This window comes from Mesoplodon bidens, assembly GCF_964165515.1.
Source record: "Mesoplodon bidens genome assembly, chromosome: 2".
NCBI lineage: Eukaryota > Metazoa > Chordata > Mammalia > Artiodactyla > Ziphiidae > Mesoplodon > Mesoplodon bidens.
This window is the reverse complement of record NC_138177.1, coordinates 79330968-79403056: the sequence shown is the minus strand read 5'-3', so window position 1 is coordinate 79403056 and position 72089 is coordinate 79330968. Positions and strand designations below refer to the sequence as shown.

General features: G+C 41.8%; 1 protein-coding gene across 2 annotated transcripts; it reads right to left on the bottom strand.

The window, feature by feature from the left end:
- Positions 1-44398: 44398 nt before the first annotated feature.
- Positions 44399-61889, bottom strand: PRKAB2 (protein kinase AMP-activated non-catalytic subunit beta 2). Of its 2 annotated transcripts, none has more exons than XM_081225923.1 (8): positions 61796-61889; positions 61359-61541; positions 57435-57601; positions 56546-56639; positions 56188-56308; positions 52209-52342; positions 51469-51537; positions 44399-49154 (listed from the first exon to the last, which is right to left on the bottom strand). In XM_081225923.1, exons 2-8 carry the CDS (start codon positions 61512-61514, stop codon positions 49077-49079), a joined length of 819 nt encoding a protein of 272 aa, XP_081082049.1. In that variant the 5' UTR covers positions 61515-61541; positions 61796-61889; the 3' UTR covers positions 44399-49076. The 2 variants fall into 2 exon arrangements, with proteins under 2 accessions (XP_081082049.1, XP_081082050.1); XM_081225924.1 differs by having other exon boundaries at positions 61768-61802.
- Between the last annotated feature and the right edge of the window lie 10200 nt (positions 61890-72089).

Sequence of the window (72089 nt, the reverse complement as noted above, 5' to 3'; positions counted from 1 at the left end):
AATGAATAAAAGATGATGAGAAAGGATCAGAGAGAAAGTCATAGAGACCTGGGAGAAATAGAACTGAAATGGTCAACTCTAAGACCTATCCTATTAGAGCTAAAAGATTTAATTTAATTAATTTATTTATTTATTTATTTATAAGATTAAAAATAAATTTCCTGTGAAGCTCCAGGCCTCCCTTTGCCCTCAATGGAGAGAAAGTTACATTCTACATCTCAATAGAACATACAAAGCAAGATGTTTTTTAAAAAATCAATAAATTCATTATGGTCAAGTCATTTATATTCAGTCAAGCTGTCCATGTATCAAAGCAATAGAAAACAAGTATTAAATATGCCAAACTTAGGGAGTCCTTACTCCATCATGAGGAATCTTTAAGGATGAACTCTACTCATCAAGAGCTGACTGAGGAGACTTTTGAGTTTTGTACAGCTGGTCATCATTGAATATATGTAATTGTAGATTTAAGCCAGTGTGTCATGGGCCCTGCTCTGGGGGCAGCCTGGGCATACCCTCAGGCCTCTGCAGGGAGGCTGCTGGCACTCCCAGGGTGGGGCAGCCACCCTGTGCCACTAGGGGGTATAAAGGGCCCGGTGGGCCCCTCCAGCTCCTACCCCTACCTTGCCGGTTCCCTCATTAAAAAAAAAAAAAAAAAAAGAGGTGGGGACAAGGTGGGAAAAATAGAATGTAAAGGGTATACATTTGATTGGGTTGAAATAATACTGTAAGAAGTGGTAGGTAAAGACAGAAGAAAAGAGAAAAGTAGAATAATGTCCTTGATCATCACAGTGGTAAAAGTTGAAGTTGAGAGATGTCATTTAAAACTTATACTCCAAATATTAGAAATGTGACAACATACTAAGGGACTAAGGGGTCAAAAATTTTAGTGCACTAGCTAAAATTAGTGCATTTAGCCAGTCCTTCCTAAATACCAAACACACACACACACACACACACACAAATATGCACACGCAAATAAAATAACACAGAAAAGAAACACAGTAAATGCAATCGACTACAAATGGTAAATATAGCTTTAAAAATGTGGGAGAGTTTGATATAAAGATGAATAGGAGAAACAAGAATATTTATTTATTTATTTATTCATTTTTTTGCGGTACGCGGGCCTCTCACTGTCGTGGCCTCTCCTGCTGCGGAGCACGGGCTCCGGACGCGCAGGCTCAGCGGCCATAGCGTATGGGCCCAGCCGCTCCACGGCATGCGGGATATTCCCGGACAGGGGCACGAACCCGCGTCCCCTGCATCGGCAGGCGGACTCTCAACCACTGCACCACCAGGGAAGCCCAAGAATATTTCTATTAATTTATATCTATACCCACTAAAATCAATCATGATAATAATGGATTATAACACTGAATTTTAAAAACGCATGAGTCCACAGTGAAACTCAAAAAAGCTTTTAATGATATGGAAGGGGTATGGATTGTCTTTCCCACAGCACAAGGCCAGGAATACAAGTTTACAGAATGATTGAATTAGAAAACATCCAGGGTACAAACACAAGTATGATAATTGACATACATGAGGGAACAATAAGGGATGGTAAAATATTTAGAGAAAGAACATCACGGAACAAGATATTCATAAACTCTCAAAGTACCACTAATCAAGTTACTGATTATAGACAGAAAACATGTATTTCCAGTGAACGGATCTCATGGCCCTTGCATAACAAATTGTCCACTGCTAAAATGACAATAGTGGTGACAGGCAAAGTGGACACTCTTAGTCTCCAAAGAGGCTGTGCTTGGAAGCACACAGCATGCAGTAAGTGGTGTTCTTGGCAAAAAGGGTTCAACTGAACCCTTCAGGAAATGATCAGACAACTGCAAAATGTAGACCTTTGAGCCAGACAACTGACCTGTCCTCTGCAAGCAAGTCAATGTCACCACCATTGAAGACAACCACAAAAAGCTGAGGAGAGGTTTTTGATTCCAAAGGACTAAAGAAATATACTGACACAATCTTTTTGTCCTTGGGAATCCAAAACACCTATTCTCCTTTTTGTTGTCTATTTGTGGAGACGTTGACTGTTTGAAGAAATACAGGCCACTTGTCTTGTTCAATGGCCTAAATTCTTCAGTCATCTGATAACTACCTCATGATGAAACTCAGGCTAAACAGTTTCAGCAAGAATACTGCATAGTTAATGCCCTCAGATCCTAGTACAGTCCATCTAGTGGCAAAGAATGACCGGGTTGACATGTTGCCTTCTTCCAGTTGCTCCTGATGCCGGTGTGTGGAGGATGAACATTGAGACGAGCAAGAGTTAAGGTCTCTCCAAACTGTGTGTCCATCAAAGCATTGGTCTCCTTATCAATTAATCACCCTTGGAGGCTGATAACTGGGATTTCTTCCATCAGATCTATGTCTTGGAGTGTGGAGAGTAGTTGTTGGTTGTAAGGTTGATTCTCAGGAAAGGATCCCTCCAGTGTTCTGTTTGGGCTTTAACTTGACTTGCTGCTGTAGATTATTTTTCATCAAATGGAAAAGGTACATTTTATAATGTGGTTTCTTCCAAATTGGCGATATCTTTTCTTAGTTCCTAAAGTAATTGGTATCTGTGAAAGACGGGGTGGGGGGGAGGAGACAGAGGGAGAGAGAGAGATGAAATGTGAGTTTTGTTAGGTCCTGTTGATAGCTGAGCCTGGAGGGATGGCTACATGGTGACAGAGGCCAGGGGCAGGCTGAGCTCCTGTTGACAGGAGGAGCTGAAGGGGGAGCCACAGGCTGGCTGAAGTGGAGAGTGAGGTACATGAGTTAGAAGAAATACCTCCCTAAATTTTCATCCAGCCTGTGGTGCAGAATCTAGGGACCCCTGTCCTCACCCCACCAGTGCTTGGTGATATCCCAGCTCAAAGCTGCTGCAGAGGCTTAACTGAATCCCCACCACCCAATCCTCAGCAGCCATGTGCGTCCCTCTTGAATCCCCTTCATCTGGACCGAATGATGACTTTCTCACATGTACCAGGATGGATGTGCTTAGCATCCCTTGTACACTTTCAGAAACAGACTGCTATGGGAGCAGAGGATCCTTGGTAGAGAGACACACCCTCTTCTATCTCTACGTCCCTGCCTTCTGAGGAGGAGGGGCAGACTACAGGGAAAGCCCTGGAATGTGAGAGCCAACAGGAACCTCAGAATGTATCCAAGTCCAGTTCCACCTTTTACAGATGAGGAGCTATGTTTCCAAGGGGCTAGGGACTAACTAAAACCACGTGGCCTGTTATTGACAACCCTGGCCCTAGAACCCAGGCCACAGGCCCTTTCCATACATTTGGGGGAAGGGAGAGGAAAGTCTCCAATCTGGAGGTGTCAACAGTTAATGGAGGCTGTTTGGTCACCCTCCTGGACAGGAATAAGGCTTTGCAGAGAAATCCTTCTCCAAAGGGGCTGAGGAACAAATGGAAAAACAGGAAACTCAAAATGAAATTAGCAAAAAGAGAGCAGGGAGTGTAACTGTGGCCCAATCCATTTGCATCCCATGGACACCAACATTCTACAAAGGTAATTTCATGATGGATCCACCTTAGGGCATTTCTAGGAATATTCTCAACATATAGAAAAACAAAACTCTGAAGTAAAAGTGAAAAAGCATTAGTTTTAGTTATACTAGATTCTCATCACTTTCTTCTTAAACTTTTCCCAATGAAAGAGTCTCTCTTACTATTTTATGCTAGTGCATAGAAGGGCATGAAAAAGGATAAACATAGGAGAATGGGGCCTAAGATTCATTATGGGGTTTTTGCATAAGGAAAAAACTAAATGAAAAAAAAAACCCAACAATTTGTTGAATCTGCAGTTCTGAACCCGTTAGGGAAATCCATTTAGTGAATAGCGAACTGCAAGTTGCATTTTGACAGTAGAAAAGGAAACACTAAATTTCATTATTGTGGGAAGGGGAGGTACTATTTTATACTCTGGGTTTTTTTTAACTCTATCTTGTACGATAAAAATTGTGAGAAACTTGGATCCAAACAGAGATATTATATATCTAACTTATCTATCTTTTTTCTCTTTTCTCTTCTCTGAGCTGTACAAATTGTTCTGTTGAGAGAAGAATGCAAATTCCCTTAATGGCTGATATTCAGCTTTTCTATGAAGTAGCCACACAATGGACATTGCCATACTGGTTACTGATATCCTACCATATCCACAGTCCTTATAATCCCTTGATGCAAATTAACAGAGTTTTTAAAAATACTGATACCCAAACCTCACTGCAGAATTTTAGAATCAGAATTTCAATGGATTGGGTTAAGGCAGTCATGTTCATGTTCATGTTAGATCAAAACTCACCCAGTTTTTATTTTTTAATAGCATGATTTAGGACTACTCATTAGACCTACACTATTTCACACCATTCTTTTTCTTCTCTCCATCTACTCCAGCATGGACTTCTTTCCCACTGGCCCTAAAGATTTTTTGATCTTTCTCTGACACTCTCATATAAATAACTTGCCTTCTCAATTAGATTTGTCTGAAGCAATGATCATCTTGTATTCTTGTGTATCTCCCTGGGTCTTCATAAATCTGGCCCAAAGTTAATTCACTACCATGCTCTCCTACATTCCCTGCCCTCAGATTCCAACTCAGTTCATTTCTTCTGGATTTTTACTGAACATGTAGAAGGAGTAATTTTAAGAAAGGGGAGAGGTCTGAATGCCTATGCACTTCATGCTATTATGCATATTGAAAACCTGGCCTCTGGATCTCCTTTTGGCCAATGTCCCTTTAGGGTGCCATCTACTGTCCTCCACCTACTGCCAGCTCGTCAGTCCCTGGAAGCCCCATGCACATTAGCACAGAATTGCCCACCTGGGGCTGAGGGGAACCTGATTCCAGGCCAGTCCAGCAATCCCACCTATGACCCAGGTTCTTACTTAGTTTTTATAATCAGTGCTCTTCTTCCTCAGTTTCAGTTCTTCTTATTCATGTGCAGATGTTGAGGATTAAGGGTTTTCCTAGATAAGGTTCTCCAAAAGCCAACCCAACATGCAAGTGATTCATTAACACATGATCCTGGAAGAAATAGGCAGTGGAGTTTGGGAACAGGGAAGGGAGAATAAGAAAAAGAAACCAAGAAAGTGTGTGAGATCAGGCGAAGTACTATGTGTTCAGTGGCCTAAATTATGCTCTTCTGATGAGGAGGACCATGGATTTGGGGTTCCCTGTGGCTAAAAGGGAAGCTCAGAGGGAATATTGGACAGCAGCTATAAGAACTCAACAGAGTTCAGAGTGCAAACAAGAGATGGAGATGGAAGGGCCATGGCAGGGTGGCAGCCCCCATGGGAAAGAGAGGAAAGAGCAGGCGAGGTAGCATCAGCTGTTGAGTGAACAAACGAGGAAGAGAAAAAATAGTGGGAGACTGAGCTATGATCTTAGGTAAAGAGTATAAGTAAGAAGTACACGTAAGAGCCTCAGATGTGATTATCTCTGTACCCTAAGCTTGAAGGCCAGGGAATTGGCATGCTAGTCTCCACTTGCTGAACAGCAGTTTTCTTGTGATAATCTTCTGTTTCAGGACACTTAAGCATTAACCTTGTTACAGACCAGACACTCATGCTTGCTGGCAGCTAAGACCTCACCTTCCAGCTTGGGAGCGTTCTTCTTTCCAATGGAAGCATCCAAACCCAGCTCTGAAGATAAAACCACAGCCAACAGGATCCGTTGTTTTGCATGATCTTACTATGACTTACCCCCCCACCCAGGAGGGACATCAAGTAAGGAAAGTGTCCGGGAAAAAGAAAGGCCATCTGAAAGTCTATGGTGAGTGGAAACCAATGGAGACATTTTTATATTTGCTTTTTGTTGATCTTCCTAACACTACCCAGTACTGGTAAGATTGCCACGAGGCAAACATGTTCCCAAATGCCAAAAGAAAAAGTCAAGAAAAATAAAACTGACTTAAAAAAAGTTCCTAGGTAGAAAAGACAAAGGCAAGAAAATCATGCTGGACATAGGCTGTACTGATGGGAGGGAAGAGATTGCACAGATCAAGCAAAGTCAAAATTGAAGGAAAACCTCATGATAGAAAAGAACTGGGGAAGTCTGAAACTAGAAAAATTTTCAAATGTGCATCCATATATATTTCACATATATATGTATCCATAATATGTGTAATACATATATATACTCAATCTAAATACGGCATGGAAAATATGATAAAAATGCAACCACACAAGTGTGTGTGTGTATAATGGAACTAATTCATGAGGGTATTGAGGTACTGAATGGACTGCTCTAATATCCTCCTGATGAGCTGAATTTGGAAAAGAAAAACCAGAAGAATGAGAGAGAAGCTCTGGTGGGTGACAGGAGCTATTAGATATGGGGGGCAGGAATCACTGGGTGGAGGAGTGTAAAAATAAAGGGCATTAAAATTATCCTTTGCTGCAAAATCTGCTGTGAAGCCTGGATTCATCTCAGCCCTCCGTGGAAAGTGAGCGGGAGACAGAGTGACTGAGCCAGTGGGGTTAGGTCTTGGCTGGTAATGTGGGAAGCCAAGGACAAGAAGAGGAGAGACTAGAGGGAAGAGAAGACAACTAAATACCACAAGACTTAATGGCTCTTGTCAGGGCTATGCATCCCCTACATTCCCTGAGCACTTTCTATGAGACTCTCCATGGTGCCACAGGGGTGCTCTGTCTTATCTCACCTCCACCTGAGGACGTGGGTCTCTCCTCATTTCTCAGATGAGGTCATCGCCTGAGGGGTGAGCACCAGGCAGCCCCAGGCTCCAGTGCAGATGTGGAGAGAGGTGGAGGGTAAGAAGAACACGTCCCAGAAGAAATGGATGTGAGGGTTTGGAAGCTCTTTTAAGAAAATCTGAGCAGAGGTGGATCCCAAGGAGAAGAAAACTGAGGACATGGCCATGGAGATGAGTGAAGATGATGAATTAAATGGAATGGCATAAAATAGACAGATCAGTACACCTCATGGGTGAGGGTGGCCCTTTATTTTAAAAAGAGGGGGAAAAGGGAAAATAACCTGGATACGAAAACTAAACTGGAGGCTGAGTTGTGTGGCCAGGGTTTACATTGCTACAGAATGTTACTAACACACTGTTACTGAGAGCGCCTAGCAGGGGAAAATTGACTTGAGGGTGGATGTTGAAAGGAGAGGAAAATACTGGCCAACCTGCCTTTCTGAGGAAGCAAGGGAAGACGGGTCCCAGAGAAAGTGGGGATCAAAAAAGTGCTCTACCTCAGAGGAAACAACACATGTGCAATCATTTTGTAAGTGTTAAAGCACCAGAAAGACACAATGGTTAGATGTTATCTATTCATAGTTGTTATCAAACCATTTTTACTGATCAGGCATTCTGGACATCATGTTGCTTAATATTCCCAACGACCATGGAATGGGGATATAATTTTCCAAGAGTTCAGATGAGGGATGTGAGATGTGAATACCTAAGGAGATAAATAACTTGGCCCAGTTAAACAATCAGGAGTTTGCAAACCCAGGGCCTGAGGCAGAGCTGGTCCTAAATCCCAGGCTCTTGCTCACCTCACTCTGTTAGAGCATCACAGATTTCAACCAGACCTACAGCGGGCATGGGAAAGGCCCCATTGCCCCCTCCACCCTCAACCCTGAGACAACCAGAGCTTCCTAATCCACTTTTATTTTTTACCTAGGAAGAGTGGTCCTTGGCTTCCAGAATCGGGGTTGGCAGTAAAGCCCCAGATGGTGGAGGAACGACCAAGTGTGGCTTTGCTGTCCCACATCGAAATGCTGGTCCAGCTGCAGTTGCAGATAATTGGTCATGTGGGTGCTTTTCAAAGCTGTGCTTGTGAAGTTTGTACCCCTGGGCCTTGGAAACTCAAAGGCCTTTGGTGACAGTCCTCCCAGGTGTCACCTGAAAGGAAAAGAGGGTTCAATAGGACCAATCCAAGTTTTCCTGTGCTAATCCCTCCCAGAACACCCATTTCTGATATCCCTGCCTATGAGTGAAACCACCCAATAACCCAGACAATAAAGGCAGACATCATGTACATGAAGGAGATGTCGTTTTTATGGCTGTGCCTGGGGATGCTGAGATGGCAGGTGCTAGGCTGCAACATCCTTGAAATGAAAAATCACCCACTTGAATCTAGAGGGCTTTGGATGGCATATGAGGTCACGCCTATTATTCAGCTATTAGCCTTAGTCCTGTAGCCTAGAGAGAAGGCTCTAAACAGGCCTCATGGCATGCGGGAGAAAGAGTTGTTGATATCTACCCACAAGAATAAAAGTAAAGGGGAAGAAGTATGGCCTAAAGCCTTCAGGTACCAATAGAAAAAGGAATTGAGAATCTACAGTATATGGACCAAGTTAATAGAATGCTTCACAGTTCTGGAACCTTTCAAACTTCCTTACGTTTAATTTTTGTTTACCTTTCCACTCACCCATACATGTGTATATTCTATTGCCACATGGGGCAGAGTGGGGACGGATGGTGTTAGCAGATAGAAGTAGTGTAGTAGAGGCCTGAATCCCTCATTGGAAGCTTAGGTACACACCCCTCCAGTGGGGTCTGGAAAGTGCTCCTAATCAAATATTTTGATATTTCTCCTGTGAAATGAACACATTCTCAGAACGTGGGCTAACCAAAGGTATCAAGTACCCTCATCCAGTCCAGGTCAGGCTCAGGTGGGGTCATGGCCCACAGGACCTGCTCCACATTGCCGTGAGCCCACCCCCCTACTCTCCCCATACATCCTCATCCTCAGCGAGGTTTGCTTAACTGTTTCTTTACAGTGTCTCATACATCTGTTACCACTTAGTCTTCCAGAGAGCATCCATGACTGACTCTCATCAATGATTCATCCAATCTCCTTCTAACTGCTTTCTCTGATTCTGTCCTCTCCACACTACCAAGGGTCACCTGTCTTATTACCCCCAAATCCTGTTTCATCACATGCTCCTCGGCTTGTGGAAATTCATCCTCCCTCTACTACACAGACTCTAAACTCCTCACCTGCCTTTGTAGTCCTCCTGCCTTCTGGCCCCTCTTTCTTCTGCAACATCACTTCCCACAACTCCCTTCTACAAATCCTCCTGGACTTGGCTGGCCCCTCCCTGACCCCAGCCCTGCACCAGGAGCCTCTCTGAGCTTCCAGGGTTTTTTCCACAAGCACTTCTCTCAGTCCAGCGTGCCCTTCCTATTTCTTTCAGGCAGAGTTCATTAATCATTAATCATCAATTTTAGGACACTTAATCAGATTTTATGATAATTCACATTGGGCTGAAGGGTAAAACCTCTTAAATTAACAAATCTGGTGGGTGAAAGAATTGTCACAACCTGGTATCCCCATCCTCCAATGTGATTTTGAATCAATGTCTAGGATTGTTTTTAATTATCACTGTGTAATTTCATCACGTAATTTTATTTGTCTACCTATGCTTTGAATATTCTTTGCATTTGCATGGGAAAAGGACAAAACATTTTATCAAACATCGACAGTACTGACCAATATTATTACTCTGTGGGGAAGGCTCCAATACAAGGTCAAGTTGTAATTTAAAAATCAAGTGTTTGTATGGTTTCTACAGGGTTTCTCCTTGTACAGAGCGGATGGGGCAGACCCGACAACCTGTGCCCATGCTGCTGCATCACAGCTAGCCACACACTGTCCTCAGGTTATCATCAGAACCCAGACACAGGTGGATCTGTGTATTATTTACATGTTCCATTCATTCCTCTCAGCCCATCTGTCTGGGGGAATTTGGCCTCTCCTGGCCCATTCTGAATGATGGCCTGGCAGGGCTGTGCCATATCACACACATCTCACTTCTGAGACGTGTGTCTGAGAATTTCTTCTCCTCCTCATGGAAACTCAGTCCCGGCTGTTGGTGTTTCTGAGATAGAGCTCTGCAGCTTTTTAAGGGCATCAGCACAGCCAAATTCAAGGCCTCCCTAGACCCTGAGTGAGAGCAGATAATTCTGGGGGCAGGAGGTTCTGGGAGACATGAACCTCTCACCCCTTGCTGATTGTCCACGGAGAGCTTCGTGGAGCTGTGGCTTCACCTGGAGGGGCTGGATGAGGGGCTGGATGAGCAGCCGGCTCTGCTCACGGGACAAAGTGCACTGATGGATTAGGAGCTGGCAGATCTGAGCGAGGGACCACAGGAGTTCTCTGCGCCAGTCTGGCAACTTTATGTTTAAGATTCAGATAGTTTCAAATCATTTGGTTCAGGGCAAAAAGGAAAAGGTGAACAACATCCTCTCTTAGTCGCTGACGGGTCCGACTGCTGAGAGGAGCGGACAGAGCCTGAGCCAGGGAGTCAGGCCAAGGAGAGACCAGTGTCCCACAGCCCAGTGGCCGGGAGTCTTGGGCAAGTAAAGGGACCTTGCTGAGCCTCAGTGCCCTCGGCTCTACCATGAGATAAGACACCTACCTGAGAGTGTCCCACGAGGACTGAATGAGTTATGGCTCACATGGAGCTTGCTTAGTAAGGTGTGTGGTAAAGAACAGATGCACAATAACCATGTGTTCCATTTCTGGTTTGTGAACTACTGTAATCCTGAGAAAGACTTTGCTTCTTTCATTACTTGTGATTGGTCTGTTCATATTTTTTATTTCTTCCTGCTTCAGTCTTGGAAGCTTATACCTTTCTAAGAATTTGTTCATTTCTTCCAGGTTGTCCATTTTATTTGCATAGCGTTGCCTGTAGTAGTCTCTTAGGATGGTTTATATTTCTGCGGTGTCTGTTGTAACTTCTCCTTTTTCGTTTCTAATTTTATTGATTTGAGTCCTCTCCCTCTTTTTCTTGATGAGTCTGGCTAATGGTTTATCAATTTTGTTTATCTTCTCAAAGAACCAGCTTTTAGTTTTATTGATCTTTGTTATTGTTTTCTTTGTTTCTATTTCATTTATTTCTGCTCTGATCTTTATGATTTCTTTCCTTCTGCTAACTTTGGGATTTGTTTGTTCTTCTTTTTCTAGTTCCTTTAGGTGTAAGGTTAGATTGTTTATTTGAGATTTTTCTTATTTCTTGAGGTAGGCTTGTATTGCTATATACTTCCCTCTTATAACTGCTTTCGCTGCACCCCATAGGTTTTGGCTCATCATGTTTTCATTGTCATTTCTCTCTAGGTATTTTTTTTTTTTTTTTTGCGGTACGCGGGCCTCTCACTGCTGTGGCCTCTCCCGGTGCGGAGCACAGCCTCTGGACGCGCAGGCTCAGCTGCCATGGCTCACAGGCCCAGCCACTCTGCAGCATGTGGGATCTTCCCGGACCGGGGCACGAACCTGTGTCCCCTGCATTGGCAGGCGGACCCTCAACCACTGCACCACCAGGGAAGCCCTCTCTCTAGGTATTTTTTGATTACCTCATTGATTTCTTCAGTGATCTATTGGTTATTTAGTAACGTACTGTTTCGCCTCCATGTGTTTATGTTTTTTACGTTTTTTTTCCCTGTAATTGATTTCTAATCTCATAGTGTTGTAGTCAGAAAAGATGCTTGATATGATTTCAATTTTCTTAAATTTACTGAGGCTTGATTTGTGACCCAAGATGTGATCTATCCTGGAGAATGTTCTGTGCATACTTGAGAAGAAAGTGTAATCTGCTGTTTTTGAATGGAATGTCCTATAAATATCAATTAAATCTATCTGATCTATTGTGTCATTAAAAGTTGTGTTTCCTTATTAATTTTCTATTTGGATGATCTGTCCATTGGTGTAAGGGAGGTGTTAAAGTCCCCCACTGTTATTGTGTTACTATCGATTTCCTCTTTTATAGCTGTTAGCAGTTGCCTTATGTATTGAGGCAACATACTGTTATTGTGTTACCATCAGTTTCCTCTTTTATAGCTGTTAGCAGTTGCCTTATGTATTGAGGCAACATATTAAAAAAAAAGTCTTCCAACAAACAAAAGTTCAGGACCAGATGGCTTCATGGGTGAATTCTATCAAACATTTAGAGAAGAGCTAACACTCACCCTTCTCAAAGTCTTCCAAACTATTGCAGAGGAAGGAACAGTCCCAAACTCATTGTATGAGGCCACCATCACCCTGATACCAAAACCAAAAAAAGATATTACAAAAAAAGAAAATTACAGATCAATATCACTGATGAACATAGATGCAAAAATCCTCAACAAAATACTAGCAAGCAGAATCCAACAACACATTAAAAGGATCATACACCATGATCAAGTGGAATTTATCCCAGGGATGAAAGGATTCTTCAATATATGCAAATCAATCAATGTGATACACCATATTCACAATTGAAGAAGAAAAAGCATATGATCATGTCAATAGATGCAGAAAAAGCTTTTGAGAAAATTCAACACCCATTTATGATAAAAACTCTCCAGAAAGTGGGCATAGAGGGCATACCTCAACATAATAAAGGCCATATATGACAAACCCACAGCAAACATCATTCTCAATGGTGAAAAACTGAAAGCGTTTCCTCTAAGATCAGGAACAATACAAGGATGTCCACTCTCACCACTATTATTCAACATAGTTTTGGAAGTCCTAGCCATGGCAATCAGAGAAGAAAAAGAAATAAAAGGAATATAAATTCAAAAAGAAGAAGTAAAACTGTCACTATTTGCAGATGACATGATACTATACATAGAGAATCCTAAAGATGCCACCAGAAAACGACTAGAGCTCATCAATGAATTTGGTAAAGTAGCAGGATACAAAATTAATGCACAGAAATCTCTTGCATTCCTATACACTAATGATGAAAAATCTGAAAGAGAAATTAAGGAAACACTCCCATTTACCACTGCAACAAAAAGATTAAAATACCTAGGAATAAACCTACCTAGGGAGACAAAAGACCTGTATGCAGAAAACTATAAGACACTGAAGAAAGAAATTAAATATGATATCAACAGATGGAGAGATATACCATATTCTTGGATTGGAAGAATCAATATTGTGAAAATGACTATACTACCTAAAGCAATCTACAGATTCAATGCAATCCCTATCAAATCACCAATGGCATTTTTTACAGAACTAGAAAAAAAAATCTTAAAATTTGTATGGAGACACAGAAGACCCCGAATGGCCAAAGCAGTCTTGAGGGAAAAAAACAGAGCTGGAGGAATCAGACTCCGTGATTTCAGAGTATACTGCAAAGCTACAGTAATCTAGACAGTATGGTACTAGCACAAAAACAGAAATATAGATCATTGAAACAGGATAGAAAGCCCAGAGATAAGCCCACGCACCTATGGTCAACTAATCTATGACAAAGGAGGCAAGGATATACAATGGAGAAAGGAAAGTCTCTTTAATAAGTGGTGCTGGGAAAACTGGACAGCTACATATAAAAGAATGAAATTAGAACTCTCCCTAACACCATACGCCATACACAAAAATAAACTCAAAATGGATTAGAGACCTAAATAAAGACTGGACACTATAAAACTCTTAGAAGAAAACATAGGAAGAACTCTTTGACATAAATCACAGCAAGATCTTTTTAGATCCACCTCCTAGAGTAATGGAAATAAAAACAAAAATAAACAAATGGGACCTAATGAAACTTAAAAGCTTTTGCACAGCAAAGGAAACCATAAACAAGATGAAAATACAGTCCTCAGAATGGGAGACAATATTTGCAAACGAATCAACTGACAAAATATTAATCTCCAAAATATATAAACAGCTCATGCAGCTCAATATTAAAATAACAAACAACCCAATCCAAAAATGGGCAGAAGACCTAAATAGACATTTCTCCAAAGAAGTCATACAGATGGCCAAGATGCACATGAAAATCTGCTTAACATCACCAATTATTAGAGAAATGCAAATCAAAACTACAATGAGGTATCACCTCAAACCAGTTAGAATGGGCAGCATCAGAATATCTACAAACAACAAATGCTGGAGAGGGTGTGGAGAAAAGGGAACCCTCTTGCACTGCTGGTGGGAATGTAAATTGATACAGCCACTATGGAGAACAGTATGGAGGTTCCTTAGGAAACTAAAAATAGAATTACCGTATGACCCAGCAATCCCAGTACCGGACATATACCCTGAGAAAACCATAACTCAAAAAAACACATGCACCCCAATGTTCATTGCTGCACTATTTACAATAGCCAGGTCATGGAAGCAACCTAAATGCCCATCGACAGACAAATGGATAAAGAAGATGTGGTACATATATACAATGGAATACTGCTCAGCCATAAAAAGGAATGAAATTGGGTCATTTGTAGAGACGTGGATGGATCTAGAGACTGTCATACAGAGTGAAGTAAGTCAGAAAGAGAAAAACAAATATCGTATATTAACGCATATATGTGGAACCTAGAAAAATGGTACAGATGAACCGGTTTGCAGGGCGGAAATTGAGACACAGATGTAGAGAACAAACGTATGGACACCAAGTGGGGAAAGCGGCGGGGGTTGGGGGGGTGATGTGATGAATTGGGAGATTGGGATTGACATGTATACACTGATGTGTGTAAAATTGATGACTAATAAGAACCTGCTGTATAAAAAATAAATAAAATAAAATTCAAAAAAAAATGTGTACAAAGAAATAAGATTTTCTTCCCCTACTTTGTTTCTAATTTCTGCATGAGTCCCTAGGCTGAGTGGGGAAGAATAGGAAAGACAAACTGTCAAGAAGAGCTCACCTCACTGTCCTTGCTTGAAGTCTAAGTTTAAAAGAATGATTTACCGTCTTGTCATTTTGTAACAATCCCCTATCTAAAAATACTAAAGGGCAGTTCGTACATTTAGAGTGCCTCAGAATCAGCTGTGGAGATTACAGAAGCTCCTTCCTGGGCTCCAATCCCCAGAGGTTTCGTTGGTGTGAGGCCCTAGAGTCTGCATTTTTCACGTAAACACAAACCACATGTTTCTGATGCGGGTGGGTTGCAGATCCCAGTTGAAAACCTATTGTTCTATAACACTGATTCAAACCTATAAATAAGCTTGTTTTCCTTTAAGAATATTTAATTAAAAAGTGTATAAGTCATACCACAAATTGACATAAAGATCTCAAAGCATTCCTTGGGAAAAGTCCTTAGTTATGTTCTTTTGCCTGCCAGAATTAAAATCAAGCACTCACTCCACAATTATTTCCTAGTAATGGTTGAAAAATTAAGCAACAACATGAACAAAAAACTCAACCATTGTCACCACCATCACCATCAATCACAAAAAGATCCATCAAAAGACTCAGGCCTGAGGTAGACACATGCCCTCCTTTCGTAGTAGATGAAGTGACTTTGACTTCTGCTTTTACACTTGGTTATTTAAGTATTTTCCATAAGTGCCTTTAGCTGTCACTACAGAGGAACTCACTGGCAGTTAGCAGAATGGATGAAAAGTCAGCCAAACTATGAAGTATTACTTAAAGATAAAGTAGTAAAATTTGAGGACCTCTTGCCCTGTGGTTATTCAAGCATCCCAGCAATTCTTCCTTCATCCCTGTGCTGCCAGGGCTGGAAGGCATTGATGATGTAATCAGTAGTCAATGGAGAACTCAAATATTACTTCTAAGAACTTCATTTTATGGATGTAACATTTATGAAAACAACAGCATATGAATCCAGTAAATCTCAGACCTGGTCAGGATCAATTACTTTTAGGGAAAATTCCTAAAAGGCATTCTTGTGTTTCACCTTTGAAAAGTAGTTCTTCACCCTAATAAATAAAAAAGTTGCAAAAAATGTATCTTTGGAATGGAGGATTCTACAGTATTTAACTTTCCATAAATTATATTGTTTCCCTCTACATGTTAGAACCCGTTCTTAAAAGCAAATGTGTCACCACCAATGTCTTCAATTTGCTGTAATTCCAGTGAGAACCATCTTGGGTACACCTGTGCAGGAAACAGGGTGAGAGTTCTTTAGGGAAAAAAATGGAAAGGAAAAAACATACCTAATGTAATGCTTCAAACATGTACCAATATTTCTTGACCTGTCAGCCAAAGACAGACAGACAGACAACCTGCAGATTTATACAGGGTTCATTATGTCCCCCATCTTACTACTGCTAAGGTGAATGAATGTGCTGGACACTTACTGAATTGGTGTTCTATGTCCGCTGTAATAAGTGACCATGAGTTTAGTGGCTTGAAAGAACACACATTTACTATATTACAGTTCTGTAGGTTAGGAGTCCAACAAAGGTCTCATTGGACTAAAATCAAGGGGTCAATAGGGCTGCCTTACCTTCTGGAGGCTCTAGGGGATAATTTGTTTCCTTGTCTTTTCTGAAAAGGTTTTAGAGGTCACCCACATTCCTTGGCTTGTGCCCTCTTTATCCATCTTCACAACCAGCAACAGCAGGTAGAGTCCTTCTCACTTTGCATTATCCTGACCTTCTTTTCTGCTTCCCAATTTTAAGGTCCCGTGTAATTACAGGGGGCCCATCTGAATAGTCCAGGATAATGGCCTCATCTCAAGGTCTTTATCCTAATCACAGCTGCAAAGTTTCCTTTTCTATGTGATGTAATATATTCACAGGCTTGGGGAATTACAACAGGAACAACCTAGAGGGGGCATTATTCTGCTGCTGAGAACACTACTAACTAAGGTGCCAACTAATATTGGAATAAAGAAAAAAAAACTTGTCTACTTTCAACAAAGTTTAGTAAAATTAAGACAGTATAGGAAAGTGCAATGTAGAACAGCAAAGCAAGACAAAGTCAAATCAGAACCCTAGAAATGCTCCATTGATGACCATACTATTGCACAAGAACTAGTCAGTTTAGGGCTTCCCTGGTGGCGCAGTGGTTGAGAGTCTGCCTGCCGATGCAGGAGACACGGGGTCGTGCCCCGGTCCGGGAAGATCCCACATGCCGCGGAGCGGCTGGGCCTGTGAGCCATGGCCGCTGAGCCTGCGCGCCCAGAGCCTGTGCTCTGCAACGGGAGAGGCCACAACAGTGAGAGGCCCACGTACGGCAAAAACAAACAAACAAACAAACAAAAAGAACTAGTCAGTTTAGATTAGATTTCTTTATCCAGATGTTGCTTCCCCACCCTCCACCCACCCCCAGGTTGACTTTGATGGTGGAAATCTCATCCAGCCTGTGGTAGAGGAAGTGAAGGTGGTGGTGGAATCGGTGCACCTGGGACACCACTAACTTCTGACTATGTACTTTCAGCTGGTCTCCATGGAACAGATGGGTTTTCTCAGACCCACCCTTGCGTAAACACCATGCGGACGGGGTGGGGTGGGCACGCCATCCTCCTTTCCTTGGAACTTGGCCTTGTAAAGAAGCAGGCATCAAAAGGTTAACCTGTCTGGGACCTCCTGAACCAGATGTTCCGGGTCCCAGTAGAGAGCTTCCTGACTTTTGGTCACACATCCCTGGGGTCGGCCTAAGGCCCGTGCTGCCTGGGTTGGCTGTGGAGGATGAGCTCCTCAGGCAGAGCCATCTTGCTCTGTCTCCTCCAAACCAGGTTCTGACCAGAGAGCAATGTGTTCGTGTTTCTCAGGCTGGTGGAAAATACTCCCTCATCGTCCTCTCAGACTGGGGCAGCCCCTTCCCATGTTGGCCTGCTCTGGGTGGGGGAAGGGTTGGGAGGATGGGAGCAAGAGGGGCAGGGACAAGGAGGAGGAGTGGGAACAAAAAAGCCTGGGGAGAAGATAGGGGAGGATGGCGAGGAAGGGGAAGGTGGAAGCTGAGGAAGAATAAGGAGGACGATGACCAGAGCGTGAATGCCATGGAGGTTCTAGCCTCTGGTCCCAGAATGGCAGCTGCCCTCTCTTGAACGTCCCCTGACCTCATGCTGGACACACACACACCCCAGCCTCCTCTCTCATCCTCCAGACTTCTTTATTCCCACAAGAGCAGCCTCTCAGCCCCTGCCCCCTCCCATGCCCTGATTCTGGGGATCTTTCCTTTTTCCCTAGGTTTCCCCAGAGCTAGGCACAGATTCCTTACCAGCAGCCAAACCCTGGTCTGTGGTTCTGGAGAGTCCAAAGCATGGAAATCTCCTATGAGAAAAGGAAATGCAGGCCACATGGGGTCATGGGGTCACTCTGTGGAATCTCAATCCAGCTGTCCAAGTCACACTATGTTGATATTTGGGAAGATGTCAAACTTGTTTTAAAAAAAAAAAATCTAAGGAGATCCTTGGTGCAGGTCATTGTTACATGGAGTAAATTGCACTATGAAATCCTAAACCAGGTGATCAATCTTCATTCTAAAGTAACTGATCAGCCCTAACAAGGGCAAAACAGGTTGTGAGTACTAATTACAGGGAATGAACAAAACTGGGGCAGATCTCACAAAGGCCCAGGTAGGAGAAGCTGCTTGGGCCAATGGCTAAGTAACCTCCTGTATTAGTCAGTTTGGGCTGCCATAAAAAATTACCATGGACTGGGTGGCTTAACCATAAATCTGTTTTCACAAATTCTGGAGGCTGGAAGTCCAAAATCAAGATTGATGTTCTCACCAATTCAGTTTCCGACGCGAGCTGTCTTCATGGCATGCAGATAGCAGATGCCTCGCTGGGTCCTCACATGGCCTTTTCCCCTTGCTTGAGCTGGGGTAGGGCAGGAGCCCAAGCTCTCTGGTATCGCCTCTTGTAAGGACACTAATTCTATCAGATTAGGGTCCCAAGGCTATGACCTCATTTAATCTTAATTACTTTCTTAAAGGCCCCTTCTCCAAATACAGCCCCACAGGGATTAGGGTTCAAGATATGAATTTGGGGGCGGGTAGTGGAACACATACATTCAATTCCTAACACCCTCTCCAGCCTCCTCCTCCCATGAAGCTGTTTGCAGCTCTCAGCTCTGGTCCCTGGGAACTTCCCAGGCACTGGGGCCTCAGATTCCTCTCCCCACAGACTTTCTCCTTCTCTCTCCCTGACTCATATGCCTCAACACGGGGTACAGCTGTTGATTGGCTGACACTCAAAGGCAGTGGACTGAGTTGCTTTCACCTGGCTGACTTTCAGAAGAGAGGGGCCACCACTGACTGATATGTTTGCAGAAATGTGTTCACTGAGGAGACTGGCTGTGGTGGCAGAATAATGCTTCCCCAAAGATGTCCACATCCTGGTCCCTGGAATTTGTGAACATGTTACTTGACATGGCAAAAGAGACTTTGCAAGTGTGATTAAATTAAGGACCTTGACATCGGGGGGAGGGTTATCCTGGTGGGTCCAATGGAATCACAAGGGTCCATATAAGTGAAAGAGGGAGGAAGGAGAGTTGGTGTCAGAATAATGTGTTGTGAGAGCAACTTGATCAGCCGTGACTGGCTTTGAAGATGGAAGGGGGCTGTGAGAGTAGAATGTGAGCATCTTCTAGAGGCTGGAAAAGGCAAAGAAAGAGATTCTCCCCTAGAGCCTCCAGAAAGAACCTCAACTCCACTGTTACATTAATTTTAGCCCAGTGAGGTGCATCTTGGACTTCTGACCTCCAGAACCACAAGATAATAAATGCGAGTTTTTATAAGCCACTAACTGTGTGGTAATGTGTTACAGTAGCAACAGGAAACACCTACTTTGGACATTGGTGGATAGAGAGGATTTAGAACCAGTTTTGGTGGCTATTTCTTACCATGGCTTTAGATCAATTACTCTACCCCCAGAAATATGAACTTTCAAACTTTTCAATTCTCAGTGGAGATAATGTAAATAATAATGGATGATGTACCCACCAGCCCTGTATAAGAGGTTGAAACCCTCACCCTGTGCTCAGGGATAAACATCTAGTATGCTCCGAGGTTGGGTTGTGCACGTGTGTATATTTGAGGCAGGGTTGCAGTGGCTTGGGCACTGGATTTATAATGTTATCCACAGGGCTGGCTGTAGGGTGCTGGGTACGGGGGGGGGGTCTTTTGCCATATCTAAGCCATCTAGTATCTGAGCCCCCTTTGTTTGTATGAGGAACTTCCCACAACCTGCAACTTTTAAGGATCACGTACTTGCTTTCTTAGTTTTCCTAAGGGCTAAGATGTGGGTCTATTACCAAGAGTTGGCCAATCCCCATCAGCAACAACTACTCCAGCATTTGACAGAAGTTGAGAGACACAAGGACTAGGCCCTGGGGAAATTTTTTCTGTCCCCTGCAACAGAAGAATCTCCCTACTTCAAGATCCTTAGTTTAACACCGGCCAGGTGCAGCAGAAGTCATGGAACCATTGGAGGTGTCTAGTGTCCAGGGCCAGTAGTGTCACCTGTGCAAAGCTACAGGGTTTGTCACTCAGCAGGGGGTACTTGTGTCCTTTCCATTTGGTCTGTGTGCTCCCTTCCATTGGCCTTTCTTATTCCTCCCTGTTTGTACAGTCTGGTTCTCCAGTTTGATGGAGATTCTCTGAGCTATTACTATCCCTGGAATAAAGCATATTTCAGATGAAATGAGCCAGAATTTATTTCTGATGGCTGCAGAGAGAGAAAGGAGGGGAAAGGGGGAAAGCAGGGGAAGAAAGGAAGCTTCTTCCTGGAAGTTAGCTGGGTGCTGAGTTCCTTTGTTGTTGGCTCCAAGATTCTCCGGAAGAGTCAACTTCCCCCTTAAGCCAAAGGCACCCTCAAGGATCAAGTTACACCACTCCTTGCCCTCTGGTCTGAAAGCACAAGTTGGCTGCTTTCTGCAGTTTCCCCCCTCCCCGCCCTCAGGTCTAACCCAGTCTTACCCTGTAAGAGAAAACCAACCAACCAACCAACCTCACTCTTCAAGCAAACAAGTCATCTTTCTATCCCTTATCTTGGTCATCAGCTTCTTTTTCAGAATCGTCATTTCTTGTATTCTGTATGGTGGGGAAAGGAAAAACATGGTTCCTGGTATACCACGAGATTGAAGTAGGAAGGACGTGCACAGAAAATACACCGAGTAGCACTCTGAGATGTAACCCTGAATCTGTATGTCTATACACAAGACACATACATAAATATATACTTGTATCCATTGTTTTACAACTTCTTTACTACTTAAAAATTTTTTGGATCAGCGTAACACACGATCCCAGAATTCCTGTCCCCGGCGTGTAACGCAGGACAAAAGGTAAGAATTCGAGGAGGCTGGCGAAATCCGCCGGTATCTCAGATAAAGGGTAAGAGGCGTGTTACTTCGGCTCGGTGGGCTCCCGAAGTGGGCGGGCAGGATGACGTCACTTCCCCTTCAGCAGCCGGCCCGCCCATTGGTCATGTCGGCAGGGCGGGGACAGGGCGGGGATTGGAGGAGAGGAGCCGCCATAGAGGTCAGGAATGGGGCTTGGCTTATGTAAATCTTGCAGCGTAGGGGTACAATTCCCCGCGAGCCACTTCCCGGGCTGTGGAAGTTTTCCGGAGAAGTTGCTTGGATTTTGTTAGCAGAGTCGTTTGGAGGTGCTGAGAGGCGTGGAAGGGGAGGGTTGCGGAGGGTGGGTGGTGAGCGTGTGTGTACAGTGTAGGAGTCTAAGGCTGTACCGGGGCGCGGGAGAAAGCAGTTCATACTTACCTGGCAGGGGAGATACCATGATCATGAAGGTGGTTTTCCCAGGATGAGGCTCACTCATTGCACTGCGAGTGTGTTGACGCCTGCGATTTCCCCAAATGTGGGAAACTCGACTGCATAATTTGTGGTAGTGGGGGACTGCGTGCGCGCTTTCCCCCCGCAATTGGTGTTTAAAAATAGAATTAGTTTGCACACATTACTAAATAAATATAAGACGTGGCTTGTTACATCTTTAGACTTTGTAAGTACTACTAAAAGTGAGGTATTACTTGGTAGGGGGGGCCCCGGTTAGTACTTTTTTTTTCTATAGAGAAGGCTGCGTATGAACTTTTCATAGTAAATGATGGGGTGTTTTACGGAAACCGTTTCTGTTCGATTGTTGTAGTGATTTCGATTGTTGTAGTGATTTACTTTTCTATTTTAGTTGGTTTTAACTCTGGAGAACTTACTTAGCATTATCGCAGCTTTTTTTTTTCAGACGTTAGGTTTTTACAACAGAACTACCAGAAGATGTGATATGAGGGTTCCCCGGGGCGTAGCTATCTGAGTTTTTCTGGCAGTGCAGTGGTTAAAAATTTCTTTCGCAGTCGCGAAAAACGGGTGCAAGTTTCTGAGAGTCCCCGTCCCGCAATTATTGCAGTCTGCGCGCCAGAAGATCCTGTTCCGTAGCAAGGCCAAGCCACTGCGTCAGAAAGTACGGCGATAACTCGCAGCCCATTGCTTATCGCTTCCCGCAATAAGAAAAAAGCCCGCGCGCAGCAACGGCGACCCAACGCAGCCGCAAATCAATGAAATTAATTTATTCAAATGAAAAATACTGTGCGTCTGTTGAAAAAGGGGAGTAATCTCAGAGTGATAGGGAAACTATCGGTCTAATTTACTGCTTGGAGAGTTTGCAAGCAACACACATGAGGGCAAACTGAAATAGAGCCCACATGGACCCTGTTGAGTTGAAAACACGGAGCAGACAGCAGGGAGACCGCAGGAGTTAGCCTTCAGTAGACAGACTCACAGGGAGAAAAGAGAGGCTAACAGTAAATCAGAACTGGAAAGGAGATCTGTTCATCGTGCAGCACAGTACTGAGCAGTGCGGCCCTCGGCGGGGACTTCCTAAGGGCGGGAGAAATCTTTGAGAAGATGAGAAACTCATCTAGATAGTGCTTTTTCCAAGCAGGTATAGACTAAAGGGGAAAACAACAAAAAAGAAATCGTAATTCGTGAGGGCATGGGCTGGAGTACGCGGTACCATCTTCCTTGAGTAGCGGACGCTAGTTAGCCCCAGACGGAACGCTGCTCGGAACCACATCGCAAATCGTAAAAGCAATACCTGAAACGATCAAACTGTTTGCAAGTATCTTAATTGCATCCCTGAGCAAAGTTCAGCGTTTACAGGAACACAAAACTGTCCCGCCTCCAACAAGGCACCATTCACAATGCCTGGCGTTCCATCAGAGGTTTTGAGGTAGCCAAAGAAGCAGGAGGAATGACCCATAATGCAGAGACACATCGGTCATTTGCAAATGACCCAGAGCTGATATAGATGTTAGAATCACCAGAGAAGGACATTAAAACATTTATTCCACCTGTATTCCGTAAGTTAAAACAGTTAAATGTACACACGGAAAAACATTTTAAAATTCTCCTCTAACGTAAAGAGATGAAAATTACACCGTCTGAAAGGAAACGTAGTGCAAGGGATTAACAGCGAGCAATTTGAAAACGCAGAAGAAAAACTTTTGTATAGGAATTGCCTTGACTTTGCAAATCACTTGGCGTAGAAAGCGACAGTCCCAAATGAAAGGGGTGAGGCGTCCTGAGTTGGGGCGGTGAATACTCCGCGCAGGTGGTGCCATGGAGCGTGATTTCTGACGTCGCAGCTTGAGTAAGGGATTGCCGCCACCCGTGTGCGTGTGCCTTCATCCTCTGGCAGTTGTCCTGGAACGTACAAGGCAGGTGACTTAGTGAGAGCAGCCCTCCAGGTGCTGCAAAGAGACCAGGGGCACCAGGTAAAGACCGGGAGCAGGCGGAGATGAGGTGGGTGGAGATTCCGGGAGAGGGGCGCTGGGGAGGAACTGAAAGGGCAGGCGCATAAAAGCGACAGCTGAGACCTCGCTTAGCAGATTCTAAGCCAAACTCGTCCCTGGGTGGGCTCGAACCACCAACCTTTCGGTTAACAGCCGAACGCGCTAACCGATTGCGCCACAGAGACAGGCGGCTGCGAAACTTTCTTATAACATCCTGGAATCAGAATGTATTCCCCGTCCCTTCCAACCCCAGCGGAAAAGAGATTCAAATGTCTCTATCTTGTCCAACCTCGCCGGCGCCAGAGACGCTGAGTCTCGTGGACCGTGGACACCGAGCCCGAGGGAACTGGGGGCTCCGACGAAGCAACGCCGGACCCACGACCCTCCTCGCCTGCTCCTGGCCGCCTCGAAAGCGGCCCCTTACACAAGACGACTGCCGCCTCTCTCGGGCTCAAGTCCTCCATTTCCCACTCGTGATCGGCCTCACCCGTCGCGCTCACCTCAAGTCTCCCTCCAGGCCCGGGTGGTCATACGGGGGAAGGACAGCAACCGGCTGTGTCCCCACCGTTCTGCACCCTCTGGGCGCCTCCAGAGAAGGGCTCTACGAGACACGACCGGGAGTTTGTTCACCAGGCAGCCCCTCGCGCGGAGCAGGGCCTGGCATCCAGCAGGCGCCCAATAAATGCCTCGCGGAGGATGCATTCCGCCGCCGGGGCCCGGGGTGGTGGGTAGACCAAGAATTCTTATGCCACCTGTAAGGTTTTGGTCCTCGAGGAACCTAGATTTTTCTGATGAGCTGTTCTTCAAAACTTTTCTTCTAGTAGTTGATTTAGAACCAGATAAAAGTCCTAGAAAGGCCAGGAGGGCACCACCCCGACCGGCTCTCAACTCCCCACCCAAGGTGGTGCTGCGGCCTCAGCCTGCGGGCGCAGGTGTCGGGTCTGAGAGGCGTGAAGGAGGAAAGCTACAAAGGAGAAAGAAGGCTGGGCTAACGTGGATCCGACCACAGCTCCGTAGGTCCCGGGTGGAGCACAGCGGTCGTGGTGTGATTGGTGCGGTGATGGGAACCTGCCTGCTTGGGTCTGAATTCGAGTCCTAACAGAAAACGGGCTTCCCGTGCCTGATCACCCCCGGCAACACCGTATGGTTCTACCTTTTGGAGTTGGTGCCTTGCCCCCTACTGGCCACAGAGCAGGCGGGCGAGGTGGCGAGGCGCACACCTCACCGGAGGACTCCACATTCTGAGGACGCCCAGACTCCGCCCGAGACCCCCAAGGCCTGGAGTCAGCATTCCCTCCAGCTGCGCCCTCGCTGACGCTCCCGGTGCCGCCCACCCTGAGGAGAGCGCCTGCGGCTCCAAGAACAACCTTCTCCTCTAATTGGGGGCATTTGGCTGGGTTCATTTGTTACATTGTGTTTTCAGTGTCTAGAGGCGACATTTTAAACATTAATTTTATAATGATTAAAAAAAATGAATGTGGTTCCCAACTCAAATCAAACCAAACACGGCATATTCGCTATAGTCTAGCCTTGACTATAAGATCTGCGCGTGTCTCAAAGGCCTGGGGGGAGGTGGGTCAGGGATCCCTGCTCTCCTCAGACGCCGGAATCCGCAGCCCGGGCTCCCTTTTCTGGCTGAGCTTGGGATGAAGGGATGAGATTTCCTGGAGTCCAGGTTCAAATCTTAGCCTAATAGTGCCTTTTCGTGTCCAATGGAGACTTAAGAGCGAGAAATTCTGAATAAAATGGGAATAAACTGGAATAGAATGAGTTAAAATTCTGAATAAAATAGGGCACCTGAATACAATACAGTACTTCCCAACCAGGTCTGGAACCCTCGAACCGAAAGCTAAGACGCTGTCACCCTGGCTGCTCGGCGACGTCACAGCCCCGCACCGCGACCCTTTACTCACAGGGACAAGCGCGTAGTTAGTTACAAGACGTGCGGTGCGAAGCGCCCTCGCGGGGCAGGACTCAGTGGGCGCAGCCTCTGCCTTTTGCCCAGGAGACCTAGGGTGACCCGACGAGGGGGTGCCACCGGCTCGGTCGCTGCGCTCCTGGGCGGCGGGGCGGGGGTCTCCGATGGCCAGCGACGGGCAGAGTCGCCAGGGCCCAGCGGAGACGCCGCGGGCTCGTCTCTCCACCTGCCCGCCACGTCCGCGTGGAGCACGCGGACCGCGCCTGCCCGGGACGCGGGAGCGGGAAAGCACGTCCCATATGAGGGGTAAAAAATCCCCTTCTTCTAACTAAACAGAAAGGTCCCACCGAGATTTGAACTCGGATCGCTGGATTCAGAGTCCAGAGTGCTCACCATTACACCATGGAACCCTCTTCGGGCCGCTTCGCTGCTCCCGCCACTGAGCCAGGCCGTGCACAGCCCCGCGGGCCCAGGAGCGGCCTCCCGCCGGGCGCTCTCGTCACCCCGTCCCGAGCCCCCTTCCTCCGCGACGCCAGGAGGCGCTCTTGACTCGCCTGCCCTCGGCCGTCTCTTCAGGTTTGTTTGTCGTGGAATGAGATGAAATCCATTCTGGGTGAGCGACAGGGAAGGGCTTTTAGGGCTCCCCCAAATCCACCTGCTCTGCCGGCATTTCTAGAGTTTTCTGCCCTGAGGTAAAATTCCCGCGAGGAAAAAAAAAAAGTTCCTTTCCTCTTCTTTCCAAGTGTCCTATTCCCGCTGCCCTGGGAGCTCTGAAGACCCTCAGAACAGCCCTTGGGACTTCGTGGGATTGCCTCATCCTCCTCCTCCGCCTCCGATTCTACTCTCGAGAGCCCTCTCTCCTTCCTGCGTTCCTTGCTGTCTTCCTCCTCATCTTTCCCGCTTCCTGCATCTGCTTTGCTATCACTCGTCCTCACTTTCCCTGCGCCCGCCCCAGTACACAGCTTAGGCTATCAGAACATGGGGAAGAGCGGCCACAGTGTGACAGGAAGGTGAGGAACATTTTCCATCAACGCGAGAAGCCCGACTGCTTCTCGGGTCAGGGCCCTTTAGGGGACTTTGCTCGAGGGAGTGGCTGAGCGTCATAGCCAGTGCTCGAGGCCTGGGCAGCGCGGGCCTTTTGCCCGCCCGGGATCACCCTGGAGCCGGGGTGACTCCAAGATGAAGAACTTTGGGTTCGGCGCAGCTCCTGGGTGATTGGTCAAATGCCACGAAAGTGAACCGTCAGCACTCTTCTCCTTTAGACCTTCAATTGGGAAAAATCAGTGGCTCGTATCGCCCCCTCGTGGCTACATCCGGTACCGCGCACAATGATGGGGTGCAGTAGATAGCAGAAAAATCAAAGAACGCTGGGCGATACTCAGGACCTTGAAATTAAAAGTTCGACAAACTACCGACTAAAATAGATTCATGGAGGGAAAAAAGCATGCTCCTCCCTTTTGGCTACAAACCAAAAAAGGGCTTGAAAAAGCAACTTTCTAATGTTTTTAGGATTCAGGCAGAAGATGAATGGGTGATAGAACGTCCCACCTTCCGCAGCCAGCCTTCTCATTTTAAAATTTCCGGTGGCCCGGAGACTGCCGCAGGTCTCCCGCCATCATCTGTGCACAACCCACATCTGAGCGTCTGGGCACTCATAACTCTTGAGTAGAGAGTGGGATCTTACACTCATTGTGTGGGAAGGGAGAGAAGAGAAAAGGTCTTGCCCCTTAGACTGAAGTATATTAGTCAGATTCAGTGGGGAGTTATAAATGAGCCAGAGCTGTGGTTTATGTCCTGTTAACAGCGGTTACTCTTAGGGAAGTTAGTGTGGAGGAGAAGAATTGAAAATTTTCCTTGTACATTCTTTTATCATGTAACTTACAAAGAATATATACAGGTGTAGCTTGGGTCTAAAAAAGAAAGGAAAAGAAAAAATGAAAGAAAGATGCTTCAGATGCCAGTGCAGAGGCAATTTAATTGGGGAGGGGGAAGGAGAGCCTCTTTGGGGAGAGAACTCTGAGAGGGTGCCAGAATTCTGAGAAGATCCCTGGGGATAAAGCTGGAGCTGCACTAGGACCAATTGGGGCAGAGGAAGGAGGTTCGGCTACTGGGCTGAGCAGCATTCTCCTACAGCTGGGTTCTTCTGGGATCTATCCCTACCCTCATACTCTCCTCTAAATCAGATGGCTCTCAAAACCACGCTCCCCCTACTAACGCTGTCTGTGCTTGTGAAATGAGTGTGATCACAAAGGTTGATGATTTCATAATGATTGGACCCCATTTCCCATATTTAAGAATGACCAGTTAATACATAACATACCTAGAGTACTTTGCAGCCATAAATGTGAGGAATATCTCTATGAATCAATATGGAGTTATTTCCAGCATGTGTTTTTATGTGGAAAATAAAGGCAAGGTACAAAAGAGCAGGTACACAGTGTTACCAATCCTGGTCTTTGGACTTTTCAGTCAATAGAAATTGATGAGGCCAGATGAGAATTTCAGGCAAGGCTTTACTGGGGCTTGTGCTGCAACATAAGGGAGTGAAACCTAGAAAAAGGTGCCCTTGCTTGCTCCCAGAGAGAAGCCGCTTGGGTCGTTAAAAGGAGTAACAACAGCAGCAGTCCATGGATTGGTCTGCCCACCCCCTTGGTGGTGTTGTGTGCAGGGATCAGGTGCAGTATCCTGCTTTTGCTCCAGGCACCTCAGAAGTGGCAGTTGGTTTGTGGCCTTTTTGTAGCGTATTGTTCATAATTGTCCCAACAGTGAAGGTGTGCAGTTATTTTTAGTCCATTATAGTTTCTTTGTATTCTGTTGCTCTAGGAGATGTTTGTCTAGGTGCAAGCACTCCAGTAAAGGGTCCTAGGTCCTAGCCTATCTCAACAGGATGCTATCTTTTATGTAAGGAAAAGGGGAAATAGATATGCTTATCTTGCAGGAAGGATAGGCCAGAAACTAATGAAAATGTTTTTATACAGGGTTGCACAGGAATGGAGTCTAAGGTATGGAGATGGGAGGGGATTTTTTCTAAGTGTATCTTACAGTTTTCATTTTTTAAACGATGTCACTCTTTTACATATTCCAAAAGAGGATGAAAAAGCTAATCTTAAAATTAAAAAATAAAAGCAGAACAAAAGAATTTAATTATATATCAAATGATAATGTAACCACATAGAATATAATTAATTCAAGTAAATTTTGAAAGCAGTGCTTGTCTGTACACCCATAGTGGGATATATCCTAAGGACATCTTGAACTTTACTTAATAGCTTTAAGGTTGGTCGTTGAATTGCTATAATAATTCTGAAGCTGTCTTGTGTGTATAGTAGGATAGAGCAAATAAGTGAAAATGTTGATATTGTCAGGAATCAAGGTTATCAACTTGGTAGATGGAGGACAAAATTATGAAATGGAAAGAGCTGAGGAAGAAACTTATAGTGTTGGATTGGAATTGGAGATAGCCATATCAACTAACTGTTACCGAGTCCAAGCTCCTCTACCGTGTGCTGCACAACAGGCCAATAAATTAAGAGATGAGTTGTTAGGACAAGAAAAAGTGACTTGATTCAGAAAGCCAGCAGACAGAGAAGGTGGCAGACTAATGTCCCTAAGAACCATCCTGTGGAATTAGAATTCAGGCTTCTTTTATACTGAAAGGGGAGGGAAAGTGATTGGTTATTGAAATTTTCTTGGTGCCACAATCCTTTGTTCTTGCAACTGTCTGAGTAGGTCTGATCACAGTGTTCCTATAAACCTCCAACAAGACATTATGCCTTTTAAAGGTCAGAGCCTTGAAAATGGGCTGTCTTGTATATTTCAGGCTATAGGCAACATTCTTTTAGTTATTAAGTTGTAGCAAAAGCAATAGAATACAAAGGTTAAAGTAAAAGAACCAGATCCAATCTGGAGTCAAATTTGTTCTTCCCTATTACATAATGATACCCACTGATAAGGTCTAGAAGCAGTGATACCTCACAGCAATGAGCTCATCTAGTGGTCAGTTTCTAAATACCATTTGTCTGGGATCCCTTGTAGAAATGCCTGATTTTGTGTTGGGGGAGAAAAGTATAAGTGAGCCTGCAACATTTTGTTGTGTCCAAAGACTAGTAGAGACATGTCAAAAGATCACAGAAGCCAGCCTGAAAAGTTCCCCTGTTTAAACTGGAGATCAATGAAGCATCAAAAAGAATAATGATTATATTATTACATACTGAATGAGAGAGGAATCCATATAATATATATGTAGTATACACAGTATAATCCATGTGCTATACTTAAAAGATGGAGGAGGGAAAGCTGTATTTTATAGAAGAATAGCAGTTAATAAGTGTGGAAGGAAAAATAAGGTTGTTTGTTAGAGTCCATGTTTACAAGAAATGATTAAGTTTTCATTTTGGGGGGACACCAAAGCTAAACTGGGTGACCACAAGTTTTTTGTTTATCTCAGGTTTTAGATGTGTTTATTTTCTTGACTGCAGATGGTGCACATGTTTACTCATAATGGTGAAAGGGCAAAATGTCAGTTTTACTACCCTAGTTCCTCTCTGTAGTCAAATTTCTACCTGTGAGGCATGGTTCCATTCACCTAAGTGCTTGGCAATTTTCTGGTTCAATACAATTATTCTGAATTTTTATTTTATTTGACAAGTTTTATTTGCATAGCTGTAAAAAGAAATGTTGATTAATGTCCATAAACATCCTTATTAACATATAGTTAATATAATTAGATACTAAGGCTATGAGTTAACTTCTTTCTGGAAGCCTTGTAAAGCCTCTAGGGTTGTAATTTATTTTGGAGGGAATGCAAGAAGTATTTTATTCTCTTACCAGTTTTACTGAGATCAAGAACTAATAATTATCCAGACTACCTCTACCAGGATTTATCTGCTGCACCTAAAACTGTATGGGTCCTCTTTCCCTAAGATCCCCATACTTGTCAATGTTGTGGCCTATAGAAAGGGACATCTTTTAGTATCTGTAAGCCTGGGACTCCATAAGCCGTATACCAAGTGAGAGACCATTTTTCTGAAAGGACTTTGTAGGCATCATTTCTATAAGTGAAGTGTGGCTCTTATGCCTTAAAATGAGTTTGCACACCAAATTTAACAAGATCTGTTGCATGGTCATATAGTACAATGTAATTACAATATAATATATTATTATATTCTGGTAGGAAGAATAAGGATTCTTACTGAATATTTGTAAGTAACTACAAGATCATGAAAAATAAAGGAATTTAATAAAAGTTTTTTCCATTATGTTTAACCATTGTTACATTATGCTGAATAGTTTTGTAAGTCAATCAACACATATGTTTTTTTTTTCTTGGCCGTGCCACGTGGCATGTGGGATCCTAGTTCCCAGACCAGGGATTGAACCCGTGCCCCCTGCAGTGGGAGCATGAAGTCCCAACCACTGGACCACCAGGGAATTTCCCATATTATTTTCTATAGAGTCATTATTCTTAAAATTTCTTGATGTTTAATTGGCTTACAGTCTATAGTAAGACTTCCCCAGGATGTCTTTTCAGTATTCCAAAGACTCAGGTATCATAAAATACCATTTAAACAATGTTTCATTTCAGTTTGTACAAATAGACCCTGTTAAATTGAGGAGTCAAGGTATATTAAAAAGAAAAGGGGTTTTCTCATATGCACACTAAGGAGAGAATATTAACCACAAGTTGATTAGTTCTTTTGGTACATTTAGACCCAGTAATTAATTCATGTTTTGTTGATCTTGGGTAAATAATCTACTTCCTTACAAAGTCATCTGCTTCTGAGTAAAAGAGTCCCGGAAATCCTTGCAGGAATCCTTGTACAAGTTGGAGTCACTTGCACAGTCTGACAAATGTCTGTCTGAGGTGATGATGTTAGCTTACACTGGAAGCTGTACCCATGAGTCTATTTCCTGTACTATTAACAGTTAAGACTAGATACAGTCTTTTACTGAGGCCCTTTTGATGTTTCTTTCAGAAGCCTCAATTTCTAATCTGTAGTTTGTAGGAGGGACATTACATAAGGGAAAAGCAAAAATCACTGTGTATGAAAAGACTGAATGGCTCTGGATAATTCTATATTATAACCAACAATCTCAGTATGGCTAAGAGTGCAGTTGCCTATAGAAATATACACAAAACAAATTAATTAGAATTTAATCATTGATTTCCCTGAGACTTGCACCAATTAAGCCATTAAGTTATGTCTTCCTTGCTAACATAGGGAGTTTGAGAGCATTCATGATTGGGGGTATGCAAGTAAAATGGTGTTCAATCTCTCTCTCTCTCTCTCTCTCCCTCTCCCTCCTCCTCCCCCCCTCCACCCACATACAACTGCCTTATTTGCACAGATTTACTATAAATAGCTTTATGCATTTAGTAAGCTATAAGCCAATAAATTCAACTGAGCAGTTGTGAAATCTAACATACAAGAGCTTGACTTAAACTTAGACAGTGATTCACAATGTTTCTGACATGTCTTCAACTGGTGAAAGAGAATATTTGGTTTCCTTCTTATTTTCAACCTGTTATTTGACTATCTTCCCAATGAACATATTTCATGTTCTTCTCTTCCATTATTGTTTTTGCTTTTGGATCAGAAGCAATATGACTTGCATACACTTAAGCCCAAATAAAGCTGTTATATTTCTGTTGAACAGTTTCAATGCCTGTCAACATATTTTGCTGAAAAGTCAAGATTTTCAAGTCTACCTTGGTTATATTTAATTTCAGCTTCCTGCTGACAGCATCCCTAGATCTGACAGGGTGTGCTGTGTGGACTTGTCACCATAAGCTCCTCTAAACTAAAGGCTTCTTTGCATAATTGTGTTCATTGATGTATATAGTTCTACAAGTTTATGCTATGCTTCTTGGTCCCCAACCCAGATTCTTCTAAATACTCATTCATGTTAATTCTGAACAGCTTCCACATTTCCCCAGGGTATTTGAATTTCAATTTTATGTTTTCTTATAGAAGTATCAGCTGGATCTTCTTGTAAAATTGGGTCACATAGCTATATAACATTATTATATCTTTCCATGGCATCAGATTTCACTTGACTCTGTGACTGCCAGGAAACTTCAACTCCTGAAGGCAAAACAATGCCAAGCCATACTGACCATAGCCTAGGGCTGCAATCATTACCTATTCACATATTATCCAACTACCATCTCCAACCATAGAAGCATATTCACTAATTAACTCTTAAACTTCTACCATTTGACCACTATTTCAGGAACTTTGTTCTTTCCTTTTTCTCATTTTATCTCACATCTTCTTCCCAAAGCTCAAATCTTCTAAAAGATAAGACCTTTGTCATCTTTCCAGGATCTAGAGGCAGCTGTGCACTTTCCCTGGAGAATTTTTAAAATTATAATCTTGTGATCATTTTGTTTTTCATGTCATCGTTCTTTTTTTTGAATTTTATTTTTTTATACAGCAGGTTCTTATTAGTTATCCATTTTATACATATTAGTGTATACATGTCAATCTCAATCTCCCAATTCATCACACCACCACTGCTGCCACCCCCCCCACTTACCCCCGTTGGTGTCCATAGGTTTGTTCTCTACATCTGTGTCTCTATTTCTGCCCTGCAAACCGGTTCATCTGTACCATTTTTCTAGCTTCCACATATATGCGTTAATATACGATATTTGTTTTTCTCTTTCTGACTTACTTCACTCTGCATGACAGTCTCTAGATCCATCCACGTCTCTACAAATGACCCAATTTCATTCCTTTTTATGGCTGAGCAATATTCCATTGTATATATGTACCACATCTTCTTTATCCATTTGTCTGTCGATGGGCATTTAGGTTGCTTCCATGACCTGGCTATTGTAAATAGTGCTGCAATGAACATTGGGGTGCATGTGCCTTTTTAAATTATGGTTTTCTCTGGGTATATGCCCAGTAGTGGGATTGCTGGATCATATGGTAATTCTATTTTTATTTTTTTAAGGAACCTCCATACTGCTCTCCATAGTGGCTGTATCAATTTACATTCCCACCAGCAGTGCAAGAGGGTACCCTTTTCTCCACACCCTCTCCAGCATTTGTTGTTTGTGGATATTCTGATGCTGCCCATTCTAACTGGTGTGAGGTGATACCACATTGTAGTTTTGATTTGCATTTCTCTAATAATTAGTGATGTTGAGCAGCTTTTCATGTGCTTCTTGGCCATCTGTATGTCTTCTTTGGAGAAATGTCTATTTAGGACTTCTGCCCATTTTTGGATTGGGTTCTTTCTTTTTTTAATATTGAGCTGCAAGAGCTGTTTATATATTTTAGAGATTAATCCTTTGCCCGTTGATTCATTTGCAAATATTTTCTCCCATTCTGAGGGTTGTCTTTTCATCTTGTTTATGGTTTCCTTTGCTGTGCTAAAGCTTTTAAGTATCATTAGGTCCCATTTCTTTATTTTTGTTTTTATTTCCATTACTCTAGGAGGTGGATCAAAAAAGATCCTTGCTGTGATTTATGTCAAAGTGTGTTCTTCCTATGTTTTCTTCTAAGAGTTTTATAGTGTCCAGTCTTACATTTAGGTCTCTAATCCATTTTGAGTTTATTTTTCTGTATGGTGTTAGAGAGTGTTCTAATTTCATTCTTTTACATGTAGCTCTCCAGTTTTCCAGCACCACTTATTGAAGAGACTGTCTTTTCTCCATTGTATATCCTTGCCTCCTTTGTTATAGATTAGTTGACCATAGGTGCATGGGTTTATCTCTGGGCTTTCTATCTTGTTCCATTGATCTATGTTTCTGTTTTTGTGCCAGTACCATATTGATTAGATTGCTGTAGCTTTATAGCATAGTCTGAAGTCAGGGAGTCTGATTCCTCCAGCTCCGTTTTTTTCCCTCAAGACTGCATTGGCTATTTGGAGTCTTTTGTGTCTCCATACAAATTTTAAGATTTTTTTTGTTGTAGTTCTGTAAAAAAAAAAATGCCATTGGTAATTTGATACAGATTGCACTGAAACTGTAGATTGCTTTGGGTAGTATACCCATTTTCACAATATTGATTCTTCCAATCCAAGAACATGGTATATCTCTCCATCTGTTGGTACCATCTTTAATTTCTTTCTTCAGTGTCTTATAGTTTTCTGCATACAGGTCTTTTGTCTCCCTAGGTAGGTTTATTCTTAGGTATTTTATTCTTTTTGTTGCAATGGTAAATGGGAGTGTTTCCTTAATTTCTCTTTCAGATTTTTCATCATTAGCGTATAGGAATGCAAGAGATTTCTGTGCATTAATTTTGTATCCTGCAACTTTACTAGATTCATTGATTAGCTCTAGTAGTTTTCTGATGGCATCTTTAGGATTCTCTATGTATAGTATCATGTCATCTGCAAGTAGTGACAGTTTTACTTCTTTTCCAATTTGTACTGCTTTTATTTCCTTTTCTTCTCTAATTGCCATGGCTAGGACTTTCAAAACTATGTTGATTAATAGTGGTGAGAGTGGGCATCCTTGTCTTTTTCCTGATCTTAGAGGAAATGCTTTCAGTTTTTCACCATTGAGAATGATGTTTGTTGTGGGTTTGTAATATATGGCCTCTATTATGTTGAGGTAGGTTCCCTCTATACCCACTTTCTGGAGAGTTTTTTATCATAAATGGGTGTCGAATTTTGTCAGTTTGTTCTTCTTTCTGTAGTTCCTTTAGGTGTAAGTTTAGGTTGTTTATTTCAGATTTTTCTTGTTTCTTGATGTAGGCTTGTATTGCTATAAACTTCCCTCTTAGAACTGCTTTTGCTGCATCCCATAGGTTTTGGATTGTCGTGTTTTCATTGTAATTTGTCTCTAGGTACTTTTTGATTTCCTCTTCGATTTTTTCAGTGATCTCTTTGTTATTTAGTAACGTATAGTTTAGCCTCCATGTGTTTATGTTTTTGACATTTTTTTCCTGTAATTGATTTCTAATCTCATAGCACTGTGGTCAGAAAAGATGCTTAATATGATTTCAGTTTTCTTAAATTTACTGAGGTTTGATCTGTGACCCAAGATGTGATCTATCCTGGAGAATGTTCCGTGTGCACTTGAAAAGAAAGTGCAATCTGCTGTTTTTGGATGGAATGTCCTATAAATATCAATTAAATATAGCTGGTCTACTGTGTCATTTAAAGCTTGTGTCTCCTTATTAATTTTCTGTTTGGATGATCTGTCCATTGGTGTAAGTGAGGTGTTAAAGTCCCCCACTATTATTGTGTTACTGTCGATTTCCTCTTTTATAGCTGTTAGCAGTTGCCATATGTATTGAGGTGCTCCTATGTTGGGTGCATATATATTTACAATTGTTATATCTTCTTCTTGGATTGATCCCTTGATCATTCTGTAGTGTCCTTCCTTGTCTCTGGTAACATTCTTTATTTTAAAGTCTATTTTATCTGATATAAGTATTGCTACTCCAGCTTTCTTTTGATTTCCATTTGCATGGAATACCATTTTCCATCCCCTCACTTTCAGATTGGATGTGTCCCTAGGTCTGAAGTGGGTCTCTTGTTGACAGCATATATACGGGTCTTGTTTTTGTATACATTCAGCGAGCCTGTGTCTTTTGGTTGGAGCATTTAATCCATTCACGTTTAAGTTAATTATCGATATGTATGTTCCTATTACCATGTTCTTAATTGTTATGGGCTTATTTTTATAGGTCCTTTTCTTCTCTTGTGGTTCCCACTTAGAGAAGTTCCTTTAGCATTTGTTGTAGAGTTGGTTTGGTGGTGCTGAATTCTCTTAGCTTTCGCTTGTCTGTAAAGCTTTTGATTTCTCCATCAAATCTGAATGTGATCCTTGCCGGGTAGAGTAATCTTGGCTGTAGGTTCTTCCCTTTCATCACTTTAAATATATCATGCTACTCCCTTCTGGCTTGTAGAGTTTCTGCTGAGAAATCAGCTGTTAACCTTATGGGAGTTCCCTTGTATGTTATTTGTCATTTTTCCCTTGTTGCTTTCAATAATTATTTGTTGTCTTTAATTTTTGCCAATTTGATTACTATGTGTCTTGGCATGTTTCTCCTTGGGTATATCCTGCCGGGGACTCTCTGTCCTTCCTGGACTTGGGTGGCTATTTCCCTTCCCATGTTAGAGAATTTTTGACTGTAATCCCTTCAAATATTTTCTTGGGTCCTTTCTCTCTCTCTTCTCCTTCTGGGACCACTATAATGTGAATGTTGTTGTTTAATGCTGTCCCAGAGGTCTCTTAGGCTGTCTTCATTTCTTTTTATTCTTTTTTCTTTATTCTGTTCTGTGGCAGTGAATTCCACCTTTCTGTCTTCCTGGTCACTTATCCATTCTTCTGCCTCAGTTATTCTGCTATTGATTCCTTCTAGTGTACTTTTCATTTCAGTTATTGTATTGTTCATCTATGTTTGTTTGTTCTTTAATTCTTCTAGGTCTTTGTTAAACATTTCTTACATATTCTTGATCTTTGCCTCCATTTTTTTCCCGAGGTCCTGGATCATCTTCACTATCACTATTCCCAATTCTTTTTCTGGAAGTTTGCCTATCTCCACTTCATTTAGTTGTTTTTCTGGGGTTTTATCTTGTTCCTTCATCTGGTACATAGCCCTCTGCCTTTTCATCTTGTCTATCTTTCTGTGAATGTGGTCTTTGTTCCACAGGCTGCAGGACTGTAGTTCTTCTTGCTTCTGCTCTCTGCCCTCTGGTGGATGAGGCTATCTAAGAGGCTTGTGCAAGTTTCCTGATGGGAGGGACTGGTGGTGGATAGAGCTGGGTGTTGCTCTGGTGGGCAGAGCTCAGTAAAACTTTAATCTGCTTGTCTGCTGATGAGTGGGGCTGTGTTCCCTCCCTGTTGGTTGTTTGGCTTGAGGCGACCCAATACTGAAGCCTACTCTGCTCTTTGGTGGGGCTATTGGCGGACTCTGGGAGGGCTCACGCCAAGGAGTACTTCCCAGAACTTTTGAGGCCAGTGTTCTTGTCCTCATGGTGAGACACAGCCAACCCCCACCTCTGCAGGAGACCCTCCAACACTAGCAGGTAGGTCTGGTTCAGTCTCCTATGCAGTCACTGCTCCTTCCCCTGGGTCCCGATGCACACACTACTCTGTGTGTTCCCTCCAAGAGTGGAGTCCCTGTTTTCCCCAGTCCTGCTGAAGTCCTGCAATCAAATCCCGCTAGCCTTCAAAGTCTGATTCTCTAAGAATTCCTCCTCCTGTTGACAGACCCCCAGGTTGGGAAGCCTGATGTGGGGCTCAGAACATACATTCCAGTGGGTGGACTTCTGTGATATGTATTCTCCAGTTTGTGAGTCACACACCTAGCAGTTATGGAATATGATTTTATTGTGATTTTGCCCCTCGTACTGTCTCACTGTGGCTTCTTCTACTTTGTCTTTGGATGTGGGTATCTTTTTTGGTGAGTTCCAGTGTCTTCCTGTCGATGATTGTTCAGTAGTTAGTTGTGACTCCAGTGCTCTCGCAGGAGGGAGTGAGCACACATCCTTCTGCTCTGCCCTATTGAATCAATCTCCCATGTCATCATTCTTAATGCCAGTCCTTTTATCCTGAATCATCGCAAAATAGCTTGCCTGGCTTAAGTTCTAAACAAATTTAGGTGTGTGATATTTTGGACAAGTAAAATGCAGCTTTGTTCCCACATTAAAACTACAATTGAATCATTGAATATATTACATATGGATTATTTTCTTTATTTCCCATAGTTACTGACCTAAAACACCAATTTGTTTAATTTTTCCCACAGTCTTGAAGATCTCTGATAATACAAAATATAGAATCTCCCTAATGCACAGCCTTACCTGTCAAGGAGTTATCACTGAGCTTTGCTTTTTATAGTCTATGTCTTGAAAATAGTTGGGGTTTTTTTGAATATCTTTTCTCAAACAATACATGTGCCTCTTTCTCTCCCTCCTTCACCCCGATATTGTTTCAACACCTGTCATTTCTTCCTTCTTATTGAGAAACTCTGTCCTAGTTATTCTGTTCCCCATTCCCATGTTTCAAAGCATTTTTCCTTGATGTCACACCAGTCACTAAGCTCCCTGTTCTGAGACTGTAGAATCCTGAGAAACCTAATTTAGGGGCTGAGCTAATCATGGTCATCCAGGAGATAATTCTTCAGATTTTGAACTATGTATTTACTTTGCTTCTTCAGTGGTGGTATAAGAATTGCCTAGGAAATTTGTGGAAGAAAGAAGTGTCCTGTGCCCTATCCCTATGCCCAGAGGTTATTAACAAGTTCCTCATGTGATTTTGGTGTAAATGATCCCTAAGTCTGCAGCCAGTGCACCAAGGATTGGAGAATAAGGAATTCATATTAATTGAGTGACTTCTCAGACACTGAACTTAGTAGTTTGTCTGTTTGTCTGTCTGTCTGTCTAGCCACACACACACACACACACACACACACACACACCCATACATACACAGACACACACATATTTAAAATCATCCAAAAGATCTATACATAATGTTATATTCTCTATTTTGTAAAATGGGGTAATGAGGCTCAAAGAGATTAAAGAAATTGTCTATTATTGCATATTTAGTTAGTGGTAGATCTGGTATTCAAATCCAATAATATCTTTTCCAAATCCATGGTTTTATTTCTTCAATCCAGCCCCAGTAAAGGATTTTGTGTGGAATACACTTGGAACTAAGGAATATTGGTAAAAATTAGCTGTTAATAAAATAAAAGTTTATAATGACTTTTATTCATTCATTCAACAAGTATTTATTGACTATTCTATGTGGCAGGGACTTGTATAGTAAGGACATGGGGGGAACAAGACAGGTCCTACACACACAAAGATTGTCTTCTAACAGCCAAACATTATATAGATAATTACTAAATATATTGTAATTGTGATGAGTGTTAATTATTATTTACGTGTTCCTTCATCTAGTTTCATCAGCTAGGGGTTGAAAGCTGACTGAGCATAAAAAATAGACCCATGGAATCCATGAGAATATATTTTTCCTGGGCAGGAATCTTCTGATTTTTTCATCTTAAAAGTGAGAAAATCACTGTTTATTACACTCTGACATTCTAATATGAAGCTGAATGGCACAGTGCAAAAAGCACTAACCTGGAAGTCTTGAGGTTCCCAGATTTATAAAGGTACCTCTGCCACCAACAAGCTGTGGGAGCTCTAGCAAGTTTCTTAATCTTTGTAAGTCTCAGTTTCTTCATCTATAAAGTTAGGTTATTGTCCTTCATTTTTCCAGTTTTGCAAGTTCCCTATAGAGGAACAGCCCTGCCATGGTGCCCTGGAAACCTTCTTTGTATTCACATAGTTCACACAGGCTTAAATTGCAGCTAATCTGAGTTTTGGCAGAATGCGTTTTTATCCTCTGGAATGCAAGAGGATGGGAGGCTTGTGAGCATTTGCCTTGACGATCCCACAAGTCTCCCTGTTTCCCTTGCTAGTCTCTCATGAGATAGGTTATTAACACCTACCAGGTTTCGATGAGATATGATGCTTTCTGACTGCTTTTCTCAAGGTACAGCTGAGACTACAAAACCAATTAGTTCTACTCTAAAATTGGCTCCTCAGCAGTGGGTGTCCTACAACTCACATTGCAGTCATCAGCCCCTTTTGTTTTGGTGTTGTACTTTTTGGTATGTAAGACAAAGGCCCAGGGAGCTGGTATGTTTGACTACTCTTTTTTCACTGTCTATGTAAGTAATAAACTGCATCTAAAAGTGGCTCATTGTATTTTTGCCAGCTGAGTCAGTCAGGCCTTGGTCTTATCTTGTGTGCTTGACAGTTCCTGCTCCAGTGTTCTCTTTGAGCTGTGATGAACTCAGTGTGTGTTAAACGGTCATTAGGAACTGCAACCAAGACCAGGCCATAGTCCTTGGTGTATGTATTTGCTGAATAAACATTATGCTTAGCCTATGCCCTGAGAACATATAACTGAGGAACTAGCTGGAAGAGTGTCTACATGTTTAGAGAATTATAAAAACATGCTGAAGGATGAGCTGATGGTAGTCTCTTGGTAGCCAAAGGGGATGAGATAAGGACAGTATTCAGGCTAGGTTAGGAAAGCTTGAGGGGAAAATAAGAAATGCTTACAATATCCAACTCCTTAAGGGGCAGCCCAAGCTGAGCAGTGTGGTCTGAGAGAGTAGCTTACCCCACAGTGAATTGTGCACCTGGCCAAGGAGGTCCACAGAATGGACCCAGGGCTCATCTATACTGCTGGGGAGTATCACCTCCAGGGGGAGGAGGATGTAATCATGAGGCTCTGCTGCATATCTCAGAATTCAACCTTGGGGCTGTCCTTACAGTAGATGCCTACCAAATAACTTTTGGATTAGCAGGAATGAAAGATGCTTGAAGATGTATAATGAATTTTACCTTAATGGATCTTCTTCATAGGATCAGAAGGGGCTACGGGAAAAGGATCATTGCATGTAAAGAAATATAGTAATAATCATTTTCTTCTGTACTTTCAGTTTACAAAGTTTTTTTTTTTTTTTTTTTTTTTTTTGCGGTATGCGGGCCTCTCACTGTTGTGGCCTCTCCTGTTGCGGAGCCCAGGCTCCGGACGCACAGGCTCAGCGGCCATGGCTCACAGGCCTAGCCGCTCCACGGCATGTGGGATCTTCCCGCACCAGGGCACGAACCCGTGTCCCCTGCATCGGCAGGCGGACTCTCAACCACTGCGCCACTAAGGAAGCCCTCTCCTCAGTTTTTGTTTGTCTAAAAACATAGTTATTTCACCGTCATTTTTTAATTCTTAACATTTTTTGATTTATTGAGGTATAATTAACTACACATGTTTAAAGTGCACACTTGATCTGTGAGGCATCACCACACTCATGATAATGAATATAACCATCATCCCCCAGAGTTTCCTCCTGCTCCTTCATAATCTCTCCCTCTTTCCTATCCCTACCATTGATACCTCCATCCCTAGATAATCACTGATCTGATTTCTGGATCATATGGTATATGCTCTTTTCTGTTGGCTTCTTTTGCTCAGCCTAATGTTTTTGAGATTTAACCATGTTATTATGTTGTGATGGTTTATTTTATGTGTCAACTTGACTTGCCCAAATAGGATGCTCAGATAGGTGGCAAAACATTATTTCTGTGTGTCTGTGAGGGTGTTTCTGGAAGAGATTAGCATTTGGTCTATTAAGCTCTATCTCAGTGCAGCTTTCTCCTCCTTGGTACTCTACCCCGTGCATTCTGCATTGTTGGTCTTTGCAGACTTACCAGGCTGGAAATTCTCAAGGTATTCAGCCTGGGCAATGAAAGGGCTCACTTCACTTGTTTCCTGTATTTCAGGGATTACTATCCTTCACTGCTTGTTTTTGAATGTCTAAAAACCATTATTTAATATATTTTGTCTGGATCTTTGGTTGTTTTAGATGTGAGGATAAATCTAGTCCCTGTTATTCTATTTTGACCAGAAATAGAAGTCTCCTGGTAATTTTTGATTGGATGTCAAATATTGTGACTGTTTACATTGTTGAGTGCTGGATATTTTTGTACTCCTATAGGTATTCTTGAGTTTTGTCTTGGCATGCAATTATTTGGGAACCATTTCACCTTTCAAGAATTTTTAGTATAGTTCTTTTGTGTCCCATCCCGCATTAGTCCAATACCTGACAATGTCTTGGGACCATGTGCTTCAATCAAGCCCCTTTTCTCTAGTTAGTCTTTATTACCTCAGAACCAGGAGACTTTGGGAGATTTCACTCTGCTTTTTATAAGCTCTCATGCTAGCTCTTAAGCCTTCCATGCAGTCCAGACTTCAGTAAGTGTCCTTTAGGGAAAACTAGCTGTGCATCTGATGCCCTTCAAGTTTTCAACTCATCCTTCTATCACCACATACCACTAAGAGCTTTGTTGGTTTCACTTTACCCCCATCAGATACCCTCTGCCTGGGCAAAGCTCAGTCCTCAGCCCATGCCCAGAATCAGCAAATAGCTACAGGGAATAAGATGGCTAGTGATCTCCGTTCGCCTTGGACAGTTCTGCTTTCCCTCCTGAACGTTAGATCATTTAGTCCTGGCTGCAGCCACAGTTCTTTGTTACATCTAAAAATAGGATGCCACTCTCAGAATCCATTCTGTGCTCAGACTGGCTCTTGATCAGGTAGATCCCTGGATTGTCAAATTCCTTTACTCTTCTCAGATATCCTAACTCTAGGTCATTCTCCCAGACAACCTACAGGAACCAGCTCTGCTAATTGGGGGAGAAAAAGAAACACCATCTTCAGGTTGCCACAAGTGTTTCCATTTGTGGATATAACAAAAGACCCCGAACATTCAAAATATCTCCAGTCTGTCCCCTGACCCTCAGAAATATTTTCTGAGATCCTGTTGAATGTAACACCCATTCCACTACCCAATCCCAAAATATAACTTGTAACTGTGACCCAGACTATTGTAATCGATGACAAAGATCCCTGAAAACAAGAACTAAGTTAGGTCTGTAGTCATAGTTTTGAGGATCAGTTGGCCTGGAGTTAAGACTTTTACCCCTAAAATCCAGGTATACAGGTCTGCAGTAATCTTTGTGGCTCTTTCAGGTGTTTAGACTCCTCACCTGATGTTCTCATCCTAAGTTATCACTAGCAGGGCTTTGCAAGTTGTAGTGAAGGGAAATTAGTTCTGGAGTAGTTGAGAATTTGGTGAAAAACTACTTTTGGTTTTAAAATATCATATAGCATATGGCCTTCTGACAAAGAACCTTGCCCTCCTCCCTAGAAAGTCAATGAAGAGAATACTCTCAAGACAGGAGTCTCCTTCAGCACATGACCGAGTGCCTGAAGAATTCTTACTGGTAAAAGAGCACAAAGAAGTTCATCTGTAAGTGCCCTCGAGCCAGGGAACAGGTTAGGGAAAGGGAGGTGGTACTCCAGATCTGCATATGTGCTGCCGGATGAATAGTGACCAAATAGGGCAGCAGAGAGACTCACAATATCTCCCAACCACCTGTGTCATGGGTAATTGTCGATGCAGGGGAGGAGTTTGGAAGGGATACAACAAAAGACCCCAGACCAACTGGGCCAGAAGGAAGCACTTTGGAAAGCATATGTCAGTGCAAGTGTGGGTCTTGACAGAATTCTGGTGCCATTTTATTGTTTCAGTGACCAGGGTACATGATGTTTAGGAGACCATTCTGTTAGTGCCTGAGTCCATGTTGCACCTACCACTCACTACCTCTGGTCTGCAGGCAGTCTTTTGACCTGCTGTTGAGCTTTGAGGTTAACTGTTTTGGTCCATTTCTACTATCACATGTCTTCATTACCTGTCCTTCTACTTTACATCTCCACTTCTCTCTTCAACTCCCTCTATTCTTCTCACCCTTTAGTCACTCCCACAGTGTCATTCCCTCCTCTCCCTTGAGGAAATTTAACTCAGTTGAATCTTTACAGCAGCAAATACAGGGTAGCCTTGTTGTGTTATTTGAAGAAAAGTCCAGAGACCAGCTATGTAAAAACCCCATGAAATAAAGGGATGGAAAATAAAAAGGATATTATAATCATGGCCCTGAACAAAGACATCTGAGGGAAGTGATTGCTGTCAGAATGAAGTATATAACCTGCTTTCAAGTACATATCTGACAGAGAAATAATGAGTAGGGAAGTTCCAGGATAATGGATATATATCTCTGGATATATGTTAGAATCACCTGGGGAGCTAAAAAAATATATAGATACCTGGATCCCATAGCAGAGATTTTCATTTAATTGGGGTGGAGGTAGTAGACTGGGCATCAATATTTTTATAGAATCTGTATAGGTAGTATTAATGTCAGCCAGGGTTGAAAATCATTAGACTAGGATCTCAGCTAATCCAGCACAGGATGATATCTAAGTGTGCAGTTTACAGAAAGTGCTAAAAATCAAATCAGAGTTTGCATTCCTCTAGTTAATTTTGGCATAGCCTGGAACAAAAAGAAGAGGAAAGGTGGCAGATGGATGGATGACACCATTGTCCCATATACCTATTACTTTTCTCTTTATTCAAAAGTATCTGTGTGGCAATTTACATTCTTTAGATCCTGAGGCTGAGTGGATAGGTCTTGATAATATAATCAGTAATCAATGAAGAACTCAAATATTATTGCTGTATAATACTTTTATTCAACAGTTTTACGGAAAAAAAACGCTCACATTTCTGTATGTGTTATATCACATAATTTTCAGACATGTCAGAGTCCGGTGAAAAATTACATTTGGAGAAAAGCTTTAAAATTCATTCTTGTATGCCACTCCTTCGTGAAATACTGAAAAGCAGCTCTGTGTCGCAGCACTAAAGGTTACAAAAAGCACCATTTAAAGGAGGACTCACATGTTTAATTCCCTTTATAGTCTTATTCCCCCTTTATAACAGAGCTGTACTCACTCAAAATGCTTCAGTGTAGTAACAACCAACATTCTCCAATTTACCAAAATTTAAACAAGTTTCACATATGGGGCCCAGTGTGGAGATTAGGACTAATCAACATTAGTGAGCTTTGGCTGTTCTAAAACCACAACCTGGGTAGGTGTTCTGTAGATGGGAATAGAAAAGAAATAAGATGATGAACACATAATGTAATACTTATAGTAGGTACCTCCTCGACCATTTTAACCTGACTATAAAATCCACATAGCATTTAGTTTTTCATATCAATCTTACTGCAGAAGCACTGTGCCACACAAAATTCGACTCCAACTAATGTTGGAACTAAAACAAAATTTAATTTTTAACAAAACTTATTCATTCAAAGCACAACTGAGGGGCTTCCCTGGTGGCACAGTGATAGGGAGTCCACCTGCCGATGCAGGGGACACGGACACAGTCTGGGAAGATCCCGCATGCCGCGGAGTGGCCGGGCCCGTGAGCCATGGCCGCTGAGCCTGTGCGTCCGGAGCCTGTGCTCCGCAACGTGAGAGGCCACAGCAGTGAGAGGCCCGTGTACCACAAAAAAAAAAAGCACAACTGAGTAAAGCAAATCAAGACAAAGCCCAAATTTGAATCCTAGAGGGATTCCACTGCGAAGAATTGGATTTCATAAGTAACAGACTCTTGGAGTTCTTTCCTTTTCTTTCTGTTTTCTTATAACTTTTAAAGATTTGGCCTTTTTACTCCAAAAGTTTGAGTTCATTGCAGAAATCACAGCCCTTCAACCTCCAGTTGTGACTGGTGCTTAAGGAGAGACAAATGCCTAGATCCAGAGTTTTAAAAGACCCTAACTCCTATCCCTCCCAGGTCCTCCATCTCATGGGTAACTAGAGTCAGCTGTTCCTAGAAGACAGCAACAACTTGGCTTTAAGAATGAGCCACAATAATGCAGGAACCAACTGTGTATCTGCTCTTAAGCCTAGGCCCCAAATCACTAGAACGTGAGGATTTAGAAATCTCTGAGAATAGAATATATTTCAAACATACACAAACATAGACTATTGCATATCATTTTTAGTTGAGGTCAAAAATTTAAAAACTCTACTTCCCCAATTAACAGCAGGGGATTCTATCATTAATATGTCTCCTTCATTTATACCCAGATTAATATAAGCCCAGTCTAGAGGTAACACTTCTTTCTGAATTTAACTTCATTTTAGCAGCATATGTGGAGTACCAACACTTTTCAAAGATTTTATCTCAGATCCATTAGGTCTACGAGACTAGAAATAATTGGGGTGAAGTGAGTGAGCCTGGGTTTGTAGGATCCTGTCAGAAACCTCTCTTGGATTCTTCTTTTACAGAGCTTCTTTACCATATGTAAGCACTGTTTTGAAAAAAAGCCAACACTGTTGAGGCCAGGTATGACCTTCAGGGGCTTTACCTACAGTGATTAAATCCCATTCAACTCTAAGCTTAAAACAAGCTAATAACCATGACACAGAAGTTCTCCTTACCAGCAAGATGACTAATATTTGTTTTAGGTAATGTATGACTTTAGACCCTGGTAAAGTCTGCCTGACACATGAAGTTAAAGCACAACATAGGAGAAGGTGTAGAAAATAGAAACAAGAAAAAGATTTTTTATACCATAAATTCTGTACAATGAGATCCAAAGACACAGGTATATGTTTGATTTAATTTAAAAAAGGATATTTTTAGTTCCGAGTTACTTAAGCCTTAACTTTCCTAGTACCACTCCTCAGCTCAGTTACTCTTTCTTTTTCCCATAACTCCTAAACCATGATACAGTTCAAGAGTCAGCCCTCCCTAAGAATTACATTCTTACTCTTTGACTGTGAAACTCTTATAGGCAAAACAAATTTAAAAAAACCCTAAAAAATTTTTTTCCTTTATTCATTTTCAAAATCTGTCAAATTCTTCTGCAGAAAATAAACTATCCCTTTAACCAATATAAAAGAATGAGTGAACTGTACTCTTGGGTACCTTCCTCCCTCCCTCTCAACCTTCTAGAACTGTTTCTAGGGGACAGACTGAGAGTATGATAGGAATTCTCAAGGCCCTGGTATGTTAATCAGCAGTACAGAGAAGGGACATCATCCAATTCCTCTTACTGATCCCTTTCCATACCAGCTGGTAGGCTCCAGTTCCACATCTGGCTGAAAGATTACCTCAGAATTTGGAAAACTGACACTTTCTACACATTTCCAGATTAGAAAGATCTGAAGGTCACCAGCACCAAAACCTACTGTCACTGGAGACAGACCCATTTCACAGAAGCCTCTGGCCTGAGAGAAATGGAAGGAATCTCTTTTCCTGCCACACTCTAATGATCTATCTGTGCAGAATAGAGATTTTAATACAGGAACACAGAGACAATTACATGTCAATACTGCTGACAAGACATATGAGTACAACACAATCCTCTAGGTGACAACCAAGATTTTAAATCCTCCTAAGTGGCCCACTTGTTTAATGGGTAATGGAAAAAAAATTCTAGTATAACTGAAGACAATGTAGATCCTGAGAGTTGGTAGTAACAGAATTTGGCCTGGATTTTTTAAATGGCACACCATTCTAAAAGTGATTGGAACCGTAAAACGTTCTCCACAAAAGCCTTTTGAGGCAGATGGTGGCCTTGAGTGGCTAAAGCAGTATTTACTCTCAGCAACTAACCACCAAAGCACTTAGCAATCTGCATTCCCAACAAGACAACAATCCCATACTCTACTGCATCACACACAGGATCTACGAGTGCTACATACCCGAAGACAACTGTATCATCAGCTTTACATGCGAAAGACAGGAGGTAGCTAATTTACCTGTGGGTGCCCTTTCAGTGGGGCTGGGCTCATCTTAGCAGTCAAGGAGCCTCTCCAGCAACAAGTTTAGCCTCCTTCAGTATTGAATGTTTGGCTTGCATTTATCTGTAATGGAAGAGCCACAGAAACTTGGGGGAAAATATCTTATCTCTGAGTCTCAAGAGTGGACTGAATAGATACTTTTTACTCCGCAAATGGAAATCACTGACCCCACTTCATCAACACTTTCTGCAAGATACGGAAGAACAAGATAACTCTGTTAGCATTTAGTGCATGAAATGGATACTTTTCATGGCTGGGAACACCAAGGGTAATTTCTTGCCTCTAGGCTTAATGAATCTTTAAGTTGAGGGACCCTTTTAGGTGCATGAAATGAGCCTGAATGGGTATGTATCTAGAGCAATGTTTACTGTAATGATGTACATAGAGTCAGCTTCATTAATGTAAGACTGTAGGGGGCCAGACTAGAGAAGAAAATATTGGAAGCAATTTATCATAAGCCTGAAGTTCTCCAAATGCAGTCTCTTAAGACCAATGAAAAGGCATTTTTAATAAAAGAAAAATGTAGGCCCATAAAAATCTTCCAAGGACGAAAGACATGAAGTTTCCCCCAGTTTCACTCCCACCTTCAAAGCAATCTGCTCTGTGAAAGAAAACATGGAAGCAGGGCCAAACCAGGTGGGAAAAAGTATGGGAATGTGCCAATACAGCCTGAACTGTGGCACCAAACCAAAACAAAAAAGTAGACCTGCATTCTGCCTTTCATATAATGCTGAGCCATATTTTCTTCAGTAGAAGTTAAAATAAGTGGTAACAAAGTGTCATGGGCCTGTGCTGAGCTTAAAAAGGAGACTTTGTGGCAGCCCTAGTCTGTAACGTGGGTCAGGTCTCACACAGCCTCTGAAAGGGGTCACTTACCCACTGAGTTTTGTGTTAGGCAAGGGTCAAATATAGGATCTGAAGGAGGTTAACAAAGCAAGAATGTGAAATGAGAGGAAAAAGGGTTCTTGTGGGGTACCTGGTATCATATAAAAAACACAGATTGTGCACATACTCTGGGAATACAGAGAACCCATGCAAGAAAAGCTGCTCCTGCAAGGAGGCAGCTGTAAGTAGGGCAGCAGTCTGGCACAAGTCCATCCCTTGGAGAGCCAAGGTAGCAGTGATAGAATCTCCACCCAACAAGGATCCTGAGAGTTTGCTCTTTATTCACTTTAGGAAAAAAGCTTCCTGTAATGGTTCTTCCTGCAGCTCTCCCCAACAGGTCTTGGTGAGTTCCCACAGGCAGAGAGAATACATCTAGCTAGGAGGCTTCCATTAACTTTCCTCGCGCGCGCGTGTGTGTGTGTGTGTGTGTGTGTATGATTTTTTCTTAAAATAAATTCCATGAACTCCTAAAGATCTCATTTGCAATCAAATGCAAAAGCAGAGCATCCTACTCAGAGGCTCTGAAACATACATATTAGCCTCAAAGCAAATCAGCCTTCCAGTCCCAGGTAAGACTGGTCTAGTCCAGAAAGGCAAGGGAGATGCTTCTCCTGAATCCTGGGAGGCAGGAAGGAATCCCTTCAGATGGGCTTGTACAGCAGAGTAGTGACATACTTCTTCTTGTAGCGATGGGTTGCGCTAAGGACCATCACACTGTCCTGCAAGGGAAATAAACATATGTAGTTAATTCACTAGTTCAGGATGTAGGCAGCTGTTCCCAGCCATTAATCCTTCACAACTGCTCACTTTTAACACAGTTAGTTTGATATTATAAAAAAAGGTTGGTTTTGGATTCAAATCAATTTAAGTTTTGATCCTGACTCCTACTGTTACTCTGTTTGTGACCTTCAATAATCTACTTAATGTCTCTAAGTTTTTTCTCATCATTATAAAGGATAACACCTACCATTAATACGGCTCTGATGATTACATGAAAATATCTGACAGAGAAAGTAGGTGCTGAAAAAATATTAGTCTCCTACCTCACTTCCTTCCCCACCTCACATTCAAATACTGGGCTTAAAACTATGATGGAAAAAAAGGGCTTCCCTGGTGGCGCAGTGGTTGAGAGTCCGCCTGCCGATGCAGGGGACACGGGTTCGTGCCCCGGTCTGGGAAGATCCCACATGCCGCGAAGTGGCTGGGCCCGTGAGCCATGGCCGCTGAGCCTGCATGTCCAGAGCCAGTGCTCCGCAATGGGAAAGGTCACAACAGTGAGAGGCCCACATACCGCAAAAAAACAAAAAAACCCCCAAAAAACTATGATGGGAAAAAAAGAAATATCCTGATATCTATCTCCAGAAGGAAGTCTTAAAAGCAATGAGAAAAAAGGACAGTGATCCTTTTGAAAAACCATTTCCAAGCCCCATTTAATACCAGGGATGAACTTTAAAAAAAGTCATCTCTGATCAAGAGGGGACTTAGGAATCATCTTCTATCCTTGAACAAAGTGGACCCTAAAATCCTCCTTGGAAAGACACTCAGTCCAATGGATCAATTCCAAACAGCTTAAACAATCTGAGAGAACCAGGGATAGGTCAAGGCCAAGCTGAACCAAAACAATCAAGACCTTGACCTGGGTCAGAACCAGTGTGAAGAGTAAGAGGTATCATTTCCCAAGCAGTGTTACAGACCCTGGGTGTACCATAGAAAGAGATGGCAGACCTGTGGACATCACCTGATAGCCAAAGAGCAGATACAGGAAGCAAAATTCAGTTATATCACAAAGAACCCAAGCAAACCAATTAAGAAACCAGTGCCTCTTCCTATTTTCCTCTATATTGTATCATCTACAATGAATACTTCTCAGATTGACATTCTGTGACCACAGTATGCAGATCACAGCCTAAAAATGACAGAAGCAAGGCAGGTAAAAAATTCAACTCCAGAAAGAGTTTGGTGGAAATGAGAAGTGGGTGAGAGAAAGATCTACTTGGAAGAACCAGCACAATGGTCTCTAGGCAGGGACATGGAATAAGGATGGGAGGACTGGACCTCAGTCCTCTCGCTGGTACTTATTGGCAATACGACCTTCTATGAGCCTTAGTTTCTTTATCTATAAAACAGGGTTAAAAAATAATACTTATCCCATAAGGTTATTATAAAAATTAAATTCAATAATATATATTTAATAAGTATCACTTAATCTGTTAAAGACAGCTGTATCAGTGATTTCCCTAATCTGGCTGCACATCTAAGAAATATAAGCAGCTTAAAAAAATTACTGAGGCCCATCCTAGATACACTTATTCAGAATCCCTGGGGATGGAGCCTTTGAATCTATATTTTCCCAAACTTCCCCCAAGTGATTCTGGTGATGTTCAGCTTAGTTTGGTAACTACAGAACTGTATAAAATATTATTCCAATAGCCAGACCACAAAGACATGACAAGACTGAACAGATATTTTCAATCCAGAATCTAAAGCAGCAGAGAAACCAAGAAGCATTCTAAGAGTTGGAACAGGGATGGGGGGGACAGGGCAAGTCTGGTCACATTTCTCCTTTAAGTAGTGTATAGGAAAGATGCAAGCACTTGGGTATATATGACTCAGGCACCTGAAAGCAGCTCATGTCCACCTTTAAAAAAGTGGAAGCCTTAATATCACATTCAAGCATTCTTTGAACTGGAAGGTAAACTTGCTTTTTCTGTAAATGAAATTCTAGTACTATGAACTCAAACTTAATTAAGTAGGTGGTGCAAAGGTTATAGCTACCCAAAAAGAAACCAGGAAGCAAAAAAGTTCATTCAATCACAGCACAATTCAGCTAGCCAGAACTCAGATATCGAGACTAAAATTTAAAACAAACAAACCCACTAGTTAAAAAAAGAAACTTCTTCTCCTATAATTTGACCATTACTGCCAGCTTCAGCTTCAGTGAAGTAGCAGAGCAAGTAGCCACTAGGGAACACGTGTTCAACTCTTCCCCTCCCATTTTGGGTAACTATGTGAAGAACCAGGCCCACCACTTACCTTAATGGACAATGCATAGAGATGGTTCAGCATAACATGATTGGGCTCAGGGAGCAAGGCTGGATCACACTAAGAGGGGTAAAAAAAAACAAACCAAAAAAACCCCCACTAAATGGGGTTAAATGCACAATCCTAAACCAGTTTATTCTTCCTCAGAGATCTTTGGGACTATTGAGAAACTCAAAACTAGAATGTATTATTTCTTTTAAATAATGCACTCATCCTAGTATATATAAATAACACATTCTCATTACAGAAAATCAGGAAAATTCTGAGTCCAGGGCAGAAACCCTTAGCCTCACTATCTATTCATCCTCTTTAACAGACCTTGCCCACAACACATAAAGAAGATTTGTGTAAGAGGCAAAAATAATCTTAGTGGGAATCAAGTGAATTGACTAGAAATGTAAATTATATGAAAAATATACTTCTCTTGGATATCCCCAAATGATAAATACTCCTTATCCTATGTTGGAATAGAAGTCTTAGAAACTGGTTCTAGCAATCCATAGCTCTGAGCCTGATATATTAGGACCAGAAGACAACTATGAATTTTGGTAACAGTATTTGGAAAAGTTGCAACTCAGCCCGGGAAAAAGGAACTTGTAAAGCTACTGATACGTATATGATTTATACTCAACACACCTTTGTAATAATCCCAACCTCTAGGATTACTACACTGTAGCTCAAATGGTCCTAGTAAGCCCCAGATGCCCCAGAAATACTCTTAGGATACTCACAGATATGTTAGTGTCCTTGTTAAGAATAACTTGGAGAAGGTGAGGAGGCAGGATGGGTGGGGATTTGAATCTCTCCTCTGATCGAAACACATACATTTCTTGACCATAAGGCCCTGGGGGTGAGCTGGAAAGGTCTGGAAGATATTTAATCAAATATAAGGGTAAGTTGGAGAGCTATTAAAGATGCATGATAAAACTGTCAGTACATGGCAGCTAATATTAAATATGGTAGAAGTCAAGAATCATAGGGCCTCCCTGGTGGCGCAGTGGTTGAGAGTCCGCCTGCCGATGCAGGGGATACGGGTTCGTGCCCCGGTCTGGGAGGATCCCATATGCCGCGGAGCCGCTGGGCCCGTGAGCCATGGCCGCTGGGCCCGCGCATCCGGAGCCTGTGCTCCGCAACGGGAGAGGCCACAGCAGTGAGAGGCCCGCATACCGCAAAAAGAAAAAAAAAAAAAAAGAATCATAAACTTGTGACTTGTTGGGTCTACAACTGCAAGGCAAACAAAGAAAAAGTCTGCGTCATCCTGAACATAAACCATGAAGTTCCTCAACATGGTAACATGACGTGAAGGATAGGGGAGGAGATGAGGGGTAAAAGATGTAGGTTCAGGGAAGAGCTACTCTATTTATCAATTGTATTACTTGGGCAAAATCCCTCTACTATAGTCAGTTTCTTCATTCATAAAATGAAAATAACAATCTCTGCCCTATTTCACAGTGCTTTTATAGGAATCAAATGAGACAACAGATGTGACAATGCCTTATAAACTACCAAACAATATGAAAATATTAGATTTGTTCTTTTTTCCAGTCAAGCAACAAGGTTATAAACTCTAAGACTACTGATACTACGATGACTGCAACAAAAAGGAAAAATTAATAACAATGTAGTAGTCATTAGGGGAATGCAAATCAAAACCACAATGAGATACCACTTCACACTCATTAAGATGGCTAGAATAAAAAAAGACAGAAAATAATAATTATTGGCGATGATATGGAAAAATTGGAACCTTTGTATTATTCCCATTGCTGGTTGGAATGTAAAATGTTGCACCACTTTGGAGAACAGTTTGGCAGTTCCTCCAAAAGTTAAGCATGAAGTTACCATATGACCCAGAAATTATACTCCTGGGTACATGCCCAAGAGAAATGAAAACATATGCCCACACAAAAACTTGAACACAAATGTTCATAACACCATTATTTGTAACAGACAAAAAGTGGAAACAATCCAAATGTCCGTCAGCTAATGAATGGATAAATAAAATGGTATATCCATACAATGGAATTTTATTCAGCCATAAAAAGGAATGAAGTAATTATATATATTACAACATGGATGAACTCTAAAAACATTATGTTAAGTGAAAGAAGCCAGACACAAAAGACCACATAGTGTATGATCCCATTTATATGAAATGTCCAAAATAGGCAAATCCATAGAGACACAAAGTAGATTTGTGGTTGCCAGAGGCGGAGGGGAGGAGGCAATGGGAAGTGACTGCTAATGGGGATGGGGTTTCTTTTGGGGGTGATTAAAATACTCTGGAATTTGGACTTCCCTGGTGGTCCAGTGGTTAAGAATCCGCCTGCCAATGCAGGGGACATGGGTTTGATCCCTGGTCCGGGAAGATGCCACATGCTGCAGAGCAACTAAGCCCATGTGCCACAACTACTGAGCCTGTGCTCTAGAGCCCACAAGCCACAACTACTGAGCCCATGTGCCTAGAGCCCGTGCTCTGCAACTAGAGAAGCCACTGCAGTGAGAAGCCCACACACTGCAACGAAGAGTAGCCCCCGCTCGCTGCAACTAGGGAAAGCCCATGTGCAGCAGTGAAGACACAGCGCAGCCAAACAAAACAAAACAAAACAAAACTCTGGAATTATATAGCAATGATGGTTGCACAACTCTGTGAATATACTAAAACTTACTGGATTGCACACCTTAACAGAGTGAATTTTATGGCGTGTGAAATTATATCTTAAAAAAATGGAAAAAATGTATGCAGATAAGAATAGAAATATACAAAAATGAAGAGAACTATAATTTTTTGCTTAAAAATTTTTAATGTTTTTTACAGTTTCTAGTAAAAAGGATTTTAATAACCAGTTCAGCATAAGAACTCAGATTTCAATTAAATATACGTGGGACAAAAGAAAAGAGTAGCAAAAATATTGTTATATTAAACAATCTTAAAAATGTATAGAACTTGAAACTTTTCAAAGTACTCTCAGTTATTTTGTCATAGATCCACAAAAACACTCTTTGCAAGTACATAGAACAGTTTTTTTTTTTTTCCCTTTCCATCAGGAAAAAAAATGGTTAAGTCATTTACCCAAAGTCACATACATGGCAAAGATGGTCACTGAGTGCAGATTAAAACCCATTATCTGAAGATTCCTAATAAAATGTATTCTAAACCCTGCCTCAGTGGATCAGGAAATTGGGTGAAAGTGGGAAGAGAGAAATATCAAAAGTATGCTAGTCCTCTTTCTCTATAATTATGATTATATGTCTATTATTCATTGGTTGCTTTGCTAGAATCATATAATGCAAAAATTTAGAGTAACTAGTGGGCTCATCATTCAATTCAGTATTTTTAAACTCTTTTAAATCTCTGCGCCACCAGTTAAGAACAATGTCCAGCCTTACTTTCTGAGCTTATATAACGAAAACAATATCTTTGTAATTTTCCTAAACAATTGTTACACTACTGATTATTCTTTTAGAAATTGCATAAGCCACTCTTGTGTCCTGAGATTCTAATATGTCTCACTTCAGGTATTGTGTCTCCTCAGCTGTGAATCGCTGAGAGTCTAAGCCTCTGATTTTACTGATAAGGAACCAAGAACCAAAAGGGTTGAAGGAGTTGTCCGTGATGCAAAGCTAGTTAGTAGCAGAGGCAGGCTTTGAACTCACAAGGGAGAAGTGTGCTTACTGGAAACACAGTTCTTTAGACAGTCATAGCCTTTATTGTAAAACAACAAAATTGGTAACTGTGAGTATAGATAGCAAATCACTTTTCTGGTTTTATAGCTAATGTAAGGAGAGATGAAGGCCTTGGAAAAAGCATTGGGAGAAACAAAAGGATACAGGTCTTTTCCTCTATGAAGGGATTTTTTTTTTAACCCAAAACTTACAAAACTTCAGTTAACATATACACAAAAGAAATGTGAGGTTTTGGAACTTCCCTGGTGGTCCAATGGGTAAGACTTCATGCTCCCACTGCAGGGGGCCCGGGTTTGATCCCTGGTTGGGAACTAGATCCTGCATGCATGCCGCAAGAAGTCCACCTGCTGTAACTAAAAGATCCCGCGTGCTGTAACAAAGAGCCTGTGTGCCGCAACTAGGACACGGCACAGCCAAAATAAATAAATAAATAAATAAATTTTTAAAAGAATTAAAAAAAAAAAAAGGAAATGTGAGGTTTTTATAACCCTTTTCCCCAAAAAAACTGCCATATATGTAGGGCCCTATAAAATTATAGAACTGCCAACTGAGCTATCAAACTGGCAGGATTAAGCTGAGGCAGCTAGCTAAACAAGGCATATGAGACACAGCTAGCCCCTGCTAGTTGATACTCTCAAAGGTCAATGAAAAACTTGAAATATTACTAGAAATAGCTTTTTAAACTATAGACCATAGCCCATTAGTGGTTTATAAAAAGAAGGATAAAATAGAAAATAGAGTGCTTTACATGTAATAAAGGCAAATATTATACTGTAAGACTTGTGCTACTGTGAGTGTGTATTGGGTTACAGTGTAAACCTACTGGTTAAAAAGTTTGAAATCAAATACACTAGACAGATTTTTTTCTTGAATACAAGGACCTAATGTTTATAGGAGAAACATATACATACAATTCATAAGATTCCTAAGGAGAAAATGAAAAAACAAACAAAAACCACTCTTGGGAAGAAACACGCATTATAAGAAAAACAGATCAAGAAAGAGCAAATACTACAAAATTACCTCGACAAGATGTCTCTGAGCTTTCCATTGAATCTAGCTTTAAAGCATCAAACACCTCAAAATCAGATTTCTTGACATGGATCAAATTGTTAATTGTGCCAAGCTGACTGGTAACCACAGGCTGAAACAATGAATGGAAAAAAAAATTCATGAAACCCCATTTCAAATACATCTCTTCTATTCAATTCTTCTCTTTTTAAAAGGGATCATACTTGGCACCACCATCTTTTATCAGGAAAGAAATCCAACAGTATAGGAGCCTATCAATCCTGACTGCAATGATGTTTGACACCAAGGGGAATGATAGTTTAAAGGAGACTGTTAAGTCAGTGGTTACCCTCGGAGATCAAGGCCTTACCTCTGATGGATCATGAACCCATTGTCCATCCACAAAGAACTTGTACTGGTGCTCTCCCTCAGGGAGGTCCAGGATGGCAACAAAGTCATTATGGCTATAGAAGAAAACAGAAAGTTAAATAGGCCAAATTTCTATTAGAAGACAGAATATAAATGTAAAAACCACGAGGCAATCACAATATCATACCAATGATCTCCCGCATTCTTAAGTGATTGCAACCCCTGTAGTAAAAAATAATTTATAAACCCATTCTCCTTTTTTATATCACCTTGAGCATGTATTTGCTAGCCCCTCCCAATAACTTTAGTTCTTAACTAATATCTGGAAAAGAACAATAAAGATGTTAATCCTCCCGAATGTTCCACCTTAGTACAACTATTTTGCTTCAGCAAAACGGATCCCTCATGAATGTAAATAAGATAGCAAGTAGGTTCAGGATAAGAAGTGCCTCAGGGTACCCTTTCCGTATTTTGTTGAGCAGATTCTAGAAAATTACCTATATACAAAGGGCCATAACCAGTTACATAATTCACTGTTGCTCTGAAAGCAACAAACAACATTACTACCTAGAACTTTACAGTGTGTTTTGTTTTAGTGCAGAAGTCAGAGCAACTGGACTCAGGCAGTTATGGAAGCCTTCCCACAAGCATAGAAAGGACTTGTATTAACACAGTCCTAAAGAAAATGACATTCTAAGTGGTAAAACATCTCTGACTCACTATGAGGTTAGAAAAAAATGTCACAGCTATACTTATTGGTCACAGAAAATGTTCTAGAGAGAGTCCCTAGCAGGTGGAGAGGAGTAGTCCAGCCAGGTCTCTCTCCGGAGAAAGGAAATCAAGTCTCTACTCCTGGACCCTGTAGACTCAACCAAGACACTTGTCTTCACCTCTTAATCAGTGGAATCTTGGTGCTCCAATTGTTGAAGGACCCAGAGATGAAGACCTCCTTGCCTCCTTCAGACCAGCGGATAACAGTGGGCCGGGCCTGCTGTGTGGGCTTTACGGAGTCCTCCAAATCCTGCTGCCATGATACAAACTCTTTGTCCCCAGGGAGCTGTAAGAAGGATTAGGTCATCCCTAAATTGTGACCCAGGAACTCTGAAAAGGTCACTCTCCTCCCTAGGGCAGAGAGGGGTGCTACGTTTCTGCTAAGGATTAATAAGCCTTGAAATTAGGAACTAAATCAGATTTTGAACAAACTATAGAAAAAGAACTCATCTAGGACCAAAATGGTCAAATGGCTTATGCTCAAAGGCTACCCAAATCACAGCCTAACTTCTGAGTCTGCATATATCACTCATTCTTTCAGAGCCTTAGGATTTCCCTTAAGAAACAAACAAACAAAAAACCTTACTTCCTCTTACCAGATTAACTCATAGGCAGACAATTATGATATGCTTCTGAGTGTCTCTTAGGAGAAAAAATATGAAAATAAAGTACGGTTCTACAAAAAATAATTAAGTTAACCACATGCAAATATGAGCAGCTCTCAATTTATCAGTTGTAATAGAAATTAGAGATGCTAAAATTCATAAGTAATTCATAATCTCCACTTTAGTTAATAGGTTACAAAAGGACATTAAAAATATAAAAATCAGGGCTTCCCTGGTGGCGCAGTGGTTGAGAGTCCACCTGCCAATGCAGGGGACACGGGTTTGTGCCCCGGTCCGGGAAGATCCCACATGCCGCAGAGCAGCTAGGACCGTGAGCCATGGCCACTGAGCCTGCACATCTGGAGCCTGTGCTCCGCAACGGGAGAGGCCACAACAGTGAGGGGCCCGCGCACCGCAAAAAAAAAAAAAAAAAAAAAAGTAAAAATATAAAAATCAGATCATTGGTTTCATAAATTTTGAGAAATGGTTATGAAATCTTACTTGCTCACCTATGCCAGGTTTGTACTAGTTATTTCAGGAGTAGGGATGAAAATTCTGGAGCCTCAAGAAGCATCAGATCAAAAACACAATTTCCTTTAAAAAAGTGGTTCCAATATCAAGTGAAGTATGTAGGGTTCCGGAAAAAAAATTGACTCCTTACTTAGTTTCTTTTCATTACCATCCTTCAGAACAGGAATTGGCAAACTATGGCCAGTGAGCCAGATGCTTTTACAAATAAGGTTTCATCAGAAAATAGCCACACTCATTCATTTACTCATTTTCTACAGCTGCTTTCATGCTACAATGGCAGAAGTGAGTAGTTGTGACAGAGACTGTATGGTCCGCAAAGTCTAAAATATTACCTGTCTGGCCCTTTATAGAAAAAGTTTGCTCACCCCCACTTCAGATTGGCTTAAATGACTTTGGTAAATAAGACTATATGGTACCAAGCCAAAATATTACCAAATAAAATAATGTGGGTTTAAAACAAAAGGACTAGTTTATTCATTTGGGCTTTACTTTCAAAATGGCTGAGGCAGACTACCTTCCATACTGTCTCTCAATATTCCTCAAAACTACACTATGAGATACCAGTAGCAGCATAATCCAAAGCAAGCAGAGAAAGAGAATTGAAGGAACTTTCACATTATATAAGGAAGTGGCTTAAGAGAAAAGTTTGATCTCCATTTTCTCAAAGCAATGAACTCTTATTCGACAGGCTGCATTAGAATTACAGAAATGTTTACATATGCCTAACAATTATATATGCCTCAGATTCTGATTCAGATATAAGGCCTGGGAATCTATTTTTAAAAAGCTTCCCAGACAATAATACTGAAATTATATTAAAAATAAGGAAAGAAACCTCATCTTTAGAGATACATCCTAAAATATTTACAGATAAAGTAATATTCGATATGATGGTCTGGGATTTGCTTCAAAATAATTGGTGGGGGAAGAGTGGATTGGGGTATAGGTGACATAAATTAATTCATGATTTGATCATTGTTTAAACTGGATGACAGTTAATATAGGAGTTCATTACACTGTTCTCCTGACTTTGAAACATGTAAAATGTTTCAAATTTTCTATGCAGTGTTCAAACAAATCTCAGGTGAGTCTAATGTGCAAATAGGACTGAAAACCATTGAACTAGTAAACCGAAGAAGGCTGGTATTTGAAGCAATGTAGACCCGCCTGCCACTGTTTCTATTATTTACTTGTATGATTTAATAGTTTCAGTTTAGAATTTGAAAGCTACAAACTATTAATATGCCTAGCTTTGGAAGAAAGCCCTTCCACGTATGACATGACATTTCTGTGGTAGGCATGAGTGCAGCTGACTAGCAAAAAGATTGTTTACTCCAAGTTAAATAGTCAGCAAAATCATCAGGAAAAGAGGCAAAACAATTAGAATTATAATTGAAAAATGTTTAAGTGAAACATTGAGTGAAGAAATAGAGTAGATTGAGAACTATAAAATCTTAGATTTGGAAGTGACCTTGGGAATATTTGAACCAATTTTCTTCTTTCACAAATGTCAAGATTGAGGTAAGGGAAAGAATGATCCAAAATAGGCTCCATTTCAGATAGAGCAACCTGGCTTTTATTCAGGACGCCGATTACTGCAGTCACAGTTTGACAAATGCACTGTACTTAAATCCTGAGTCATCAATGTAGGAAATTGGTAAAAATACAATCACCTTGAGAAAGCTCTGAAGAAGTAAATTCAGATGGCTGAGGAGAGGGCTCAAATGTTGAGGAAGAAGTCCTGAAGTGGGAGAAGGAAGAAAGGAACGAAGAAGAAACCCCAAGAAATCACCCTCACTTCTCTTTGTGATTATGTTCTCAATTGTGATCCAAGAAAATAAACAGTAGAATCCACATTTCATGTGTTATCAACCCGGCAAATTATTCTCTATTTACAGGAGTAAATAAAATAAAACCCCAGATGGGTGGGACAGGATGAGTGATAACATCAAACCTACCCCAATCTCCCCAACCCCTCCATTTTTCTACTTTATTCTAGTCAGACTACCAGGAGGAATTAATGTATTTAATGCCTACAACTCTGAAAGTGATTAGAAACATTCGAATGGTAATTACATTGCTGTCAGCTCCATCTATCCTTTCCGTAGGGTGAATACAAGTTGCCACTTTCCTGAAAGTCCTTGATTGAGAGCAAGGTCTTCAGGGCAACTGTGGGTTGTCCATTTTCAGCCGCGGTAACATTATGAAGTACTACCGGAAATTAGAGAAATCCTGGAATTATTTGCTCTCCCACTTGAGAAGCAGCTGGACGTTAAAGAAGCAGCTCAGCCAAGACAACTGTAAAGTATGAGATGAAAACTAAGCAGCAGTCAACCAAATAATGTCCTTTATTGATCCGCATGACTAGAAGAAAGTATTCATATAAGCAAGTGGTTGCTGCTCACAGCCATGCCAAAGGGGAAGAGGATCTGAAGTGATGAGCTCTCGGAAGGGCAAAAATGATACTGATACACAACAGTTATCAGGAAAAAGAAATTCATTTACCTACCTCAAGGCAAATGTGAGGAAATGCCGCCTATGGTCAGCAACTCGGGTAACCTACCCTCTGAAGTTTTTCACCAGGGCTCACAACCTACAAATTCATCAGTACTCTAGAAGAGGGTGCCTGTTAGGAGAACCAAGGGCGACCGGGCGGAGGTTTGTTGGCCTCATCCTAAAAATGTGGCCAAAAGAGTAGTCGAGTAACAAGAACTCCGCCTCTATCCTATTTGAGGCAGCACCGCGAAAGCAATTACCACTCAATATCTCCGTCCCCGAAAAAAGCCTTTAACTCTAAATACCGTAACCCAGATCAGTGTGATAAGAAAAAATCAAAATAGGGAGGAGGAGCCCTGACACCCAGACTACTGCAGCATCGCCACCAACTGGGGGCGTGGGGACACTCACCTTGGAATCCGGCAGGCTGAAGACGCTGGGGTCATCGGTGCTCCCCACCATGATCTTATGTTCCTTGCCCGGGGCATGGCCGCCGGAGCCCTCGGCGCGCGCAGCCTTGGCGCCGTGGCGCTCCCCGGCCACCCGGTCGCTGGTGGTGTTTCCCATGGCGGTGCAGCTCGAGTCGGGGGCCACCTGCCGTGGGGAACAACACGGGGCTAGGGAGACCCCGGCGGTCGCGTCTAGGGAGCCCCTTGCCCCGCCCCTGCGTCTGGGGACCCGGGCAAAGGAATCCCCGCCCCAGGAAAGCCGCGCGCAGGGGAGCCCTCCCTCCCTGGCCTCCAGGAACCCCCAATCCCCCTAGTTGCCCGCTGCTCAAGAAACCCGCTTTCGGAAACTCCCCCACACCCTCCGCGCTCACTGCCCAGGGGTGCTCCCAACCCAGTCACCTCCCGCGATGCTCTGCCTCCTCCCGGGACCAATGGTGCGATGGCTGTTCTGCTGATAAAGCCACCAATAAAGTTATTAAAATTGAAGCCACGCCCCGGGCTAGCGACCCGGGTTTCCTCCTAAAATGGCTACAAGGCCAGAGACGCGGGGTCGCCCCGCGCGCGTTCCCTGCGGCCGCGCCGCGGCAGCGCCCGGGGCCCGCCGGCCTCTCTAGCCACCGTCGCCTCGATGGTGGGCAGCCGCGCGCAGTCTCCAGCGCCAGGCGGGGGCGCCGGTTCCGCAAGCCACCGCGTGCGGGGCCAGGACTGCTTCGCTGGCGAGACTGCGCCGAGATCTTTGGTTGCTTGAGCCTGAGGGATTGCCATCGGGTGGGGACGGTCACCGAAGGACACGGGGTCCCGTCACGGGCTCTGGTGCTCCGCACCCGGTGGAGCGGCATTGCTTTTTTCCCCGCCCCCTCACCTGGCCTCAGGTTCGCCAAAAGTTTTCATTTTGTAGCGTCTTTTCGACAGGCGTCCCGGAGAGGTGAGTTCCTATAGGGAATAAGAAAACGGACTTGCAACTGATAGCTAAGGAAGTAGTAGTGGTAATTGCTCGAGGTTAAAACTAAGTGCTATGGGGAGCAGTCAGGCTGACTGGGTCCCCAGGGAAGAGGGAATAATTAGGAGATAAATCTTTTTTAAAAAATTTATTTTCATTTATTTATTTTTGGCTGCATTGGGTCTTCGTCGCTGCGCACGGGCTTTCTCTAGTTTCGGTGAGTGGGGGCTACTCTTTGTTGTGGTGCTCGGGCTTCTCATTGCGGTGGCTTCTCTTGTTGCGGAGCATGGGCTCTAGGCGCACAGGCTTCAGTAGTTGTGGCTCTCCGGCTCTCGAGCGCAGGCTTAGTAGTTGTGGTGCACGGGCTTAGTTGCTCTGCGGCATGTGGGATCTTCCCAGACCAGTGATCCAACCCATGTCCCCTGCATTGGCAGGCAGATTCTTAACCACTGCACCACTAGGGAAATCCCAGGAGATAAATCTTGACAAATTGTTAAAATTAGTATAAGGAGAAGGAGAAAGCTATTCTAGGCTAAGAAACAGCACTTGCAGTGAGCAACCCCAGAAGAAATGAAATTCAAGAAAGAGAGCAACAGAAGCATCAGAAGGAATACTTAGGTAGAAAAGGGCAACGACAGTCTTGTTGGAGCAGATTCAGGTTTCTACTGATAATTAATGGGACTTCTGTGGTATTAACTAATTCTTACTTTGTATTATGACTATATGCATGTTTCATTACCTACTATAAACCCTTGTCACTCAGCATGTGTTATAGTGACCAGAAGCATTGGCATCACCTGGGAGCTTGTTAGAAATGCTGAGTCTGAGGCCCCATCCTACAGAACCAGATTCTGCATTTTAACAAGATCCCCAAGGGAATGTGTATACACATTAAAGTGTAAGAACCACTGCATTGACAACTGGCAGAGAGCAAATCTAAGTTTGATTCTTCATGTTCTTGCATGCACCTTGTACAGAGTAAACTTTTAATAAACATTTGCAGAATGAAGGGTACATGAATACTGTTTACTACATTTATAACAGGATAATTGCACTTAGTCTTAAACACAGCCAGTAATGGGGAACCCCAAGTCACACAAGGCCACCCTTTCTGAATGAGCATCTCTATTTGTTGAAAAGTTTATATTAAGTTAAAAACCCGTCCACTTAAGTCCAACAAATCCACTGCTCCCGCTTTTGTTTTTGCTCTGCCCCTAATAAACTCAGTTATTCTGTAGCTCTTAACCAAAGACAGTTTGCAGAAAAAAAGGTATATTTTTTTTACTGCAACCTTTTGCTCACCCCTCCAAAATCATTACTGTCTAGTTACCTCCTTCTTGGATAATCTTACGCCCCCTTATTCCCAGAATTCCTTTCAATCTTTCCACAGGACTCTGAAGCAAGGCCCTTGAAGGACTAATACAATAAACATTAACTTGTGTACTGTTCAGCTTTCTAGCCCCAGGGTGGTTTCTCCATGCCAAGTAATATGTCCTTAGTATGTATTTCCTTACAAGCGTCAAATCAGCATAGGAGAAGCAAATCTGCTTTGGGGATTATTCATGACACTGTTCTGCTCTAATAACATTTATAAATCGGTCAGTAGTTAATAATAAAAGTCAACTTTGCATATTGTGTATTTTAGACATAAGACAAAAGTAATTTGACACTGTAGGAAGGATTAATTGCTTCTCCCTAGTCCCATGTTTGTTTTTTCCTTATATTCAGGAAAGACTAGGTAAAGAAACATGATCTCTTAACCAACACCAGTATAATTTCTCTCTTCAGACTTATTGCTGTTGCCCCAGTGTCCTATCCTTCCTTCTAGAGGGAAGGAAAAGAAGAAGGTAATAGGCAAAATAATTGGTGGGGGTTCTCTTGATGTTACTGTATCTCAGATGTCATTGCCACTTGTCTCCTCAGATAAGCCATTCTGCCTGATAAACTGAGGAGAATAATGGAGAGCATGGGAGGCTTCACAACACAGTATACTTTTATGCATGTTGCTAAAGGTGTCCTGCTTCCTCTGAGAGGTGAGGATGGGGGAATGGGGGAAAAATATATCGATTTTACAGAACTGGATGACAGGTTGGATTCGGCATCTGGAGCTTTACTTTCCTGTCTCTGCTCCCCAGTTTGCATCCCGACTTGTGATCAGGAATGAGTGTGACACCTCATCTTGGTGATTTCCATTTCAAAAACAATCTGATCTTTTTTATAAAGTTAAACATACACCTAACATGCAGTTTAGTAATCCCACTCTTAGGTATTTATTCAAGTGAAATAAAGACAGGTTCACACAAAAACCTCTACATAAATATTTATTTGTACAAAACATATGTGTCTTCACTCATTTTCACCCCAAAAGGTAAACAACACAAGTGTCTTTTGCCTGGTAAATCTATAAACAAAATGTGGTATAGCCATAAATGGAATACTGCTCAGCAATGAAAAGGATTAAACTCTTGATACACACAACATGGATGAATATCAAATGCATTATGGGAGGTGAAAGAAGCCAGAGTCTATTTACATGACATTCTAGAAAAAGCAAGACTTAGAGTCAGAAAACAGATCAGTGCTTTCCAGGAGTTGAAGGTGGGAAGAGGCGTTGACTACAAAGGGGCCTTTAGGAAATTTGGGGGAGTTATAGAATACTTCTGTATCTTGATTGTAATGGTGTTATGCATCTATCAAAATTTACAGAACTGTACACTAAAAAGTGTGATTTTATTGTATGAACATCATACCTCAATAAAAAATAAAAACAATTTAATACTATTTAAAATATCAGCTTTAGGAAGAGGAATGATACAAATTTATACACAAAAGAGACTACTCAACCATTGTGGAAAGTAATTATTTTAAAAAACAAATACCATTGATATTAATTTTTTCCAGCTTTATTGAGGTGTAATGATAAAATTATATATATTTAAAGTATGCAGCATGATGACTTGATGTATGTGAACACTGTGAAATGATTCCCACAATCAAGGTAATTCACATCTATCACTTCACACCTCTGTGTGTTTGTGTGGGAAAATGCTTAAGATTTACTCTCTTAGCAAATTTCAGGTATATAGCACAGTATTATTAACTATAGTCATCATGCTGTGCTTATTCATCTTATAACTTAAAGTTTATACCCTTTGACCAACATCTTCCCATTTCCCCTAACTCCTGACCCCTGGCAACTATCATTCTACCCTCTGTTTCTCTGAGTTTAACTTTTTTTTTAGATTCTAGGTATAAGTGATACAATACAGTATTTGTCTTTCTCTGACTTATTTCACTTAGCATAATGCCCTCAAGGCCCATCCATGATGTTGCACATGGCAGGATTTTCTTCTCATGGCTAAATAGTATTCCATTGTGTATGTATATGCTACATCTTCTTTATCCATTCATCTTTAGACAGATACTTAGGTTGTCTCCATATCTTGGCTACTGTGAATAATACTGCAGTGAACATGGGAGTGCAGATATATCTTCAAGATCCTGACTTCATTTCCTTTGGATATATGCCCATAAGTGGGATTACTGGATCATATGGTAGTTGTATTTTTTAATTTTTGAGGAATCTCCATACTGTTTTCTACAGTGGCTATACCAGTTTACATTCCCACAAGAGCATGCAAGATTTCCCTTTTCTCCAAGTCCTTGCTGACTCTTATCTCTTGTCTTTTTGGTAATAAACATTCAAACAGATGAGGTGATGATATCTCATTGTAGTTCTGATTTACATTTCCCTGATGAGTGCCTTTTCCTGTACCTGTTGGCCATTTGTATACCTTCTTTGGAGAAATACCTATTCAGGTCTGTGATATCATGGTTTATAATAGGAAACATGTATTTGGTCTTTGTCCCTCTTTCTGAAATCCCCAAACCCTTGGCATTTCCTAAGTGATGAGAGCATTAAAGGTGTTTCTTGTTAGATTAATGAAACGCCTTTTGGACTGAACCTAAGGATGGGAGCTGTTGTCAGGAAAACCAAACACGTGATTAGAGGGTTGAAACTTTCAGTCCCACACCCTGACCTCTGGGGAAGGGAGAGGAGCTGGAGGTTGAAACAACTGCCAATGGACAATGATTTAGTCAATCATGCCTGTGTACTGAAGCCTCCACAAACCCCCAAAAAGGACAGGAATTTGGAGAGCTTCCAGGTGGGTGAACACGTGGAGATTCATGGAGAGTGGCTCGCTTGGAGAGGGCATGGAAACTCTGAGCCCTTTCCCCATACTCTGCCCTCAAGGAGATGGATCATAACTGTCTACCCCTTAAGTATGGGCGGAGCATACTTCCAAAGAATACAATATAGAAAAGGGGAAAAAAGGATAACTTTACAGTGGAGAAACTTAATAAACACAACCTCAGCCAGCTTAACATCATTAGTGGGAAGTCAGTAGCAGTACCTTTGATATAAGATGATGAGAATAGCACTTTACCTCTGTGGTTTTCCTCCTGACAGCCCAAACCCCTAGACTAATCATGAGGAAAAAATATCAGACAATCACAAATTAAGGGATAGTCTACAAAATACTTAACTAGTACTCCTCAAAACTGTCAAGATCATCAAAAACAAGAAAAGTGTAAGAAACTGTCACAGTCTAAAGCAGCCTAATGATAAGGAGTAATGTGATACCCTAAGTGGGAGCCTGTGATAGAAAAAACATTAGGTATAAAGTAAATAAATCAGAATAAAGTATGGAACTTAGTTCTTTTCAAATTGTCAAGTTCCTGAAAGAAACAAAACATTGAAGAACTGATGAAGATTAGAGGAGATTAATGATACATAACAACTAAATGCAATATAAGATCCTGGAACAAAAAAGCGAAATTAGTGGGAAAAGTGGTGAAAATTGAATAAGTGATTTAGTTAACAGTTTTATATCAATGTTAATTTTCTTGTTTTGATAATTGTTGTAATGTTATGTGAAGTCTTTAGGGAACCTGGGTAAAGCTTATACAAGAAGTCTTTGTATTTTTTTTTGCAACTTTTCTGAAAGAATTAACTCGCTTCAAAATAAAAAGTTTAAAAAATTACTAAAGTAATCCAAATAGTAAAACACATGAGGGAGCCCAGTGATGATCTTGAGTCAGAAGACTTTTTTTTTTTTTTTTTTTTTTTTAAATTTTTGGCTGCGCTGAGCAGCATGTAGGATCTTAGTTCCCCAACCAGGGATCAAACCCACACCCCCTGCATTGGAAGCACAGATTCTTAATCTCTGGACTGCCAGGGAAGTCCCAGAAGTCTCTTCAAATGAGAGCATTTGCACCCAAAGAAATACTCTGAAGAGAGCTTTAAAATAAGTTTATTTAAAATCCTCAAGAAAGGGAAGATGCTAGTTTGAATACACCCCAGCTCCACACCACTCTCATCCCAACCCAATTTTCATAACTCAGCATCGGTTGGTTCTGGTAGATACTGGAGACCTCAGAATCTGTTCAAGTCCTGACAGAAAGAGCATTTACAGGTCTTCCTCGCCTTTTGACTAAATCAGTGGTTCTCAAACTTTACCATGCATCAGGAGGGCTTACTAAAACACAGATGACTGGCGACTGGAACTTCTGATTCAGTAAGTCTGGGATGGGGTCTGAGAATTTCTGTCAAGTTCCAGATGATGCTGATGTTTCTGGATCAAGAACCAAATTCTGAGAAACACTAGGGCAGGCAACAGTCTGGAGACCAGTATTGGAGATCCCTAATAAAAGGCAGTGTAAGGAAAGAGTTAGCTGACTCTTGGAACCATAATAGTGCTTCCCATATCTCCAAAAATAAAGAATTAAAACCAACCAGAATATGGGGAACAAATCTCCTATACAGAAAAATTCCACATTTATGTATATATTGCCTTCTTGAGGAGGTGGAGCATAACTCCAGGCCTGAGATTGCTTATCCTTCGGAAGGCCACCTTGCATCTTTGGCCGATGGCTGGTGTCTGGGAATTTGGATTTTGGGAGGGTTCTTACCACCCCAACTGATAAGAGTGGCTCGCTGTGCCTACACTGTGTTACCGTGTGGTTTATACTGAACACCTGCTCTCCTTCTGGGAGTCTGGAATTTTGATATGGGCTGGCAGGGGTGCCTATGTGACTAGCCCTCATTACAGACCTTGGGCACAGAGTGGAAAGATGTGAAAGTCTTCTGCTTACTTCTACTTTCTTAGAGAAAAAAGAAACAAGGTTTAGTGGTCATGAATTTAAGATGTCAAGTGAGCACAGTGATATTTTTCTCTTGCCATATTTAAGTGTTTTAGTGTAGGCACATAACCAAAGGTAATGTTTAGCGAAGCAAGTACAGAGGAAAGGGCAAAGGAATTGAGGGTGCATGGTAGGGTATGATTATAATGTTGGACCATGGCTTATAGACCAGGTGGGCTAGGAAGAGAAGATAGAGCAGGTTGATGGAGGGCATGAAGTGGAGTCAAAAAACTGTGGAGTTAGAGTAATGGAGTGAATGTGCTGAAAAGATAAGAGATGGTTTTGGAGAGTGGTTTGCTTGAAATCGAGATTTTGATGGTAATGACATAGGTAGATTATAAAATCACTGGAATGAGAAGGTCATTGAAGTGAGAGGCCAGGTGGTAAAGGTCTACCTCAACACTCATACTCATTCTCCCCTCCTCCTTAATAACAGAACCTTGATTTTACCTGGACACATTGCCTCTCTGTATGAAGACACATTTCCTAGCCTCCCTGGATATATGCTAGATATATGTGACTAAATACTTCCAATGAGATCTACGTGGAAATGTTATATGGAACTTCTAGTAATTTTCCTTAAAAGGGTCGTGGCCTTCTTCTATATTTCTTTTTCCTTCTGTGTAGAATGTCCATATAATGGCTGGAGCTCCAGCAGCCATCTTGGACCATAAGGAAGAAGCCATATGCTGATAGTGGAGCAGAAAGAGTTGCTGTGGAGCTGTTACACCATTTCAGGACTATCTTCCTCTATCTTTTCATATGAGAGGGAAATAAACTTGAACCTTTTTTAATCCATTGTTACTTTGGGTTTTTCTATTATATGCAGTTGAATCTAATCCTAACTAATACATTGGATTGGTGAAAGTATTACCTACACAGATGTGAACTAGAATAATGCTGCACATCCATGTTCATGGCAGCATTATTCACAAAAACCCAAACATGGAAACAACCTAAGTGTCTATCAGTGGAGAAATAGAGAAAGAAAATGGTGGTGTATATACACAATGGTATATTATTCAGCAAAGAAATGAAGGAAATCCTGCCTTTGCAACAACATGGATGGACCTTGAAGGCATTATGCTAAGTGAAATAAGTAAGAGAGAGAAAGAGAAGTACTGTATGATCTCACTTCTATGTGGAATCTAAAAAACAGAACAAAGCACCTGAACTCATAGATGCACAGAACAGATTTGTGGTTGGCAGAGGCGGGGGGTGGGCAAAATGGGTGAAGGGGGTCAAAAGGTAAATACTTCCAGTTATAAGATAAACAAGTCCTGGGGATATAATGTACAGCATGGTGACTACAGTTAACAATACTGTACTGTATATTTGAAAGTTGCTAAGAGAGTAGATCTTTAAAGTTCTCATCATAAGAAAAAAATTTGTTAACTATTTGTGGCCATAGATGTAAACTAGATTTACTGTGGTGATCATTTCATAATATATATAGAAATCATTATATTGTACACCTGAAACTAATATAATGTTATATGTCAATTATATATCAATAAAAAATTGAGGTTAAAAAAACTGCTGCAAAAATTAACTACAGGAGTAGTTATATAGAGAGAGAGGGGGAAAGCTTGGTGCTAAAATCTTCACTGAATGAAGAGGAGTAAACGGGAGGTCCGTAAATAATTTCAAACAGGAGAGGTAGTGGGTGCTTTAAAGAAGCTGGGGAATTTGAGAAAGCAGGGAGAAACAGCAGTGAGGACCAAGGCAGCAAGGAGGATCAAGGAAGAGACGCACCCCACCTTCGTTCCCATGCTAAAATATTGCCTTTTAAAATCCTGTGTTTGATTGAGGAAATAAGATATGGATAGGACATGTCACTTGTGTTTCAAACCAAACAGAATATTAGAGATGACATACTGACTCAGATCAATGATCTATCCCAGAATATTTTCTGGAAGAACATGCTTGCCCCACAGACATTTCAAAATGTTAAGCACCCCATAATCTCCTCAGTAACTTTTTAATAAAATAGTGAAGTATTATTCACTATTTTATTTACTCCTTTAAAAACTCATCCATATTTTATCTCCCATGCTGAACTTAATTAATCATTTAATTAGTCATTGATTTACTGAGGTCTTACTGTGTTTCAGGTACTATATTAGGCAGTAGGAACATACAGATTAATTACAAAGTATCTTCCTCAAAGGAATTTACTAGTTCAAGGAGGAACTAGGTGACAGAAACAATTGACATTATATAGTGTGACAAATGATAGTCACCACATATAATTGAGCAATATACCAGGTGTGGTGTCAAGCATAAAGATAGATCACCTATTTCATCCGGGAGGTTTCTAGAACAGATAACAGATTACATGAATCTTGAAGGTGAAATAGGTTGGGCAAGGGGAAACATAAGAATGTATGTAGAAACATGGAAAAATACAGCACTTTGGGAAATTCCAAGTAGGCATCTTGGAGGATGTTTGTATAGTATTATACATTATATTACTACTGACAAAAGTAACCATGCACAGATCCAGTACTGAATAAAATTATCTCATTCATGAATGTACTTGTTATTAATATACCATACATTTTGCTAGTGGAGATTATTGGTTTAATGTGCTCAGCTATAAGAACTTACCTAAGTATTTTAGGAAAATGTGTCTTTTGACCTCGTATTACCATTTTCTCCTCTCTACAACTGTAGTCTATACTTATTCAACAAAGGAACAAAATTGCTATAGTAAGTAATAGTATGCTTTATTAGAAGAACTTAATTTGTAGAGTAATCAAGGGAAAAGATAGTAATTTAAATGAATGGTACTATCCAATATTCTTCCTCCTCTGAGAAAATTCCACTAGACTATGCCTCTGGGTCAAATCCTAAACCAAAAGAATACATTTCTTTTTTTTTAATAATAATTTTAAAATTTTAGAATAGCTTTAGATTTAAGAAAAACTTGGGAAGTTAGTACAGAGTTCCTGTATATCCCACACACAATTTATTTTATTGGTAACATCTTACGTTACAGTGCTACATTTGTCACAACCAATAAACCAATCAGTACATTGTTATTAACCAGAATCCATCCTTTATTAATATTTCTTCCATTTTTACTCAATGTCTTTCTATGTTCCAAGATCCCATCCAAGATACATTACATTTAGACATCAGGTCTCCTTAGGCTCCTCTATACTATGACAGTTTCTCAGACATTCCTTTTTCTTTGATGAGCTTCACAGTTTTGAGATGGTCAGGTATTTTGTAAGATATTCCTGATCTTGGGTTTGTCTGATGTTTTCCTCATGGTTAGACTGGGTCATGGTTTTAGGGAAGAAGACCACAGAGGCAAAGTACCCTTCTCATCACATCATATCAAGAGTACATACTATCCACATGACTTTACTGTTGATGTTAATCTTGATCACCCAGCTGAGGTAGTGTTTTTCAGATTTCTTCACTCTAAAGTTATTTTTCTCCCTTTACCACTCTTTGGAAGGAAGTCACTCTATGCAGCCTACACTTAAGGAATGGGGAGTTATGCTCCAACTCCTGGAGGGCAGAATATTTATATAAATT

Coding starts and splice junctions, on each gene's coding strand:
- PRKAB2 (XM_081225923.1), bottom strand. CDS start 61,514: ATGGGAAACACCACCAGCGACCGGGTGGCCGGGGAGCGCCACGGCGCC. Junction 52,343..56,187: donor CTCAGAGACATCTTGTCGAG/GTAATTTTGTAG, acceptor AATATCTTCCAG/ACCTTTCCAGCTCACCCCCA. Junction 49,155..51,468: donor TCTATGCATTGTCCATTAAG/GTAAGTGGTGGG, acceptor TTTCCCTTGCAG/GACAGTGTGATGGTCCTTAG.